The sequence below is a fragment of the Hetaerina americana genome, unplaced genomic scaffold (genome assembly GCF_022747635.1).
Source record: "Hetaerina americana unplaced genomic scaffold, ioHetAmer1.1.p SCAF_1, whole genome shotgun sequence".
Taxonomy (NCBI): domain Eukaryota; kingdom Metazoa; phylum Arthropoda; class Insecta; order Odonata; family Calopterygidae; genus Hetaerina; species Hetaerina americana.
This window is the reverse complement of record NW_027286069.1, coordinates 116,755,897-116,827,985: the sequence shown is the minus strand read 5'-3', so window position 1 is coordinate 116,827,985 and position 72,089 is coordinate 116,755,897.

The following is a 72,089-nucleotide window of genomic DNA, read 5'->3' as shown; positions in this document are numbered from 1 at the left end:
GAGGGGTTGGGGCGAAGGGCTGGAGGATAAATGGGCAGGGAGAAACAAAAGAGAGGGAAAATGGAGGGAGAGGCATTATTTGCGGGCAGGACAAGGAGGCAGAGGGCGGAGGGATTTTAAGGGAACAGGGATTGCCGCTGTCTTTACAAGGAGTTCTCGAATGGAAGGGTGTGGGAGGGAAGGGAGGGACTCTCTAGGATGCCCTGTTGGGGAGTGGAGAGGGTTCAAGGGGGGAGAAAGGACGGTGGCTTCTAAGGGTCAAGAGGTTATAAAAGGGCATGGGAGAGGGAAGAAGACGGATGGGGTCGGAGGTCCTTACTACACGTGTTCGAGTTGTTGGGGGTCTTGCTGGTCAGCCAGCGTCGGTGGGGCACGGGGTTTCCGTGGCGGGGGAGGGGAGAAATGGGGCCAAGGGATGATGGACGCTCCCATTATACAAATGCCTTCTCCCGCCACTCTGGCTGAATTGGGGCTTACTCTGTGACTGCAGATGGCTAGGGCGCCGATAGAGGGTCTCTCATCTCAATGGACCGAGTTCAAGTCCCGAGAATCACTATTTTCAGTGGGAAGGTTAGGAACGACCAAGATATTCGCACCAGTTGGCCGACGCTTAAATGAGTATTTTTGATCCAGTTTAATCAGAAGTTAGTGTGTTTAACCATCGTGCTCCAAAGCAGTGTTTTGAAGGCATGCATAATGATGGACTAAAAATAACGAATTTAGATTTTTAAACTTTTGCCTTACTTTAATATTGTCTCTTGAATTTATGTTCATAAACTCAAGCGAAAAAATAGGCCGTCACACGAAAACGTTAGACGCTATAATATTTATAAATAATTACGTAAATTAACAATAGTACTTCTTTATCATTATATAAATATTCGTCAAGCAATGATATTGACACTTAACTAGCTACATACAAGTCGAACGAAGTATTTTTGGCAATTGAACCAAAAACCGGCAGTTTGAGGAGCAAATTACGTGCAGTAAACCGACAGAATGAAGTAATTTCCCGATTATACGAGGGTCATCCGGAAAGTAGTACCCGTTCGTGCCGCATGAAGTGCTGACGACGCGAGTAGCCGCTGGACGAGGTCAGATAGCTTCAGTGGCTTGTCTGCCTTCTCTGAGCCAAGTTGCGTGACGCTAGCATTGCCTGTGTTGTTTCTGTGATTGTTTACAATGTTTAAAAAAATTGAGAACGCCGCCAGTTGTGAAGTGAGGGCAGTGATTAAATTCCTCAATGCAAGAAACGTTCGCCCATGTGATATTCATCGCCAATTAAAGGAGGTGTATGGAGACAATGTAATGGACGAGTCGTCTGTTCGGCGGTGGTGTCGCAACTTCAACATGGGGAGGGGGAACACACACGACGATGAGCGTTCGGGGAGACCGTCTGTCATTACAGACCAACTGGTGAGCTCAGTTGACGAATTCGTGAGGAACGATCGGCGCGTCACAATTGATGACATCTGTGAGCATTTTCCCAATGTTTCTCGAACAATTGTTCATGAAATTGTTAAACACCATCTGCATTATGCAAAAATTTGTGCAAGATGGGTCCCTCGCGTATCTCAATGAGCTGGCGGCGAAGGACTATGCAGCAGGAATACAGAAACTTGTCACACGTTATGACAAATGCCTTAATTTGCTTGGAGATTATGTTGAGAAGTAGTTTAAAGTATCCTCTTTCAAATAAAATTTTTTATGTTTGTTAATATTTACTTTTGTGTCTTTATTTCACGAACGGGTACTACTTTCCGGATGACCCTCGTATCATTCATTACTGCCCGGCATGCTTCTGTAAATTGGAACCAACCAAATGGGGAGTAGGTTTGAATGCACAGAGTAATCGGCTGAATTACTTCATTCTATGTGTGGATCCCTCCAAATTTTAACACATTTATTGCATTTTATTGGGGTAGGAGAGTGTGTTGAAATGAATGAAGAGTCAGTCATATTTTCATCTACTTAAATATAATCCTTGAAAAACACTTCATCAATTTGAGAGGATCCAAACTCAGTGCAAAAAATAATGGTGCTTAAAAACAAGTTACAAAACCAAATGTATCTTAAATTAGATGGTAATTATCGCTTAAGATATGAAATTGAGGCATATGTACTTCTAGCTTTATCCTCCAATTTGTTAGAATCAACACATGTATTCTCGAAACGAGGCAAAGATAACGTAAGCCCTTCCTGAAAAACAGCATACCTTGAAGTTGGAAAAGTATTCTTTCTGTGGTATCTTTAAAAATCTAGTCTCAAATTTCTCTACCAAGGACGAAGCCTATTTGTTGGGATTGCACTGTAGCTAAAAATAATGCTGCCTTTTAAAAGGATAAATAAAAATGCTACAAATATTTTTACGAAATAACTGTGATATGGCTCCCTTAAAACGTTAATGGGATACGGTTTTTATAATTTTAAGGCTTTCAATCAATCCATCCCTATAAAGTAACTCTTGTTTGACCAACCTTTGTTTTAAATCATAATTATTACATTTAATTTAACTCCTACTTTAACACAATTATTTGGCTTATAACCTCTTGCTGCCATTGCAACACTATTGGCCCATTATTCCAGTATTTTTGTCATTTTATGTTCATTGAAGGAGTTGCTTTAAAAGTGTTCCTGAGGTAACCCACACAATCCATAGCTCAATTAAGCATAATCTGTTTTATTCCTTATCCCTAAGTATTCGAACCAAAACATAAATACTGGCCACGTTTTTCAGTGTTAGGACCAAAGGTTGAAAAAGAAGACAGAAATAATACCAGTGAGGAAAGCAAAATAAAGAAAACATAAACTCGCAAGCATAAAAGGCACAAAGGCTAAGAAAGAGCTCAAAATTGATATTAAAGTTTTTAGGTCTTTGTAGGTCAAGGCAATAAAACGGGTTGAAAATGGGAACGGTGATATCAATTAACAATTTTATAATAATGTCACGCACTATTGAACTATACCTATGTTATTCACTTGATAATGTCTCAGTGACTTTATAAAAAAGATGCATCCTGAACAATATAAATAATACCTATGCCCAGAAAATACGCCTTCCTATTTGCGCCTATGCACATGAAAGAATTAAAACTAACAGCGACTTGGTAGGAAAACGCTAATAGTAACAATTATTTCGAGATTTTACCCGAAAATATTCTAGCCATTGCGCCAATGAAATCACCATATAAACGCCCTAAAAATGTAATAAAAGACCCAAACTGAATTAGGAAGAGGCGCTTAGTAAAGGGCAATTGTTGTGCCCCTAGGAACTAGCAGAAAAATGTTAACCTAATGTCTATAAAAGTTAAAAAAAAAGAATTTTTTTGAGAAATACTAGAGATCTTCGGATACGGTTTTCAAAAAAATGACGAATGATCACACAGAAAGGGTAAGATATCGAAAATAAACCACCAGAAACAATAGATATATTAGCGTCGAAAATATAAATCCACCGACGGAAATATTTGGAGCAAATATCCTTTTTAAAAAAGATTTATTCCTGGGATAACGCACTGATTTTAATGGACCTATCGCTCGCAATAATGAATGTTAATATGAGGGGCGGGAGGGACGGGAATAAAATCAGACTGCGGAACAGAAAGAAGGAGAGCCAGGCCAGCACACGATGGTGATCGGAAAGGGAAGAGAGCAGAGAGTTTGGAGGGGTCGGAGGAAGAGGAGGGAGGGAGGGAGGGAGGTGGGGGGAGGGGATGGTGTGGGGAGAAAGTAGGAAGGGAGTTGCCTCAAGGCTATCGGAAAACAATAAATCGCTCGATATCTGTTTCGGCTGACTTTTTGCGCGGCAGTGTTTGTGCCAGCGTACGTGAAAGTGGAACTAGTGCTATTCCGGACGAGAGATTGGTGGTGGTGTGTTTTCGGGTGGGTCGGAAAGGGAAGGAATGTTGTTGGGGGGGAGGAAGAAAGGAGGGTTGGAGGGGAAGGGGTTACCTCGGGAGCGCCTTTAGAAGGAACGCGGGAGACTCTTGTTGGGCCAGCAGCAGAGGTCAACATTCCATCCACAGACTAATGACTACCTCGCACTGCCCTCACACGTTCAATTTCACGAATGCAAAAGGGATTGCATTCCTAAGAACTCAATTTATATTACTATATATATACATGCATACATTATTTCTGCTTTAAAACAACTTAGTATTTTGATATGCCTAGTTTATAATATTGAAAACGTTCCGATATCTTCGATGCACTAATATCACTATAGATGTTGTCATGCCAATGATTTTATCTTCTGTTCTATTAACTATTAATATTTTCTTTTTGCTCCGTTTTGGAGCTATCTATTATCGAGGGTAGATGAGAATCAACCTCAACTCTTAACCCTTTCAAACCATTGTATTTCAATTCCTTCAATGCCTAATGCGTTAACGTGGGGACGAAAATATATTCTAAACAGTATTCCTCTGAGTAGGCATAAATCTTTACATTCATTTCATTCTCCTTTCCTCATTTTTTCTTCTTATTTACCTTTGTCTTCTTTCTTCTCTATCAAACTTATTGTCATTAATGGCGCACCCAATCTGGTTATTATAATTTCACTTCAAAATATATAGATTGATTTACCCAAAGAATGCTTGTTCCTTGATCCATTATTGCCTAACAATTTTTGGTTGATTGATATTTATAAAGTTTACTCTATTAATCTTAAAAAGACATTTTCACGTTCCTATTTACTCTAACTCGGTCATTCGTCACATCTTGATGATAATTTTTTATTGATTTCAACTGGTGTCCAGTCCTTGAATACCGTCGTAAATGAAAAAAATAATAATAATTCCAACTTCCGAGAATAAATTTTTCGTTTCTCTTATTTGGGATTTAAAGAATAAATTAAAAATCAACGAGTATTATCCTTCTTCATGTAACTTCACGGCATGGTTGAAGAAGTAAGGCGCATTTTAGCCTTCCTCCTCGTGGTAAAATACCTGGCGTTATCAACACAGATTTTTCAACAGAAGAAACAAATCCGACGATTTCCGCAATACATTCGTATATATTGCTTTATGTTGCTGGTACAACGGAATTCAGCTTGGAACACAGCCAATTTAATGATGGGCTAGTGACTAAAACTGGTTTTACCTTTAAGTAATTACATCCTGAAAACTGTTCAGGGTGCGTTTCAAAAGTAATGGAATCATTTAAAAAGTAATTTATTTAACAGATTTGCACAAACACTTCAAATCCTTCAAAGTACTCTTTCCTTGGACCCCTGCAAATTTTTTCCAGCGACTTTCTCGCAACCGGTACGCCCCCTTGAAGCTGTTTTTGGGGACGTCTCACAAGGACTTCGTCACGGCTGATTGGATCTCCTCTATGGACGAAAAACGGATTCCTTTCAGGGCTGCCTTAATCCGAGGGAAAGAACAAAAAGAAGTCTACTGGGGCGACGTCAGGACTATAAGGGAGGGTGGGGCAGCGTTGGCACCTGATGTTTGGCCAGGAACTCGCGGGCTCGTAGTGCGTTGAGGCAAATAACTTGGGCACGAGCTTGGCGCACACTTTCCTCATCGCAAAATCTTCAGTAACAATGCGAAACACAACAGTAGTTCAGAAGTCCAGTTCATTGGCAATTTTCTTGATACTCAATCGACGGTCAGAGTCCAACAATTGTCGAACACGAGCCACATTGTTGTCGGTTTTGCTGGTTGAAGGCCGCCCAGAGCGTTGTTCGTCGTGAACCTCTTCCCGGCCCTCCTATGAAGGCATTTAAATACCTCGATTATTGAGAGTAGGGCAGAGCAGAGCCCCCGTAAGCCTCACGAATCATTTTGTTAGTCTCCTCAAGAGATTTTTTCAGTTTAGCACAAAACTTAGTAATCTCGTAACCTTGTCTGATCGTCGATTCCATTTCTTTCTTGACACGGTCGGCGCGCAGAAGTTTACAATAATTGATGTCCTGCCGATTTCGCAGTTTTGAGAGCACTGAGACCAACTTCGCGGCAAAGTTTACAATTTATTAAACCTACTTCGAGTAGTTTGATCCCACTCTGATCAACAGGAGTGGCGCGGGAAATTCAATTACATTACTTTTAGAACGCACCCTCTAGATTTTATTTAACTATAGAAAACTTCCGCGACGTTGATGCCGATTCACATATGTTTGCATACAATATATTTTCCTTCAAAAGAACTAGAAACAAACAAAAGAAAAGGAGGAAGAACTACCCGTTCGCATGTTCACGTGACCGGCAAGACATCACGGCGGAGGTCAAAATGCAAAGCGCCGAAGGGGTCGATCTGAGAGCCAACGATGTTGAAAGGCGGCCGCAAGACGCGAGCTGCACCAGCTCTTCCCCGAACCGATGAGAATGTGTAGGGATAATAATGAAATAATGGGAGACCCCTGTCGCGCGAACCCTTTCTCCCGCGTCGAACAAAGAGGACATCAGTGATGGTGGGAAAGAGACCATCTCGAAAATTCTTTCACTCCTTCGATTTATGTTGCGCCAAACGAGATGTTTGCCCTTGTTTTAAGTGGGGACGCAACCTACACGTCCACCCTTACAGAGCGCAAAAAAACTGCACTCCCCTCTTGCACTTTTCTCTAGGAAAAACTTTGTACTACTTCCCCATTTGTATCCCCGGAGTTCTTCCTGCCGTACGCACGGGCGCCGACGCAGAGCGCCAGGAAATGGCGGGTGGGGGGGAGGGGAGAGAGAGTAGGCATCCGAAGCGGCTGGGAAAAACACCTTCCACATACACTAGATTTTTCCGTTGAAAGAAAGACTACAATGCAAGGTATAGCGCCAATTTTTTCCGAACGGCGAAAATAATTTCAGCGAAGCGGACAAACTCAAACTTGGAGAAAAAAAAAAGGATGAAAAACAATGACTATCGCTGGCTGGATCGTCGGGAGGGCTCCGAGCGCAAATGGTGCCGTCTCCAGTGACCGCAATCTCTGATGTCTTCTCTCCTGCCTCTTCAAATACGAAACGGATCAAGCGCACGCCAGATATTTTCCTTTTTCACATTTTGTTTCTAAGAACGCGGAGGAAAGGATTCCTTCAAAGTTAGTCAGTCTCAGGGGTGGCGGCAGGGGCGAGAGGGGAGGATGACAAACACACAAACACGCACACACTCTCTCCTCTTTGAAACAATTGCTACGGGACCGGGCCCCCCGACCCCTTCCACCTGAGGGGATAGCGGTGTCGGGGGGGGGGGGTAAGGCGGGGAGACCGCCCGCTCCTACCCTTCGTTCCCTCTCCCGCAGACTCGGACCTAAGACTTCAACTTTTTCCATTACGCTGGTCACTCACTCTATTACGCCCTAGACTCCGCCACGTCCATAACTCACGCGAGCACACCGACCTCAAATAACGAATTTCCGCGGCAGCAGAGAAGCAATAAGGGAAAAAATGTTCACCTCGGCAGAAATTGCGAGGTCAGCTATCGTATGATTACCCTGCCTTATGCCGCCCAAACCTCCTGCATAAGACCGACGAGATTGTGTTTGTCGTTTTGAAGAACATTTTCCTGTTTGAGGCCACGAGCACGCCAGAAGGACTCGTTCCTATATTTGTCTTTCTCCGATTTTAACAAATCTTTATTAGAAAAAATCATTTGAGGACATCCGAAATTACAAATGATAACTGGGAAGTTTATACGCAGAAATTATGTGGTCTTTAAAATTAAGTTTTGCTCTTTTTTAATTAATATTTAAATTTCAAAAGGAAGGCATTTTTTATAGTTTCCCTAGTCGCCAGCAAGCACTGCTGGGCTCATCAGTAGAGATGGCTGTGAACAGAAAATATACTATTAAAATAAGACGCTTCGCGAAAAGCGACCGTAATCAACAAAGACAAGAGCGATTTCGCCGGGAGACGCCGTTTGCTCACGCATTCTCCTTTCCGTCGTGAGTTATGGCTGTGTTGCAAAGTATTAATAATATACTAATGCATATAAAATCATCCGTTTGAGTAACATATCGTAACATGCTTACTGGTCGTAATGTTCGTTAAATGCAAATATTATCAATCTCTATCAATAAAGTTGTGTTATTTCCGATAAAACTTAAATTACCACGCTCAAATCATATATTTTCATATTTTTTATTCAAACCGTATTAGGTTTCAATGCATGAAGCCATTTAATTGCTTTTAAATATTAAAAGTAGTTTTTTATTGAACCAGTTGCTCACTTTGAAAGGGAGGAATCAAGGAAAATCGTTATAATTAACTATATTATTCTAAGTTCAAGTCGTGATTATTTTCCGCACTCCTATCAGATATGATATTACAGTCTAGAGCACGTTATAATGCCCTCCCGTTTTAAATATATCAGGGTGAATGCTTTTCTTTTATTAATTCCGTTTTTTTCCTCCGCAATTAACTTATCAAGTCTCATTCGTTTGATTTTGTCCCAAGTTATGTGATTTCTTTTACCATGGAGAGGAACAGAATTTCGAGAAGAAAATCCTCTTTAAAAAAACATTCCACTATGTGATTCACAAAAGCTACACCGAGGCCAGCTAAGCTCAAGGGCGTGGTTAAAGTATTTCGCAACATCCATCCACACTGAACTTCACTTGCTTTTATTTTTCTGGTGATATGTTACACGCGTCACCTTAAACCTTTTAAGCCTGAGCAGGTCTAAGAAGACCGGCGTATACACCGTCGACAGAAGGCCATTTTCCACCCGAACGTGTAGCCATGAGAATAGGCCGAAGGTGTCTTTTTCTTTGGGTGGCCATCTCTCTCTCTCTCTTCGCTCTTGCGTTCACCCGCTGCCATTCCCAATCCTCCATTTCGGGAACGGTCGCTGAGCGGCGTGGGAATGACTTTTGCGCGAAAATCGAACGGCCCATGGCTCGATAACGGAAAACAGTTTATATTGCCATCCGTCCCCTTCCCGCTCTTCTCCTCTGCGCTCACAAACACCCGCATCTCACTCTGTTTCCCTCATTTCCCACCACCACCATCGGAGACTTTTACCACCCTTCATCCTTTCCCTCCTCACATATTACTCCCCATCCGCTGAAAAATAAACAACCAATCCAGCTTATAATAAGACAACGCGCGCTCGATACGGAAACTATTAAATGGCGCATCGACCGTCTTGAAGAAACGTAGGTCGATAAACTGGATGACTAGGCGTGTTGTATGAATGGCACGGGAGAGGGGGTGGATGTGGCAGTCTCTGGGGTGAACGGGAGTGTATGAGCTGGAGAGGGAAAGCGAGCGGGGGCTGGGAGGGGACGCGATGTAGGCGAGCGGGGGGGTGGCCTTTCCTCACGGGAGGGTTCCAGAGCCGTTTGGGCGGTCCCCGGGGGTCATAAGAGTGTTGCGTGGAACGCGAACAGTGTCCCCAATCACGTATATATATATATATATATATATATATATATATAATGTATAGCACTTAGCACTAGTGGACACAGACAAAAACACACAGAAACACACAAAAAAGAGACTCACTATTTTTCGAATTTTCGACAGTTCTTTTCTTATTTTCCTTGATAAAGGTGGTCGCGACCACCGAAAATTCGAAATAAAGTGAGTCTCTTTTTTGTGTGTTTCTGCGTGTTTTTGTCTGAGTCCACTAGTGCTAAGTGTTAAATAACGTGTGAGTTATCTTTTTATGTGTTTAAATATTGTTTGTTGCTGTCCAATTTATTATTTGGCACTTCCGTGTTACGTCGACGAAATCATCTATATATATATATATATATATATATATATATATATATATATATATATATATATATATATATATATATATATATGTGTGTGTGTGTGTGTGTGTGTGTGTGTGTGTATATTTTATAACCGGATTTTTTTACTTGCTTTGCGGGTGCTCTATCTACACTCCTTCCTCTTGTGTCTCGAATTTTTCTCCTTTGGCGGGTGAAACTGCCCCCTGACGCCTTCTCAAGAGCTCAAGCGGTTAGAGGATCCGCCCGGCAAATGGAAAGGTTTGATGCTCAAGTCCTGGTCAAGGAAATTATATTTCGCTTGTGATTTGCTCGATTCCGCCTTCCCCATCTTTCCTGTGTTTGTCCTTTATATGTGTTCCTATCCCTTTTCCTTATATCTATTTCCATGTGAATGAAATATGTGTTTAAATGTATGTATATATATATATATATATATATATATATATATATATATATATATATATAAAACACTTTTTGAAAGTCTCACGGATGTGAATAATAATGTATAACACTTCTGTGTAATAATAATGTATAACACAGAAACACACAAAAAAGAGACTCACTATTTTTCGAATTTTCGGTGGTCGTGACCACCTTTATCAAGGAAGAGAGGGACAGAAACTATATATATATATCTATATATATATATTGGATATATATGTATATATATATATATATTTATTTATGTACATATATAATAACATTCATTCAGCTATCCGAGGGTTACAAAACGTTTTTATAAATATTTTGAAACTATAACAAACTTTATTTTCCTGGGCGCTGCTAAAATAATGAATACTTGGGTAACACTGGAATTTTGTGTGTATTGTACAAGCAACAACAAAGGTGAAACATATGTAGAGGCGGAAAGAGTGTTTGAACATCATTAAACCAGAACAAAGCGTCATTCTCACCTTTGATCTAGTTGCGCATAGCGGCGACGTCTACGAACTAATTACAGTTGCGGAAGATGATGCGAAATGCATGGAAACTAACTGTGGCTTATTACCGAAATCCGTGCTTCAAACGCGTGGACTACATGGAATGCACTTTGATGAATGGCTGGGCAAAAATCCTTCACTCTTAAAACAAGAAAGGAAGAGCCGATCAGAAAGTAAATTACGAGGGGGTAGGTTTGAATGAGGGAAAAACAAATATTTTTGAAACGCAGACCCGACGTTTTGTAAGGAGACGGAGGGAAAGGGAGCGTTCGGTTGGGCATAAGGGTGACGAGGGAAGGGCATCCGCGGGGCGAGGGCACGGGGATTGAGGTGTGAATTTAAACATTCTTCTTCAGACACAAGGGTGTAAGGGCGGAAATGAAATAAATGCGAGATTAACCTTCGGTCGCAATTATCCCCGAGCTCATCCTCCGGCTTCCTCCTTGTAGCAAATAAAAGAGCAGCATATCCTCTTGCCCAAATGGAATTAACTGCCGCTCATCATGCTATCCAATCTATACCCCTAACAACGGTAATTCCGTCACTCAAAGAAGAAAGTAAAGAATTCTGCATATAAACGTGAATTACGAAGACTTTGATTTCCGTAGTTGGAGCACAAAGGAGGTCATTCTCCCACATCAATGCGGATTTATCGAACAAACATCCGGGGAATGCACATCTTCTTAAAGAGGAATACTATAAGAACGCGAATATGCTTTATCTTTAACACAACAACGCAAAAAGAAACAAATTAGCACGCCCTATTTAATTGTTAACGCGTTCAGACGAAACAGATGAATTCACGTACACTCGTTTGTCTTAATGGGAAACACTATTACTTTCAATTGAACTACTGCTACTACCTTCATATGTTATCCAAATTTTAAATTGATAGGTTTCGTTAACTCTTTGTCGTTATAAGCTTTGTTAGACAGAAATTGAAACATTGACTCAAAACGACATAGAATTAAACATAAAATTTACAGGATTCCATTTTTTTAAGCGTTCAACAAACGAAGTTCTTTTCAAGAAATTTTTGATGAACTCTGAAACAAATTCCGGGAAATTTTCCATTGAAGCTTTTCAGACCACCCTCGTATGTGTACCTATATACGAGCCTACCTATATTCGTCAACTGAGCTCACCAGTTGGTCTGTAATGACAGACGGTCTCCCCGAACGCTCATCGTCGTGTGTGTTCCCCCTCCCCATGTTGAAGTTGCGACACCACCGCCGAACAGACGACTCGTCTATTACATTGTCTCCATACACCTCCTTTAATTGGCGATGAATATCACATGGGCGAACGTTTCTTGCATTGAGGAATTTAATCACTGCCCTCACTTCACAACTGGCGGCGTTCTCAATTTTTTTAAACATTGTAAACAATCACAGAAACAACACAGGCAATGCTAGCGTCACGCAACTTGGCTCAGAGAAGGCAGACAAGCCACTGAAGCTATCTGACCTCGTCCAGCGGCTACTCGCGTCGTCAGCACTTCATGCGGCACGAACGGGTACTACTTTCCGGATGACCCTCGTATATGCGGGTCGCCAGGGGGTAGAGCGTTGGACTGCTCACCGGAGGGTCCCGGGTTCGATTCCCGGGTCTCTCGGGATTCTCGGGATTCTATTATATATATATCTATATATATATATATATATATATATATATATATATATATATATATATATATATATATATATATATATATATATATATATATATATAAAGGAAGAAACGTAGTCAACATAGAGCAAGTAACGGACAGATTATTACTAGCAGACATAAAAGCAGAACCAACGAACTTGATCATTATTCAGGTATACATGCCACCGAGCAACCATAAGGAAGAAGAGGTCGATAGGATATACGATCAGTTAGAAAACATAAGCGCGTATGTTCCCGCAGGGAAACATTTGATAGTGATGGGGGATTGGAATGTGACGGAAGGAAAAAAAAGAGATGGTGATGAGGTGGGGGACCACGGATTAGGCACGAGGAATGACCACGGAGAGAAAGCAATTGAGTTTTTCAGGAGACAGGGGTTAGTCAACACCAACACTTGGTTTAGACACAACAAAAGACGCAGGTATACATGGAAAATGCCAGGTAACTCAGAAAGGTATCTGCTGGATTACGTTCTGGTTAGACACAGATTTAGGAACAGTAAGATGAATTCACATAGCTTCCCGGGAGCGGAAGCGGACTCTGACCACAAATTAGTTGTTATGAAATGTAGCGTCCGTTCCAAAAAGATGAGGCTGTGGCGGCGAGTTAGAAAATGGAACGTAGAAGCATTAAGTTTTTGAAAAGGAAGAAGTACCAAGAGACGGTAGAAAATATCATGGAGGAGGGTAAAGAGCTAAGTACTATCGAAGAAATATGGGAAATTATCAAGAAAGGGTTATCGAAAGCCGCAAAAGACACTATTGGAACCGTTAACGCTAAAAGGATTAGGAAACCATGGATCATCGATGCGATGATTACAAAGACGGATGAGCGGAGAAAATGGAAGAATGTACATACAAAGTTGGGCAAAATGAAGTACAAAGAATTAAACAATAAATTGAGGCGGGCAACAAATAAAGCAAAAGAAGCATGGTGGAAGACGCAGTGCGAGGATATGGAAAGTTTGCAGATGAAGGGTGAAATTGGTGCACTGTACAGCAAAGTAAAATCTTTATCGGGAAGCAAGAAAGGGAGATCAATGATAGTAGTTAAGGCGGGTAGATTATAGTTGACGCAGGAAAGGTCCAAGAGAGATAGAAGGAATATATAGAAGAACTCTATAGTAAAGATCTAAGAACAACAAAGATAGACATAGAAAAGGAACATGATGTACAGGAAGAAAGCTTAGGTCCAGGCATACTAGACAATGAGATAGAAAGGGCTTTAAGGGAGATGAAACTAAATAAGGCCGTGGGGGTAGATAACATTCCCGTGGAACTTTTAAAATGCTTAGGAAAATGTGGGAGGAAGAGGCTATATGAGCTAATCCGTAGTATTTATAAGGAAGGAATCTGGCCGGAAGACTTTGTGAGATCAGTTTTAGTTCCTATTCCGAAAAAGCCAAAGGCTACATCATGTGAGGACTACGGCACAATAAGTTTGATATCCCACGCAGCTAAGGTTGTCCTCAGGATCATGAATGAAAGGATAGAGAGTAGGGCAAATGATAACTTAGGGGATGATCAGTTTGGGTTTCGGAAGGGGAGAGGTGCGCGTGATGCCATTGCAGTAATGAGATTATTAATCGAGAGGAATATAGAATACAACCAGGAGGTATTTGCCTGTTTCGTAGAGTTCGAAAAAGCGTTTGATAGAGTGAATTGGGAAAAACTAATGAGTGTATTGAAGAAAATAGAAATAGATTGGAGGGAGAGGAGGCTAATCCGCAACCTGTACATGTCTCAGACTGCTCAGATTCGGGTGGGGACCGGGAGTCGGGATGGGCAGTGTTAGGAAGAGGTGTAAAGCAGGGTTGCCCGTTATCACCGTTGCTTGTTCAACCTGAATGCAGAGGTTATGATTAAAGAGGCATGGGGAGAACTGGAGGTAATAATGAAAGTGGGCGAGGAATTCGTAAAATCAGTTAGGTTTGCTGATGACCAAGCTTTAGTTTGTCAGTCAGCCAAGGGGTTGCAAGCATTGCTGAGTGATTTGGAAATTCAGGGCGACAGGTATGGGATGAGAATATATATTAATAAAGCAAAGGTTATTCGATTTTCCCGAAAGAAAAAGGCTAAGTTAACATTAAAATAGGAGGGCAAAAACTAGAGCAGGTAGAACAGTTTACGTACTCAGTAGTGTTTTGCACCAACACGGTCAAAGTAGTAGGGACGTAAGGAGAAGAGTTGCGCTGGGCAAAGAGGCTTTCACAAGGAAGAGGGAGTTGATAAGAGGGACGTCGAGTAAGGATATTAACAAAAGACTCGTAAAAACTTTGATATGGAGCGTAGCTATGTATGGCGCGGAAACGTGGTCATTGAAGCAGGAGGATAGACTTTGACTGGAAGCTTTTGAAATGTGGGGGTGGAGAAGAATGGAGAAGGTGAAATGGACAGAGAAGAAAACAAATGAGGAAGTACTTGGTATGGTGGGCGAGGAGAGGGGTTTGTTGAGAGAAATCCAATGCAGGCAGGAAAAGTGGATGAAGGTGGTATTGACCGTTAGCGGGATGTTGAGGACTGTGATAGAGGGGAGAATAATGGGCAAACGGGGAAAGGGAAGGAACAGGATAGGGGTGTTGGACGGGGTGAAGGCAGGAAGTAGGTACTCAGAGATGAAGAGGGACCTGATGTAGAGTAGGATGTTGTGTTTTGCTAGTAGTCAGAAAATATTAATTTAGTAGCTTTGTCCATCGAAAAACCTACCTTAGCCGGTAGATTACCTAATAAAATATTATATACACACACACACACACACATACATGTATATATATATATTTATACACACATGTATATATATATATATATATATATATATATATATATATATATATATATGTAGACACACATACGAAGGTGGTCTGAAAAGCTTCAATGGACAATTTCCCGGAAGTACTTTTCTCAGTGACAAACTGTGATGGGAGCAAAAACATTAATTTGGTCAATTCAACGGAATTGGTGTAATGTGAAACCCTTTAAACGACAAAAATCAGCATTCGTTCATTCAACCACAGGAATTCATATTTCATCAGTTTGTTTGAAGAATAATTGTTGTAATTGGTGAAGATAATGTGTAGACATAAGTATGAAATTAATGCTTCTGAAGAAATTGAATTAATAAGCTCTTTTTAAATGTATGAATGCTACTTTCTTTAGACAAACAATGAAGCTCCTGTGGCAACATGCAGGCTGCATATAATCTGCTTTAATGAGAAGATATCTCGTTGGCAGGATACGTAATCGGTAGATCTTTTACGACGATTTTTCAGGTTTGACGTATGACATTTAGATAAATATCTTACAAGAACGGTTTATGTCATGAATATATCTTTGACAACCTCCACTCCATGCGTTATCTCAATAGCAGGAGTCTCACCGCGCGCACCGCTGCAGAGGCAGTTCCAATCTCAAAGCGATATCATATCCATTTTCAAAAAATCTGAAAACCACGGCGTTAGCTCCGAACTTAGAGCATGGAATTCCATCGCCCATTGGCAACACGTCCCGAGCGGAATGGATAAACTTTTCCTAAAAGTGGAAAAGCTGATCGTCCCAAGCTGAATACTATCAACCGAGAACCCTTAGTCAAGGAATGGAATGTGGATCGAACAATGATAAAAAAACAAGGTAGATACACATCGATAGCGGGAAGATGAGTCCCCACTTTTTTCCAGTTCAGTTCAATGTTATAGAGCGAATCCGAAAACTACCTCGGAGGGAAGAGATCGCGTCGGGAGGTAAAAGTGTTGAAATATATGCAAGGGGTGTGTAAAAAGTATCGGTCATAATTTTTTCCTGAGGTGTGCGTTAAGTACTGAATCCAGACCGTCGGTTAAGTGTTCGCAAGATCGCAGATCTTATTTGCATTTATACTAAGACAGTACACCCACTCTTTTAACTGAACATTTGGCGATGCGAAAGATCTGCGATTAACTTGTTTCGAAGATCTTGGTCTTGAGAGATGACCAAGAGCAGAGTCGAGCGTCTGCTTCCGAAGACTTTCTGCAACGGAATCGCGACGATTCCCCACCACCTTACAGTCCCAACTTGGAACGAGGTGATTATTCCTCTAAGGACAAAACCATGGGACCCTATGTACCGTCAAAGAAGCTTACACGCGTATCTTTAAGGACTTCCTAACTGAATTTGCCCCCTTGGGAGCTTCGAGTCGTGGAAAATAGGGGGATCGGTTGGTGAGGTTGTTAGCGTACTGGTTTCCCACCTGAGGGCCCGGAGGTGGCGGATATTTTTCAGCGGGATCCTGATCCCTACTTGAGGTGCTTTGTGGAGACAATTTTGAGTTTGTACGCCGCCAATCGGATGGGACGTTAAACTGCGGACCCTTTGGCGCCTTTCGATAAGAGTATGCTAATGCCGACGCCTCGTTTTTCTCCACCCTTCATCCTTTCCCGTCCATCTATTTTGACGGCAATGACATGCCGGTCGCCTGCCCCTAAAATTATTGCAACTATTACTCGTAAAAAAGCCACTGGAAAAAGTGTGTCGACGCTCTCAAGGGATGTACTTAGGAAGAATTTTGAGGCATTGCAGTGATATCTGATAAATCTATTTTTCCGATACTTTTTATACAAGCCATCTATGAGATAACTGAATGATAAAATTTTTGCCGAGGGTTTTCGTGTTTTCAGCACGAATAAATATTGCAAAAGGGATGGCGTCGTGAAACTCAAACTGCCATTCTGGTGGGTATATCCCGTCAGTGAGTGCGTGTCGGAAGACATCCCCCTCCCTCCACTTGGGCGAATCGCTTCGTGCCCCGCGACAGAGAGACCTCTCCCGGCAACCTCCGCATCACTCCCATTGCCCTCTTACTTCCACCCCCTCCCCAAAATTCCAACATCCACCATTTTTTTAAGCATCGGCATCCACTCGATATCCCCACCCTCCTCTCCATCAGCGCATCCCCTCTCCCCGCGAATGCCGTGCGGTAATCGCGCCCTCGGAGCTACCTGCCCCTGCGGGCTCGTGTCTTTTCACGCGAGTGGTGCCCGGGATCAATGCAGATGTAGATAAAGTAGTAAGGCGGCGTCCGAGTGGACAATTTGCCCCGAGTGGCGTACGTAATGTAGTGGGCGCGGCTGCGGCGGCAAGGGTGACCGGGTGGTCATAAAAACAAACCCCCTCCCCAACGCCCAAGTGGCCGTGGGTCACGGGAGCAGCTAGGTGCGGCGTGACACGCGCATACTTCTTTCCACCGCCGGGATTATGTGTGAGAGAGGACTACTGCTCGGACCTCTCGGGTCGTAAATTACGGCCCGGGCGAAGATTAATAAGCGGGGGGGGGGAAGGGGGAGGCGGCGAGGGAGCGGGCGGTGTGCTCATTAGCCCGGAGCATAAATTCTGCCCGCGCTGCCCCGCGCGCTAACGGAATGGGTTTAAGCATTCCGCCGATGCATCATGGGAGCGTCATGATGCGGAGATACTCTCTGATAAAGGAGAGGGAGGGGGGAGGAGAGGAGGGGGTGGGGGTTGTGGAGAAGGGGGGAGGGGGCACTTCTCCGAGGGCTCGTTATTCGTGAAGAGCGTTATTGAGGCGAGGGCGAGTATTCAGACCGTTTTCAATTTTTCCGTCACGAACGACGAGTTGAGTCAATCGTTGGTGTACAGTACTTACTTATTTGAGACTTCTTCTGAGTGATTATTCAAAATTAAGTGTGCGGTATTTCTTGCTGGGTGGATAAAATTCAAAAAATGTATTGGATTGATATTTTGAAGTTTTTAGAAATGCTATTCAGCTGCCAGGTAATAATAATAGAATCAACCAACAATCGCACTATGCCCAACGATATTCTCTACTTTTCTCACAGGTCACTGTTTAAGATATATTTCTAAGCATTCGCATTGGAAAAAATTTTAGTAGCGATAAAATTTACTTTGCTATTATTACTTTTTTTACTTGTCTTTTAGTTTATTTACTTGTTACTTTATTGCTTTATTTACTTGTCTTTCGATCGTCGATCTATAGCAAGTTGGGATATGAATGTATATTGGTGAAAACGTTTTAATTTCTAATTCTTGGAATATTGATCCGCATAACTATATTTTCAATCAAAATATCTGATCGGCAATGTTTCGCAAACGTGAAAAGGATTTAATACGATGTAAAACAAAATTTAACTAATTGTCTTGATAGCATGTGGTTAGCCATTGCAAATCATGTGTTAAGAATTAAATGCATCCAAATAAATTTATAGATAAACGTTTTTATTCGGGCGAAATTGAGACCGTAAGGTCACTTCTTCCACTTAACCCTTGGTCAAACACACAAAAATAATAATAATAAGAGGAAATGAAAAGGGATACAAACAAAGAAAAGAATGGTAAAGATATTAAAATATAATAAAAGAATAAGCACCAGAAGTAATTTTGTGGGGAAAACCTAGAAAGTTCAGACGTGAACACCCTAGCAAAAACCCACACAGGAGAACACCCACAGTGAAGAAAGGTGTAAAAAATCTGCAAAATCACAGCAAGATAAATGAAGTACAATATATAAACATATGTCACATGTCCCATGTAAGAAAAACGTGAATTATAGCCTACAACAAAATGAAAAAGCCGAGGAATTTCTGAAACAACACGAACAGCATCGTAAACTTTGCTAAATAATAACATCTCATGAGTTACTAAGGACAAAAACTGTGAAAAAATGCACTATCTTTAATTAGGGACGTTTTTTAAGACTGAAATTAAACTCACGATGTCCTGCATTAAGAAATCAATTGTTTGACGCCTGTCTGTTCCTCTTCCCCTTACGCTTGGCACTTTTTTGTTTGATTGCTCACATATGAGACGAAAATCAATTTACTAAGACCTTAAAGTGAATCATGGTGGGCAGCAGAAAGTCAAAATACTAGAAAATTTGAATTACTATAAACGACCGTTTCTCATAATGCAAGAAATGCACTATTCTTTTCCATTTCATTTTCCTGATCAGTTGACAATGAATAGACCTCTCATTTAAAAAACATGATACATGTGTGACAAGCAGTATTAACTTTTAAACCTTAGTTATCAAACTTATGATCGATTTCACCACATCTCTTTATCACTTTAATTGCATTATAAGTATACCATAAAAATAATTACCGGAATATTTTGAGAATGCAAACACTCATGCGCGGTTCTCCGCCTGCACTTGCCTACCCAAGCGGGCTAGAATTGATTATTCTACAGCGAATTTCGGCCTCGACTCCCCTCGGAATTAGAACTTTCGACATAAATGGAGATGATGCATAATGTCACGCGGAGTGAAAACATGTTGCTTGGACTAGAGGTCCGAAATTCACGCACAAAAACTCTCGACGGTAGGAGCTCTTAAATCAGGGTAGAAAATGGCTCGAATGATTCAACTCTTTACGTTTCAATCTCCGCCTGTGACGAGATGGGAGAGAGAGGTGGTGGGAGAGGGAGGGAAACGGTCGAGTGCGGGTCGCTCGCAGTCCGGGATAGAGAGTGGTAGAAGTGTGGGGAGGAAAATACAGGGACGGGGGAGAAGTGGTTGCACTTCCCGCCGCGGAACGGGGGGGGGTAGGTGACGCGGGTTGTTGATGGGTCAGGGTTGGCACGCCCGCCACTTTCCTTATGAGCAGCGTCTTTCGCGTCACGGAATAAAGTCATCGTTATTCCCGTGGATTGCAATCGCGTTAAAGGGCGCTGACGCCCGCCGCGCTGCACGACTTGGCGGGTGTGTGTTGAAGGGGAGATCCGGGGGCGGAGTGCGTAACGGGCGGGAAAAGAGAGAATTAAAAGGAAAGGGGGGGGCAAAGAAGGAACGGTGGCGTTGCGCTTTTAATCGGTTTCCCTGGGCAAGTGCGGTAATTCCGAAACTTGACGCGTCCAAGTTTCGTTCATCCGACGCGGCGTGGAATTGAATTTTTCCCCGCAGTACGCCCTCCCCTCTGACCGTTATTTTAGATTACGGGGCGGCATAAAGGTGTTCACGTGCGAATGAGTATTTTTAGCAGATACATTGTAACTTTAAAGCGACCTTTAAAAAATTCATAAAATAATACACGTGTGACTTGTTCACGATGAAATGATACTAATACTTCAAATTTCCTTGATTATTTCATCACGTCACGCTAAGTACAATGTTATGTGACGAGAAATGCTAAATATAGTCTTATTCAGTTTAACTTCGAGCAAGAACTGTAGGAAAGTAATATTAAAATATAATAAATTAAAAAATATCAAAATATTTTTAATATTTACGGCAGGGTTTTACTACCAACAATTGTTGCCGATGTTTTTCTAGATTATATTAATAATAAAATTTTTTTTAAATATTAAAAACTTAGTTAATGTAGCATAAAATGTGTAGCCCTATTTTGAGAAAGCCAATTTCCTCGTATTACATGAGGATGGTACGGCGGCTATCGTATTGGCTTCCCACCCAGAGGGCAAAGGTTAGATTCCCGGCGGCGTTGAATATTTTTCAGCGGTATCTCGATCCTTACATGAGGTGCTTTGTGGAGGGCACTTTGAATTAGTACGCCGTCCGTCAGATGGGAGGTTGAACTGCGGACCCTTTGGCGCCTTTCACACTTCATCTTTTCCTGTCCATCCCTAATGGCGCAAACGACCTCAGCTGTGCTCGCCTCTCCCAAATACTACCACAACGTATTACATGATACTGAAAAGAACAATAAACTGGACCCAAGTTATTTCATTTATATTTACTGGTCATTTAATTTTACTGCAAAATCCCAAGTTAGAAGATTCACCAGACAAGGCAGGAATAAAATTGTCAAATGTATTGATGATTATAATAAACTCTTACTCGGATTTGAAAAATCATACTAAAATTGTATTTTTTCTAGTGGCATTGATCAAAATAATTACCCAGAGATATTTATTCAAATGTTTTGCAGTTTCAACTCGTTCGCGTTGAAACACGACCGAAGGAAAATAATAATGAACAAACTTGATAAAGAGCGCTAATAATAACAAAATCGGCCTCCTCAAAGTAGGTTGTCGAATTCCGGACTCACTTTTCACGGAAGTGGTATCCGCTACGCGACGTGTCATTCATGGGAACACCCTTGTAAAAATCACCCCCTCGGAATCTGCCGCTCCCACCGACGGAATCTGACATATCTCCCTTGCTCCACCGCAACCGCCTCTCCCTCATCCCCCTCTCCTCCATCCCGCTCCTCTTCCCGTTGTCGCCCCCAACGCGACGCGTGACAAAAATACTCCTTCGTTCCTCTCCCCACGAAACCCGCACCAACTCCATCAAACTTGCCCCGGACTACTTCTGATAACGCCTCCGCCGCACTTTCATTTCGATCATTTTTCACGTTTTAGCGAGGGAGAACTTCCAAGCGTTTATTTTATTTTCAATTCGCATCCATTTCTTTCAAGGACACAATGGAATTCAATTCCACGTCATGAACCAAAATTGAGCACGTGTTTCACGGAGCATGTCTTCTCTCTTTAAGCGGGCGATAAATGTTTTCGTCGAGTAAAACACCACTCGCTCCGCGTCGAGAAAATGGTTCGGATTAATTCTATTTCCCGCGCCGATTATCCCTTCATTCCACGAGGTTAGATATCAATTACCTTTCCGAGAGAGCGGGTAGTGTTGGAGGGGAAGGGGGTGTGTGCGGTATGGACGAGGGGACAGGGGAATGAGGAGGGGAGGGGGCTGGGAACGATAGGAGAACACAGCCCCTAACTCCACCTCCGGACCCCATCTTGCGAAAGTATAAAAATATCGGAGGAAAACTCTTTATTGTTACTTTCTTTTTTTTAACTGCCTCCGGGCTCGAAGGGAGTCGAAGGAGGAGGGCGGGGGGGCGGTCAGGAGGGGGTGGGGGTGGGGGGGGGAAAGAAAGAGAGAAAAGACGAGGTGGGGGGGACACAATTGCACGCCCCGTTCGAATGAAGATCAGGTCGCCATAACCTCCCGAATAACATCCGGGTAAATTGGAGCTTGAGTAATATGCTTCCCCGGGCTCAATTTTCCGCGAGGGCAAACTACACTTGACGACGTAATCGCTAGCTACTTCTCTCTCTTCCCACCTTGCTGAATTAGGGGTGATAAGGGTGCATTCGTAAATCAGGGCAGATCGACGGCTCCTGATAAGGGAAATTTCGGGGCGTGGGGTAGGCGGATGCCCCAGGAGAAAGGGAGGGAAAGTCGGGCGGTCCATCCAAGGACTCTCGATCTCAACCCCCCCAACCCCTCTTTCCCCCCGTGGCCGCAGACTCCCTTTGGACAAGAGCCAAGGTCGAACAGTCCCTGCCCCCACCCACTCTCCCACCCACCCACCCAACCCCGCGAGCCATTCCCCGGAGAACAGCGACTTGAGGCGGCGTTTCAATCCCTTTCTCTCCCCTCGCCCACCCGAGGGAAAAAGATTGCCACACGAGTAATGAGAACAAATCGGAAAATATACGCATTGCGTACTCGATAACCTCAATTCTTCTCTCTTGCATTCATCCTCCGGACGATTTCCGAGGGAGCTCTTTTCCTTTTCCGGCATCCACATCCACTAGTGGCGAACATTTCATCAATGAAATATGTTGAAAGAACGAGGGCCTAAAAAGGGCCTAATAATTATCTTCACATTTGGCAAACATATAATTATGTGTTTTCGAATTCGCAATGCGTTCAGTAATGCAACGGTACAGAGTCGGGTTCAGTACATTAAGTGATAAAAGTGCCTATTAATACTTTGTATGCCTACGCCTATTACACATTCCTGTGAAATAAATTATAAATTCATAAGCTTATAATTATTAATAGCGCAAACACAGGAAGTCGATTCGTCTGACTGGCTAGCCTCGTTAAATAATAAACAAAGTTCCATTAAAATATTGACGAAGACTGGTAAAAAATATGACAACAACTGATGAAACATATTTATGTGGAAAATTTATGGAAATAACTTATCCTGTCATCAATTTCAGTAGATACTTAACATTTTTGATATTTTCATGGGAGAAAAACTTGTATTATATCTCTTAAGCGTCGGATTAAATAAAAATACATCTACAAACTTTCTGCAGCTAATCTGAGGACACAAAGAGCCTACATTTCCACACGATCGTTAAAAATCAGCAATATTAACATAATGACCGCAAAAGCCTATGTGATACACTATACTCACTCAAAGATTAATATTTTCCACTTTCAACTGAAACTGCATACATGATACCATTCAAATTATAGAAGACGCTAGTAGCAGGGGCTGTTTAGGCACCGTCCATGAAAATAAAAAGGAAGAATGGCTGATTTTGTGAATGAAAGAGGGTATCAATATCTAGACACTTCGCTCAGTTTGTTTTTTTCTTGAATTGCTCGATAAATTAGCGAATATCCTTGTAAACAGAATACCACTCTTCTTGAAACTATTGCTCAACCCATTATGTAATGAGAACCTAGGATTACTTCATCGGTATTACCAATGAAGTAATGATATCGATATATTTATAATGATTACAATATATAGCATTTTTGCCATCAGGGAACCTCAATTAGGGTTGACTCAGTAATTTTACGAGGTTTATCGCGGTTTTTTTTAAAGATTCGGTAAATTCCTTCAATATTTTATCCAAATATCTACCAAAAGATTCCTCAACGAGGTCGCAGTCACAAGTAAAATATTCAGTGTGAGGTCTTACCTACGAGAAATTGCGTACTTCCTTCACAGTAGTCACCATTACAGGTCATAAACGAAACCTTCTTTAGTATGACGGCGCATATGTACGAAGTGGGTGTTTTTTCCCCAAAAGGGAGTTTGGTGTGATGTCCTCAACTCGTTTGCTCGGTCATCAATAGCCATTTTAAATAACTATGTCAACACAAATGTTAATCCGTCTTTTTTTCGAAGAATGCACCGCGTATCCTCAAATATTGCATTCTATATTCCATCGTTCTTACCGTGGAATTCGCTCGGAGAACATCCCTTACTCAAACCCGCCGTGGTGAAGCTATTTGCCATAAAATCAAGTCCGTACGACACCATTTACAGGAATTGTACTTCCCAAACCGTAAGTACATTTGATTCGCGCATGTAATTTCATTTTATTTTATTTATCGACCTAATCGAGCGAAATTGAGACTAATAGTCCCTTCTTCCACCTAACCCTTAGACACGACATGGAAAACGATTATATACACCTGAGCCCTAGGTTGAGGAAAATCCATTTCGGCGGAAATCGAACCCGCGAACCTCTGGGTTGGCAGGCGAGGACGTTACCCCACCGCCTCTGGCGCCGTCAATGGCATTTAATGGGGAAAGTGGATAAAATCAGACACTACATCTCATCCCGAAAAACCGAGACTCGGTTTTTTCCTTTCTCTTAGAAACATTTACTTCAAACAATCAGTACCGTATAAAATATGAAAGAGAAAAAATTAATATATGAGTCGGCATTTAAATGAAAATTGTCATTCACAAATTAGATATACGATGTGACCTTCGGTAGAGTGAGGCCACTACATATGTAATTCGGTAGAGTGATGCAATTACATGCTCTTATTTCTTAATTTCTCCATTTCGAATGTTCATTCTACAAATAAAGTTTATGCCTTCGCGGTAACAATAAACTTTTTCTAGGGAGTTCTAAGGGCGCGAAGATAGGGTGAGAAAATATCTTCGAGTAAAGTATGCTTTGTGATAAACCATATTATCTATTAAACTGGAGTTACCCCTTTTAATGTCTACGGAGTAATCAATTTTGAGTGTTGGTTAAGTTTCCAGGGCAACCCTTCAGCAAAGTCGTGAACCATAGGGGATTGACACCACGATAGGGGTCTGCGTACGAAATTTAGCCAGGTTTCAACTGGCACTAATGAATTCACACATTCACAAACACCGTGAATTAGGGTAGGGGGCGCAGAATACTCATCCTTAAAATCACTTTCGGTTGCATAGCAAAATCTAGTTCTCAATAATTGCAAGCACTTAATTTTAATTCACCTTAATTACACAACAGACAACGAAGCGCATTACTCCATCATGTTTAGTTTGACAAAAATACACCATTTTAAGTATCCACACTTGAAATACTGGAATAATCACGCCAGCCTTCTTCAATCTCCAGTGATTATGATACTGAATCCCATTTACCAGAGAGTTAATGGATTCGTTAGCTATGAATACAATTCAAATTCTCAAACTATCCCCTTGTTTGAGCTCTCCCTCGCTCTCAAGTCCGGGGGCAATTCTTGTAACCGCATTTCGAGCGCAGTTCGACCCCTCCGAGCGAAAGAGGCAGGGGAGAAGGGGAGTCCCTGGGATTCCATCGCAACAATGCACCCTTCATTTGTTTCCTGCCTACTTACACCAGTCTCCCTCTATCGCCCCCTCCCTGCACAAACACTTCATTCATCAGCTTCAGCACAACAGCGCCCCCCCCCACCCTCCTGCTCTCAACCCTTCCCTCCTCCCTTAACGTTCGCCATAAGACATAACCCCCGCCCCTCCCTCCCCCGAGCCATTGTGTGTGGGGGCTCGCCCCCCCCCCCCCAGTCGAGCCTGGGGTAACCTTTTCACTAACTATTGCCAGAGTTTGGCCATTGATTCTGCCCGCACTTCTCACACTTCCCCGCCTGTTTATACTTACTTAGCCCTAAGTTCCAAACTCCTACAACATTCGCACCTCTCTCCGCCGCTGGGCAACTGACCATTGCGGGACATATGACGGGAGTTGGGCGAGCGGAGCATTTTAATACGCTTCGCAGCCCGCCTCTGGAGCTCTGGTACTAAACACTTCGCGCTCGAGTCAAAGAATGCTCAATGGTCCACCTGCACGCCTTCCGCATGCTGCTGTGTCAAGGCCGATGGGACATAATCTCTGCAATCCCCAGGGATTTATGACCAAGGCTTTGTTGGACCCGAAACACTCGCCTCCTTTCCAGCTTGTTGACCAAATAAATAATTCGAGTAAATATTTGTGCATAATCTTTGGGAAAACAGTGATATATCAGATGCGTTTTTGTAAGCACACACTTAGAACATCAAGTGCCATCTTTCCTTAGTTCTTCTTAATTTAAAATTTTACAATCATATTCAGTTGCCCTAAAGTATCCCTGTCCATTCAAAATCTACTGCATGATACAAAAAGATACTGAATTTTCAAAGTAATATCGATGAACGTCAGAACTATTTAAGAGTAATAATAGTATACAGAAGAATTTTTAAGAGTTAATTAGTATATACCAGCACACCTTAAATTCCTAATCATTGCATTTTATCCTTAATAATAAATTGAATATTTTTATTATTACATATCGTTGTTACTGATGAAATCCTAAAAGAGGATTACATACTTAATTGATCCATCAGTTACGAGAGGCATGGGAGCCATCAATACGAAAAGATGATGATGTGAAATGATATTTGCACAGAGAACAGTCAATCGAGGTTAATGATAATAAGGAATGCATCACGATGTACTCATTATATTTCAAAGTACGCGTATTACTTAATCTAAATTATTTTGTACAACACAATCCTCTTCCTCATATCACGTCATGTCACCATGTTCCTTTCGAATGATCTCTCTTCGGAATTTCAAATTGATCACTCTCTTCTTAGCTTCACTTGCAAATCTGTTATTCGCACTATTTCCTCCTGCATACCCATTCTTTCGGATGACTCATTATACAGTCCGTTTCGTGCTACGCAGTTTTCCCGTTCGTTTTTGGTATTATACCTTGAAACTCAATTGAATGGTGGTATTTATTTCAATCAGGGCAATGTGACCTTGCAAGCAGAGGGCACCCTTAGTGCTAGCAGCTAGGCAGAGCTACCCTCAATCGGCCATTTCTTCATCCACCCTCTCCACCCCCCCGCCCTCCCTCCGGCCCCTCCTCTACCCCCAACCGTCCCCAACCCCGATTTCTCTTTACATTCGCTCTGCCAACCTTCATCTTCGCTCGACGTCCTCCCAACAAATGCCAAATATTCTCCGTTTTACTGGCTTCGAGCATAGTTAGATACAAGTGGTGATGATTGTCTGAACAAGCAGGCCGATGAACGGTGGCAGAATCTCCGGATTGCGAGTGGAAGCATGAAGAAGAAGCAATATTGGATGAAAAAAATTACTGGAACTTATTTTTAGATAAATGGCAAGAATTTATCACATTATAATTGCAATGCTCTTTACATGACGATCAAGAAGTGCTGATAACACAAAATACCGAACAATTATGGAGTAAATCATGGATAAAAATTACAGATTCAATTAAAACATTTCGGAAGAAAACTTTTCTTTCCCTTTACAGCTCAGGAATTTACACTTGTTGACTGAAAATAAATATTCAAAGAGAGTTTTGAAAAATTTATGACGAGCAATACTCTTTTGAGCATGGTGTTCCTGCAGCACTTTGAAAAGTCTAAATAAACTCTAAATCATTGAAGAAGATACCACTGAATCATCAACGCAGTTTGGTCACGGGGAAACCTGATGACAAGCTCAACATAGACTTAAAGGGGAATATCAATCACCATTGTCATCAAACGGATCCTTGAGTTGATTTTAATCTTGAGTGTGTAATGGAGAGGTCGTTTTTGAGATTTTATGGCGGTATGGTCACTGACAGCAACCAGAAAATATACCATTCTTCACTTCGCATTTTACCATGCATTATTTTTCTCATAATGTGAACTTTTCGCTATTGTGTTGCAAGGTCTACGAGATAATGGGTAAGAATGCTTCTGATTTGACACATTGCAGCCTAATAGTAAATTATTTGGGTTGACATAATGCTTAAAACAATAGGTAGTAAGCACCACAAGCAGCAAAATACTTCATATAATGCCTATGCTTGCGATCAATGATAATATTAAACTATGGAACCTTTTATATTAATCGTATTATTGATTGAGACCTGTTTATATTGATTATAAGATTTCAAATATTTGATCTGCCATACCGTACTTACTCTTTAGCTCTTACTTACTATCAACGCATACAGTTATTTTTTACTTTGCGCGAATATTTTGTGAATGATAAAAAGTTAATCTCAAATTAATTTTTAATTTAATATTTAGTGCCTATATAACTTAAGGTTTATTTATTTGAAACCTTCATTATTTATTAAAATTTGATACTCTATGTAGCTTCAATGTGGGTAATTAAGTTGTAATCATCCTGTACTAATTACAAAAGAGGTGTTTTTCCTACTGTAGATTTAATACTTACATTCAATGAAAAATAATATTCGTAAATTGTCAGCACACATGCAAAAGGTTTAATTTGATTTGCCAAAATGATTACGACTGATTGTGCCGACGGATCGTCAGGTACGTTCAATATGTAAATTCATGCTAATCATTCAAGTTAATATTCGTCATCCGGGCCGTGTGGCATCCTTATTTCGAATTAGTCCCCATTTGATTGATCCACACCCTCCAGGCGTTGGTACTTCCACATCTTAAAGCAGTCCTCGAACGCAGATTTCGGAATGGCCTTCAGCTCGCGCGTCGCATTACTCTACATATGTCGTCGAACCGCTTTCCTTTGAGCGCCTTTTTTCAATTTTGGGAACATCCCAAAAAGTCGCAGGGAGCTATTCCGGGGCTGTATGGAGTCTGGCGAAGCTGTACAATCTTGCGTTTCCTCAAAAATTGCTGCAAAAGGTTCGATGAATGCGCTGACGCGCTATCGTGATGAAGAAGCCAGTCACCGCTTGACCAGAGACGTGGTCGTTTTCTTCCTACGGCATCACGCAATATTTTCAGAACTTCAAAGCAATATTCTTTGCTGATCGCCTGACCTCTTGGAACAAATTCGTAGGGCTTATAATAACCCTCAGAATAAAAAAGAAACACAAGTCGGATACTTTTCGGACACACCTCGAATGAGATTCATTCCTTTTTGATGTAGGTCATTCTTATCCCAATGCAATTATAATATATCACTAGGGTATTTAACAGCGCCTAATGTAATCCAAGAAATAATGGTATTGAACTCACTGAACCCCATTCTTTCGACCAAAAACCGCTGTCATCCCTTCTCTTTTCCGCGCTTAACTTTTCACCTCTTTCACACCCCCACCCTCAACTTGACCAACACTTCTGAAAATCTCAGACAGCTGTCAAAAGCATCTTTTGTGCTGCTGCCCTTTGAATTTCCTCCCCCGAACAACTCCGACCCCACACAGACGAACTATAAAAGATAAACACACCCGCCTACTCCTCCTCCTGGAGCTGCTTGCTCCTCCGTGTTTCTCTTCGGATATCCCAACCGTTAACAACACGCGCATGATTTTCCGTAGAGCGTCTCATTAGTGATTTAAAAGATGTTCGTCTTGATTTGTTCAGTAAATTCAACCCCCTCCATCCCTCCGCTAAAGACAAAGCATTATTTTCTTTTGCCGCTTGAGTGTTTGGGTACAAGGGTCCTTTTCTGCCAAGCTCGTTTCTTTTGTTTCGCTGCTTAATTTACTTCTTCCCCCATCAAAACTTCCCGGACACAACATCTGATTTGTATTTTCTTTCTCAAGTAAGGCATTAATTCAAGAGGAAGCCATAATTTAAGCTTGGAAAAATCATAAGTCGTTTTTTCCCAAAGACATAAGTAGTAATTCGGAAAATACGGATTCATTAAGACAAATCACTCAATTATTTATTGAAAAAAAAATAAATCCTGCTTTTGCTCAAATCTTTCAAATGTCTTTTTATCAATAACGAGTCCACTACAAAATGAATAGTCTTTGATAATTTATTCTGAGAATGTCACTTCAAAGGTGGGCCATTAAATTCGAGAAGAGAATGTCCAAAGTAATGGATTATAACTCCCTGTGCCTATTTACGAAAAAGGTATTTCTTTGAGGACTTGAAATATCTGTTCGCAGAGGAAATGAAGAAATTCAAAAACTAATCCGAGAAATTAAATAAACATTTTTTGACTTTGGAGAGATAAAAGCTATGGCATCCTACATGTAAATACAAATAAATTTCTCTAATTGACTTTTGATCAGCAATAAGAGCACTTATATTGAAGACACCTTATAAATATTTTATTTCCATTCCTCATTTTTTGCAGATGATGGAGGAAACTATCCGAATATCTACTTAATTTTTCATGAAAGAAGACTCGTGTTTTTTGGAAAATAAGCAGTCGTTTTCGAACGCACTTACATGCATAATTAATTATAAGTTAAAATTTAAGTTTTCGAACGACAGGGATCACCACTTGTGCAGCTAATTAAGAAGTAATGGAACGAGAATTACGCAACAGAATGAATAGTTTTTCAAAAAAATATGTCCAAAAAATCATAGATTACTTGAATGAAAAAGATTTTCCATGGAAAATGGAAGCCAGTGTGTCCAATCAATTGCTTACAAATATTCCGTTTTTCTCCTTTTCTCGCCCCTAATTTTCATTCCCTTGGTCCTCATTATAGGAAACGTGGAATGAAAACTTGGATCTACCCACATGCCAGACTGAAGTCTCATTATTTAGGTATTTTTGCGCAACAAAATATAGCCCATGATTCCAAATGAAACAAGATGGCAAGCTTTTAAATTACTTTATATCGTGGAATTCATATAACCTCAAGTAAATTTCAAGTGAACATCATCCTTTTAAGTATGCTAAGCGCCCAGACTATAGCCCAAGAATTGATATGTAGAAAATAAAGTGCCAAATACAACAGGTCAAATTTCATACTTATGCTTTCTTCCAAAGACAATGCCCGTCAATTTGAATTTCCTGCAAAAATGCTGCAGTAGGATGCGAAGGCACACAATTACATCGTTAAGAGCTTTTGGGAACGATACGCGGCCCCAAGTGAGGCCGTAGCTTCTATCCTAGACACCCATTCCCTGCCTACCTTCTCTCTTCCCTCCCTCACAAATCCGAATAATGGCGTCATAAATACAAGTAATCTTTAGAAAAGCCAATCACGCTTTGTGAGCGGCTGTAAAATGCATCACCAAAGAAATTACAAAGTATCAAAGTAGTACTATGTACGGTGCGGTGAAATGTAAGTACATCTATTACGTATTTTTTTTGACAAATGTCTGGAAATGAGTTTAAAAAAGGATAAACATTAATATGCGAATGCACAGGAAGACTAAGCAATCATTACCATGAATAAGAATAAAAGGTTTTTCGTTGAAGTTAAGTGCTAACCTCAATGGGAATGATATCCTGAAGTCGATTCCGCAACATACTATGAAAGATGACATACCAGGCGAATGGCACGGCTAATACCACTTCATGTGGTCTAGCGAGTCGCCTTGGGGGTGTGGCAGATAATAATAGACGACCAACCATTAGGGGACCTGATATGTTTAAAATGGTATTAAAACACGACGAAGCTAACACTTCATTTTCGAGACGGTTCGTTTAACGGCCGTGCCAATCGTTTCCTACCAGGCCTATTTATTGCTCCACAGGAATGTACGACTGATGGGTCGATTGGGTGTGGGGGAGAGATCATTGAAGAGGAGGAAAGGCTAGGTCGGGGGATGGGGTGTTGGGGTGGGTAGACTATCGATGAGAGTGGAGAACGCCTGGATCGTAGATTCGGAGAAATATACTATATTCACTATAGACTAGATTATGACAATATGCATCATGGAATAAATTATAATATCAGAACATTATTATGATCTCTACAGGGTCCGTTCAATAGGTATCGGCACTAGTTCGCTGTAGCCCCAATGGAGTGGTGGATGGGAGTCCGACAGGTCGGCTCGGTAGAGGGGTCCCCCACCACTCAGGCTCACTTTAGTTCAGTCGCCTACGGGCATGCGTTGAGACAGGAGGTGGATTTTTGCCACGTGTGATTGTTTGTGGTATAGCAACGGCAGCATGGAGCGCACCGTCAAGCAACACCACGCTGTGAAGTTTTGCGTTAAATTCGGGAAATCCGCGTCGGAGACCCTTGAACTCCTATAAAGGGCTTATGGAGATTATGCCTTAAGACACACAAGAGTTTTTGAGTGGCACAAAATGTTTAAGGAAGAATCGGAGCTCGTCGACGACGGGCACCGCGTCGGACGCCCAACGACCGCTCGAACTAATGCTCTGGAGGCCAAAGTGAAAAAAGTTGTTGACACTGACAGAGTCATCGCCCTTATCAGTGACGAGACCGGCCTTTCAGGCGGAAACGTCCACATCATTGTAACAGAGGATCTTGCGATGAGGAAAATGCGCATGAACCTGGTGCCAAAAGTGCGCGAAGCTGGTGCAACGGTGCGATTGTTGTGCGGCAGCTGCTGACGAAATTCGGCGTGGCAACGTTGCCTCACCCCCTCTACAGCCCCGACCTGGCTACGCCTAACTTTTTCTTGTTTTTGCGTAAAAAAGGGAGCTCAAAGAATATCGGTTCGACTCCATCGAGTAGGTTCAAGCGTCGACGACAAAGGCTCTCAACAATATTCCGGAAACCGACTTCCAGGGGGCTTCTGACGAGTGGCAGACGCGCCGAACTAAGTGTATCGATGCAGGAGGAATGAATTTTGAAGATTATTAGGTAATTGTAGTGATAACTGCGATAAATTTTGATTTTTGGAACCAGCCCCGATACTTCTTGTACGGACCCTGTATATCGTTGGCAGATGGGGATGACAAGAAGCACTGAAAACAGATAAACTAAAATAAAGAATGGATTTAGGATAGGTTGACATTTTAATAATCCTCACCTTTAATATAAACATAAAGAAGCATTTAACGAACTAGAGATAGCTAAAGAGTGGTGTATGTATAAACAAAGGATTATCAATGCTGTCATTTTCGGATAAAGTAGTCACTCCTTTGATGGAATTAAAAAGAAATAATAGAAGTGCTCGCACGCGGTAAATTCGCGAAAACGAAATAACCTCGCAAAAATCAATACGAGGTGTGCTTCGCATCTCCTGCATCGTCCAAACCTAAGGTTGCTTTTTTTCTTCTCCATTACGAAGAAAAGCCCTCTCAGAAAGCATTTGTTCTCCGTCAGTAGCAGGCGTCGGTGACTTGAACATGTTACTTCCGAATGGTTGCCACTGACTCAATACTGGGGTCAAATGTATTCGTAATAGTAGATATTTTATGATTTTAAGCTGAAATATCACCTCCAAGGTTTGTTTACTAGGTGCTGATAAAGGTCAAAGGTCACCAACTAATAGACCCCAACGGCGTGTGAAATTCAGGCTTCAGGGTACGGGGGCTCGTTTCATTGCGCCGCCTTAAGTTCTGGCACCAGAAAAAGCGCACAGGTTTAGTGAAGCAGAGGGAGCCCAGAAGCGTCACATGGAATCGAACCAGGACCCAGTGAAATAGCTAATAATAGCGTTCTACAAGCTAATAATATAATTATTATTAGGTAATCTACCGGTTAAGGTAGGTTTTTTTTTGGATGGACAAAATTACTTATTCAACAATTTCTGACCCCCAGCAAAACAAAACGTCCTACTCTACATCAGGTCACTCTTCATCTCTGAGTACTTTCTTCCTCCCTTCATCCCGTCCAACATCCCTATTCTGTTCCTTCCCTTTCCTCGTTTGTCTAATATTCTCCCCTCTATTACAGTGTTCAACTTCCAACTACCGGTCAATACCCCCTTCATCCACTTTGCCTGCCTCAATAGGATTTCTCCCAGCAAACCCCTGTCCTCACCCACCATACCAAGTACTTCCTCGTTTGTTTTCTTCCCTGTCCATTTCACCTTCTCATTCTTCTCCACCCCAACATTTCAAAAGCCTCCAGTCAAAGTCTATCCTCCTGCTTCAATGACCACGTTTCCGCGCCGTACATAGCTACGCTCCATATAAAAGTTTTTACGAGTCTCTTCTTAATATCCTTACTCAACGTTGCTGTCATCAACTGCCTCCTCTTTGCGAAAACCTCTTATCCTAGCGCAATTATTCTCCTTACGTCCCTACTACAGTGACCGTGTTGGTCCTAAACACTTCCCAGATACGTAAACTGTTCTACCTGCTCTAGTTTTTGCCCTCCTATTTTAATGCTTGGCTTTGCCCTTTTCTTTCTAGAGAATCGCATAACCTTTGTTTTATTAATATTGATTCTCATCCCATATCTGTCGCACTGAATTTACAATTCACTCAGCAATACTTGCAACCCCTTGGCTGACTGACAAACTAAAGCTTGGCCATCAGCGAACCTAACTGATTTTACGAATTCCCCGCCCACTTTCATTCCTACCTCCAGTTCTTCCCATGCCTCTTTAATCATTTCCTCCACATACAGGTTGAACAACAACGGTGATAACGGGCAACCCAGCTTTACACCTCTTCCTAACACTGCCCATCCGGACGGCACCTGAGCAGCCTGAGACATTCACAGGTTACGTATAAGACTCCTTTCCCTTCAATGTATTCCTATTTTCTGCGATATACTCATTAGTTTTTCCTTATTCACTCTATCAAACGATTCTTCGAAATCTACGAAACAGGCAAATGCCTCCTGGTTGTATTCTATATTCCTCTCGATTAATAATCTCATTACTGCTATGGCATCTAGCGTACTTCTCCCCTTCCTAAACCCAAACTGATCATCCCCTAAGTAAGCATTTGCCCTACTCTCTATCCTTCTGTTTATGATCCTGAGAACTACTTTAGCTGCGTGGGATATCAAACATATTGTCCTGTAGTCCTCACATGACGTAGCCTTTACCTTTTTCGGAATAGGAACTAACACTGATCTCACAAAGTCATCCGGCCAAATTCCTTCCTCATACATACTACGAATCAGCCCATATGGCCTCTTTCTTCCACATTTTCCTAAGCATTGTAGTAGTTCCGCTGGAATTTTATCCACTCCCACGGCCTTATTTAGTTTCAGCTCCCTTAATGCTCTTTCTATCTCATCGTCGAGTATGCCTTGACCTAAGCTATCTTCCTCTACGTCATATTCCTTTTCTATGTCTAACTTTGTTGGTCTAAGTTCTTTACTATACAGCTCTTCTATATACTCCTTCCATCTCTCTTGGGTCTTTCCTGCGTCAACTATTATCTTACCCGCCTTATCTCTAACTCTTATTATAGAGCTTCCTTTTTTACTTCCCGATAAAGATTTAACTTTGCTGTGCAGCGCACCGATTTCACCTTTCTTCTGCAGACTTTCCATATCCTCGCACTGCGTCTTCCACCATACTTCTTTTGCTTTATTTGTTGCCCGCCTCAATTTATTGTTTAATTCTTTGTACTTCATTTTGCCTAATTCTGTATTTAAATTATTCCATTTTCGCCGCTCATCCATCTTTGTAATCATCGTATTTGTGATCCATGGTTTCCTAGTCCTTTTAGCGTTAACGGTTCCAATAGTGTATTTTGGGGCTTTCGATAATCCTTTTTTGAAACTTTCCCATTTTTTTTCGATACTACTTAGCTCTTTAACATCCTCCATGATTTCCTCTACCGCATGTTTGAACTCCTTCCTTTTCAATCCCTTTAATGCTTCTACTTTTCATTTTATATAAAACTAAATTATTGCACAGTAAATAACTTCGATGAAAAAATTACATTCAATCTTTATTGGAATCATGCTTATTACCTCATACGCCACACGGCCTTGAAGAGGCTTGCGTGCTGGTGTAGTCTGGATGTAGATTAATCAATCGCACTATTCGTATATTTTCTATTAAAACAAACTATGTAAATGATTTTGTAAACAGTTTTTACACAATATATTCAATATTAATACTGTTAAATAGAATGGCTTTAGGCGCCACTTTGTGGAATCGATTCATGGCGGAAAAGAAAATACTTTGTTCTTCCGCACATATTTTTTTTATGCATGACCTAGGTTTCGACTTACTTAGCCTGATGATGGCTCTGTCAGGTGAAAAAAGTGTTGCATAATAAAATATGTGTGGAAGAAGAAAGTATAGCTCAGCATACTAAGAGACCACTATGGAGAGCTTTTTGTCACAGCAGCATTGATTATGGTGTAATAATTTAATTAGGCTTTTAATGGGCACGTAATGTAACTTTATTAAAAATTTTCAAGCAAAAGAATCTATTCATATATTAAAAAATAATTATATTAATAATAAATAAGCGCTGACTATATTAAGTAATATTTCCTTAAACCGTAATGTGTTTTTACACCACTGTAAAACATTAATTTAAATGTTCTACAATAAAGCCCCACTTAAGGAAATATAGGATAATAATATTAATTTGCTGAATTTTTTAACGTGTTAGAATAATGAGCTACATGTCGATAAAAAAGAGTTCGAATTCATAAGATTTTGTATGGAAGATATATTTCGAGGGTACAGGCTTACGTTGAAGAACAAATTAGATATCCACCAACTATTGTAATTAAACTAGAGCATGGCTATATTGATTGAGGGTAGAATAAACCCTAATGCTCACCTCTTTCATCGCTCTGCCCCTCTTTCCTTCTCTTCCATCCATGCCCGCTTTGAGCATCCCATGGCCTCCCCTGCATCCACTTCGAATGCCTCCCAGTAGACAGACGCATCGCTTCCACCACCTTGCATGGGACCGTTTTTCCCGCACGTCGCACTTTCTTTATTCCCCTCCACATCCACGACTCCAAAGCCTCCTACCCATGCATATCCTATTATTAATATTTTTAGTTTTTTCCTCGTATATTTCCTCAAAGCGCCTGTTTTCATACGCTATATTGAGTATAAATTAGTTGGTGGACACGTTCATAGTTTCCGGCGTAACTTTATTGAATCGATTCATATTGGAAATGAAAAAATAGTAACTTTGTGATTCCAAAGGGAATTCGGAAAAACAATTCTTGAGTTGACGTGAATCACTTGGTCAGTAAAAGAACTTTTTCGAAAGATGGAGCACTCTAGGTGGTTGTTCATTTTTGAAATATTTAAATCAAGGAAGTTGAGGGAATTGTTATCTTCTATTTTGCAAGTGAATGCCAAATTGTGATCCAATGAATTCAGATTAAGTAGGAACATTTCAATTTTCCTTTTGGAACGTACCCACACACAACACAAATCGTTTACATATCGATACCAGCACAGTACTTCTTCGGTGAGTCCATCAACAGAGGAGAACAGATACTTTTCGAAATGATCCACGCAACTATCCGCCAGTAGCGGGAACAAAGGAGAACTTGTGATTTTCTGTGGAATCACAAAGTTACAATTTTATCATTTCCAATGGTTGAAACTTCTGTAGTATTTTACAATGCTTAATCTATTAAATGCCCCACAACCCGCTTCTATGGCGTGAAGTGGGCGGTGCCTAAATATAAATATATACTTCGAAATTTACATTAGAACACGATCACTTACACTCTCTCATGCCTTCATCATAAAAATAATTGGGGTGTTCGACCAAAGTTTTAAATTTCTTTTAGTTTTGGGATTATAAGAGGTTATATTTAATTTTGCTATGATTATATACCGTGGGAAGAAAGTTATTCATCTTTCAGTGGACATCTACCAGTTTAATCTCATTTTGGTAGTCCAATCTGCCGATGCCATATGGGACCATGGCTATTAATTTGACATAACAGCAAGCTTAAGTGACCTTTCCAAATGTCTTAGAGTCTTGCTCTCTTCGCAAATGAACGATTTCCCTACTTGATTAATCCAGCATAGCCATCACCCTTACACGTAAAAAATATTTAGCCAAAATAGCGCTTTTCCTCTGAACATTTTCCAATTCTTTAATTAGAGTTTTGTTCCATGGATCCGACTAATGGCCACGAATTCTAAACGTGATCTAGCTAAATTATATCAACATATCGATTTTAATTTATTTTTCACAATTTACCCACTGGAATTAGATTATTGAACACTGACTCGCATATTTATAAATATATGTGTACCTAATTAAAGTATAACGCCCAAGTACTTGACCTGTCTGAGATAATTATCTCGTAATTACTACATGACGTCGTTATGTAATGCTAAAATCTGTGATACTGAAGTCTCATAAATTTTAAATCCTGCTCTTAACTTACTGATTTCTTTTGATTTCTCTTTTCTCTTGAGATAAATTGTAATGAGCGTGCCTTCCCACTTTGTGTTTCTCATCAATCGCATTCATATCAGACAAGTCCTAATTTTTTGCTATTGAACATCTTAAGAAGTATCAAACTTTCTTATAAATAAAAACGTTCCGTGGCGTTGCTAAACAAAATTAACGTTGCGAAAAATATTCCGAGGAAAATACTATGCCTTCATGATATCTAAAATCACATAAAGAAATAACTGCTAAAAAACTAGTTTAAATTAATCAAATTAGCATACTTTACTTATGAAATATGCTAATATTCCAATTCAAAAGTGCAAAAATTTCTATTCCTAATATCAAAGTGTAATTTAATATTTTCATATAACCTAATTCAGATTAATTTTTACAAAATATCCCAACCATTCGATCTAGAGGAGATCATTTATAAAATATGTTGATTTAAGTGTTTTTTTTAAATGGTTAAGACAAATGAACTTCAAGGATGATACTAGAGCACCACTGGTCCGCCGGTCAATCTTAAAAAAACGATTGGATTCGAAGAAAGTAACTGCACTCACGCACAATTCATTTTTGCCATTTCATTATTCTTCAGAATGTACGTATGCATATCGTCTCCCTACGATTCATATCAACCCTCAATGATGTATTGCCGCAGCATAAAACTGAAATTCTGCACACGTTCCAATAATCACCGAAAACCTGCCGACAATCTTCTTCTTTTCCAAATGGGACGCGAAGGGCAGGCGTTCTTATTATTCAAATAGGCGTCACTTTAACCGTATTCCTCGACCAATTCGGCAGATTAAAAGTTTGAGTAATGGGTGAACAAGTTCGGGATCACAATACCTCACACAAATTGCATTTTAAAATGCGAAACGATTTATTTAAACATTGTTTTCTGAGACCAGATAAACTAACTGAAACGGTAAACAAGGGTAACCAAGCATGAATTCAAGCAGGAAACAGCCATCACATCAGATTGAATAAATAATTGAGATATTGGAAAAAACGTACCACGGGACCAATTTTTTTATTGCTATTTTACGCAAGACGAGAGTAATTTTCTGTTTTAGTTATCTCACGCGATAAAGCAATCAATCTATTTTGCGCCGCGATTTTTAGGCCTTAAAAAAATAAATAACTTTTTTCGTTTTCGACGAAAATACTTATTCAGGCAGTCTAAGAGAGAAACATAGAAGTTTCAATCGATAATCGATACTTATTTGAAATAATCATCCGACCCAAAGGACTCTTCTAAGGAGTCAGCACGAATGTCACGAATGAACTTCTTCGGAGCAAAAAGGGCACGAAAACTGTCACGGAGATGGCCATGGCCATGGCTATGGCCACTCATTATTATTTTCGTATAACACGTGCCAATCCCATGTGTACCTTTCATGTGACGAAACTTCATCTCATCTGCGAGTTAACTCTTTAATTGACTTTTTAACTCTTTTAGCAACCAAATTTTAACCATGGTATATGTCTTTATCGAATTTATTGCGCACAATATTTTTCATACACATGTTATTTTTCTTCAATCATCTTCATTTACAATTTTCTAATCTAGGTTCCTTTTTATTCTTTTACACTGGTACTAAAATACTGACTAATCAGTAAAGTAAGCGTATAGTTAAATAGTTGCAGCCTCTCAACTGTGGCTTGTTATAAGAGAGTAGTTTTTTGCAGTATTACGAGAGCTATTGAGAAAGTAACCTCCGTTTTCGTGTTGCATGAATTGGAATTAGTGAAGAAAGCCGATTGGTCGCTAGACTGACGCACACAATGGGGCAGTACGCCTCGAGCTGCAGTGGTTGGAAAGTGGCACCGCTTGTCATTTGTTTATAATAGCGAGTCAAAATGAACAATACAATTGAAATTCCAGTATAATGTGAGGTTCGCCCGGTGATAAGGTTTTAACTAATAAAAAACTTAAAAGCCGCTGACATTATCGAAAAATGTGTGCTCTGTGCGGATCAAATATGATGAAAGACAAGAGCTTTGTTCGTCAGTGTTGTCGTTCGTTTAAGGGTGAACAAATATATCCATTGTTATGGCAGAAGTGGCCGCCCGTCTGTGGTGATAAATGAACTGCACCTGAAAATTGACGGAAAGTTCGCGGAAATCGGCGTTCGACGATATCTGAAATCTTTAGAAAGTTTTCCACGGATTTATACGACTGCGTTGCATGGAAACACGACTGAAAAGTTAGGCTACTAGATATTTTGTGCTCGTTTCGACGAGGTACTTCAAGATGCCATCATCATAGGTTGGCTGCGATCCAAGTGGCAGAATTTTACGGGAATTTGAAAGGTAAGGAATTTGAAAACTTATTCAGAGATGTGAAGTATGTTTAAATCTGTTTGGCGAATATGTTTAAAATAGTAGAGATATGTAGTTTTGAGATGAAAATAATAAATTTTCTGTATTTATTCCCGTGCATTTTTTACAGCACAACGGAAGTTACTTTCTGGAGACCCCTTGTAGTTACAGAGTGTAACAGCATGTTTGCATGAATTCTCTAAGAAATTTTCCTACAAGACGATAGCGGAAGTATAGCATTACCGACTGACAATAGAGAGATTTGTGATCGCGCCTTTCCAGATGAAGTCGAGCAACCATTCTTGGCTAATCTTAACTCTTTGGTGGCTTAAGATCCGATTATTCCGTGCAAACTGGTTGAGAAGTGTTTCTGGCTTTGGATCGCATTAGTGAGGGAAAACACCACTCGCCGTGCTTATGTTGAGTGAAGCAGGCATTGAGAGAGGAACGTCGCATTTTATAGCGTGTCACCAAACGAATTGCCTAATTGCAGGAAGTACTTCGGAAAAAGAAAAAAAATTATTTCTACCGTAGGTCTATGGAGTCCTGGCGAATTACAGAATTGGCTTTATTCTTATCACCAAATGTGTTTCGGTGTTTCGTTATTGCCATGGAAACAATTCCTAATTTGTTATTCAGGAAATTTATGGTAACTACTCCCTCAAAAGTTTAATAAACGTTTTGAATCCGAGAAATTTCACGAAAACGTGTAGTTTTGGGTATTTTTAAACAAGGCCGCGTCCCCAAAACCGCTTCACGCCTCTTCCGAAAGATTTTCTCATTTCCCATTTCATTCTCTTTTAGGACTAGATTGGGATAAGGTAATTCAACGTGAAAATCAAGACATAATTATAGTACAGCACAGCAAACATTGGCCATTTAACTATTACGTCAAATGATTTAGTTATTCAAACGATTTTTGTATCGAACGATTTTGGTACTATCAATATTATTTCATCGTGAAATTAAAAAGTCAATGAAAAACACATTTTCCAATCCCTATTGATGTAACACAAAAATATTACATAAAATGTAATGAAACTTTAAAAAAATTACAAGGCATGCACTAGCAGTGTTAATCACAGCGGTTACTACTACTTCCTCCATCCAAATTTCTCTTTCTTGCTGCGAATACCCCTAAATTTAACGATTGAATATTAAACTTGATTTATTTCTTTAAAAATCTGCTTTAGTTTTGCCCAAAGTTTTTTTCTGAAACGTGGTAGTTGGGATCAGTTCTTGGATGAGGGACTTCCTGGTGCATTCCCGAGCGAAATATCCTGTAATCAACAATAGACTTCCCGATGATAAAAATAGCGGTACGAATAATTATTCAAAAACTATACTGAGATTAAATGAAATTGCAGGTTGTCGTATAACGTGCAATATTATTGATTATTACTAAACTAGTGGTTAGCGGTGTCGAATTATAAGTGGGATTATGAACCTTTGAGAAAAATAAAATCATTTTTCGCCAACAACCAACAGCTTGTACGTATTGCAAATGAATTACTCATCAGACTGACTGACGGCCGCCCTGTGGGGCCTCTGCATATTCGCACCTCAACAAATGCACTCCCTCTTGTCCAATCGCCGACGGGCCACTTTGAATTGCTAATTCATCGGCCACGGATCCTTCGCCGCCTCAGATAAAAATTTTATGCTCCAAATCAGCGTACTTAAAATCGGATTCTGATCACAGGGTGCGTGAAATCTCCCCGTCTCAATTATGAAACAATTACGGATGTGACAAGGGTTTCCACCCCCCGTTCCACCACGCCAATTTCACCTCCATATCACTCCTTCCTTCACCCGCACCCCCACACCAACGCTAGAGGGCGTGATTCCGTGACGACCGTACCCCCGGCCGCTAACCGGGAGCACGCACGTCACGCGCCGATGGGAGCGGTATTAATTCCGTTCGAGCATCCTATCCGCACTCCAAGGGGGGTGCTTCTCCCCCCCATTACTCCGGACCCTTTCAGCACATGCATTCCGTGCCCTCCGCTCACCTTTGCGGCACCCCTCCGCCCCCACCATGCCCGTGTGACCCCCGCGACCCTCACGATTGAGGCCGGCGCTCCTCCTTACTCCGCCGCAACGACAAAGGTCGAGCCCAGGAGCGAAGGACAAGCAAGTGAAACTCAAGGTACCTAAAGGGCGACATCAAGAGGTGACTGAGGTGGGGGAGATATCTATTTTAGTGGCCTAGTCCCCGACACTGTAGTCATATACGAGGTGAGTCCGAAACCTATCCGACGTGCGTTCATATCTCTGCATTGGTGCTAATCTTCGTGGTCATCCGTGCCTTGGCATCGAAGTAGTCCCCATTTGATCGAATCACACGCTTAGAGCGGTGCTTCCACATCTTAAAGAAGTCCTCAAACGCAGATTTTGGGATGGCTCGCGCGTCGCATTACTATGAATCGTCTCGATGTCATCGAACCGCTTTCCTTTGAGCGCCATTTTCAATTTTGGGAACCTACAATAGTCGTACGGATCTATTTTGGGATTACAGGGGCTGTCGAAGCTGTTAAATCTCCTACGTTTCGCCAAAAGTTGCTGCACAAGGTTCGATGAATGCCCAGGTGCGTTATCGTGATGAAGAAGCCAGTCACCGCTTGACCAGAGACGCAGTCATTTTCTTCTCACGGCATCACGCAATCCTTTCAGAACTTAAACGTAATATTCTTTGTTGATCGTCTGACCTCTTGGAGCAAATTAATAGTGCAAGATACCCTGACAATCAAAAAAAATAATTTAAAACGCAGATCGGATACTTTTCGGACATACCTTATATTCAAGAGATGTCACGTGAGTCACATGACCCAGGAAACGTAACAGGATCCATAAAATATACATTACGAGTGAATCGTTTGCAATTTCTTTTTCCGATGGCTAACCATAGTTTCTAGGGGGAGATCGAATCGAAGAGGACCCACCCTTTGGGGACGTCACAAATCGACAAAATGTCGATGAATGGAGGGTGTGAGAAGTTATTTACTTCGATCGACGAGAAAACGAATCTGAACCGAGTGGGGCAGTAAATTATGAAAGTATTTATTTTCAATTATTTATAATACCGCGCATACAAGCTACAAACAGTTAATATGCATTATGATTATGATTCCAATTATTTCAAAATACATATTTTAAAATGCACTAAAAGCGTGTATTTAAGGATTGTAATTCAATTTATCGACACACTTCGTAGTAGTAGTAGTAGTAGTTTTTAGGGGAGGCGACCGAAAACTGAGGTCATTTGCGCCATAGGGGATGGACAGGAAAGGATGAAGGGTGGAGAGAAACCCGGCGTCGGCATTAGCCTACTCTTTACGAAAGGCGCCAAGGGGTCCATAGAAATAGAACATTTTGTTTCACAGATTGAGTCAGATATATTCAACATTTTTGATTTTTAACTTTTAAGCCATTCCCTGAATAAATTAAAGGTATAATCACTCGAAATCGTCAAGCAACTATGAGCGTTGGAAAATATACAGTTCGTCCGGAAAATAAGTGTACTGACTCCTGGGCTGGGCGCGCCGCTCCAGGCGCGCCCAGCACCGCTCTGACGGGCTGCGATTGGAGGGGGGTATGTTGGCAAGCGACGCTGAAAAAGGCAGTCGGCTCTGAGCTGTGGTGTAGTGAGGAGCTCTGTTTACGCGAACCTCCACGCTTCGACCCACGTCACGGAACGCGATGCCGAAGTTTTTGGAGCAGCGTTATTCCATCAAACTTGCGGTAAAGCTTGGGAAATCGTCTACCGAAACTGTCGGTATGATTAACCAGGCTTACGGGGAGTCAGCCATATCCAGAAACATGATCTTTCGGTGGCACAAGATGTTCGTGGAGGGCAGAGAAGAGGTCGACGACGAGTCTTCGAGAGGTTTCCGATGATGCCTTCGCGGGAGCGTTCCAAGAATGGGAACGCCGCTGGAACAAGTGTATCGACTCACAAGGGCCCTATTTTGAGGAATATTAGCTTAAGATATGTAAAAGTGTAATAAATTTTTTTTCCTGAGCTCAGTACACTTATTTTCCTCAAGGTGGCCACACAAAAAATACCAATTAAAAACGCGGATCATAGCCAGAGTAAATTACGTACGAAGGAAACGAAAATGAAATGAGAAAAATGAAAAATGACATGAGAGAAATGAAAACAAGAAAAATGGCAAAAATCCAAGCTAGCCTTATTTTTTTAAATAAATTATCCTTCGGTATATTTGCAAAAGGTATGCGAAAGAAAGATCATGGCATGAATTTTATTGCCTACACTTTTAATCTTAAACATGGAAGAGTTTGCTTAGATGAGTGAGGAGGGAATTCACCTAATTCTAAGCCTTAAAGCAGCGCACGATATGCAGACATTTACAGGTTCAGGGGAGTTCAGGAGATCCATCCGATGAGTCGCCTGTGGCATTCTAGACAGTACTGCAACTCGAAATGTGATGGATCTTTTTTGAAGTTTGAAGAAACAGTAGCCATCCTGAATCGAATCCGGGCCTTTCGATCATTTATTACCTCATTTTACACTTTCAATATTACTATCTAATGCTATTACATGCGATACACTATACTATACAGTTACTATACACAATATTTAAATGAAATCATTCACTTTCGAAAAAATCTTAGAATCATTAAGGGGATTATGTCATCATATATATATATCACCATCTACTTCTTTAGATAGCATAAATAAAAAGCTGATTCTAAGTCTTTTAATTTACAAAAAATACCTCGCAAAGAATTTAAAAAAAAATATATCAAAAGATATTTGAATCAATAATCGAAAAATACAACTGAATAAAGGGAAAAAAAGGCTTGTGTTTTTTAATTCTTATGCAATTTCATGAATAAATTGAAGATTTTTATCGTAAAAAACATATCTACAACTGAGAAATTAAGTTTATTTCGCATTGTTCAACTTTTATTCGACATTTTTATACAGTTAATTGTTCGCTGGGATCAATTACTTTTAATGGGATGACCATAAAATCCTTAATTTATGTTACTTCCGAGGGACGATGCTTGCAAATGTCCTGCAGCCACGGCGAAGTTCAAGCGGGGTCCAAGGTCCACAAATCAGTCGATGCAATTCAAGTATTCGTTCACAGACGAGGCTCATGGTGGCATTGCGGCATTCAGGGATGCCATGTGGGGTCGACGCCTATCGCTAGTTTCCCAAGTGACAACTCATTTCTCTGCTTCCTCTCTTTTGCTACTGACAATGTAAATGAAAATTACCACTTTATTTTTATCGCTAATACAAAATACTTCCCAGGAAAGAAATCTAAAGTTTCAAAAGAAACCACCACTGCGGCGCCATTTTTGAGTTAGCGCAGTTTTAGTATCCAGCAAACGAAGAAAATAATGCGAAGTAAGTTGAGAAAATAGCAACAAAAGGGGCCATTACGCATTTAAACAGTCGCGTCCACATCAGTACGATGTCCGTCCAATAAATACGTGAACTGAGGCCATAAAAACTTTATTTTGCAAAATTTAGTCCACATCAATTTTATCCCCTTCAAAGTACTCTGCATTCGTCCTCTATTTGTTCATATTGCCCTCCATTTTCGACAAACAGTTCTAACAACGACAACATAAACTAACATAACCGGCAACATACGCCAGGCTCGACGATCCGCCAAGCACAGACGGCTCATTGGGTCTCAGGCAACTAGCTGCACTAGTGGGTGGGACTAGAGTCCGCGTCATGGCCGTCCGATTGCACCAGTTCGCGTATTTATTGCACAGACGTTCTCAAATGCGACCAAAAACTGCTGGGTTTCCTTCATGTGCGATACTTTAAATAACTCTCTCTCTCTCTCTGAGGCAAAAAGCGATGAGGTGGAGAGGTTGGGGGCACGTGGTGGGGGCAGGGCAGGGAAATAGTCGGTCCTCGTTCATCCCACCCCGCCCCACATCCCCCTCCCCCACACCCTCACCCCATCCGCCCACGGGTCTGCGTGCCTCGATCCCCCCGGCCTCCGCACCCTCCCCCCGCCCGACCTCTCAGCGCGGTAATCGAGGGGTAGGCCCGTGGTGCCCTTACGAGACACCCACTCATTAGGCCAGAAATTTTAACGCGTCGCTTGCCTTATCTTGGCAAAAATATCGCTGGCTGCCATATTCTGGCTTCAGAGCTATATGCGTGCACGGAGCGACTAGGTTTTACACCCTCAGAAGATAAAAGCACACCATCGAGATAAATGTTTCGCATTAAGGGCAACCAAAGGAAATGAAGGTTGATGAGGCGAGAAACAGCTTTAATTTGATGCATTTAAAGATAAAAAAATAAACTCTCTATCGGGACCTCATAGTAAATGATTAGGCAGAGTCGTGAAATTTCGTCTATTCACCCTGAAACGAGCTGTTAACCTGAAATAAACAACGTGGAATGGCGCTGGGTGACATTCCAAGGGATGTAGCAACTAAAATTACCGATTGACTGCATTACAAATTCAATTTTTTTATTGTGAAATGAATCCAAATTGGAATGCTTAACTGAATGAACTCATACAAACTATTGGTATGCGAGACCGCGAAAAATGACATGCATAAATTGGATGAACCTACAACTGGGTTTTATCCTGGGACGAATTAAAATATTAAAATACCGATCATTCTTTGGGAAATATTAAAGTAAAGTAGTTATTTCAACATATTATAATTTAATTTTATAATCTTCCTTTTAGCTACTCTATTTTTAGTTAAAAATATGTCTAACCATTCAACCGTGTTGCGAAAAGCCTACGGGACGTCAAAACCCTTGCTAATGCATAGAAATGTGGTCCAAAATATTGTTCAATCAGTTCAAACCTTCAGGAAAAAAATTACTATTTTACACAAATTCGTTTTATTATTATGTATTCAGCCGAATAATTTATCCAAATATTATTCTAGTACTGAAAAGATCACCCATTCCTCTAAGACTAGCATTTTCTTATATATCCTAATCCAACTTATCTATCCGGAGGACAAAATACATTTTATCCTCCGGCTTTTTCCTTTTTTCGGTCTATTCATAGGACAATTTGGGAAAAAAGTATTTTTCGTCCGGTCCGATGCAAATATTTTGGCAACAAATCTATTTATTTAACGGAGAGAAGCTATGAAGCACGCTCGTCTGGTCCCGAAGATTAAAAAGTACTTTCAAATAAATGCAGTGCAGCCCATATCAGCTAATTACAGTGCATATTGATGGATAAATCCGTTAAACGTTACTGTCGTGGCATCTCCCGCAATTATTTGAATTAAATAATAAATGTTACATTCAGAAAGAAACAAGACATTAGAGTTTTTCTTCTGACACCAAAAGGTTATTATTATTAAAACATACTTGTGCAGATAGGCAAGGTAGGGTGGCACACAATTCCCAAGTATTATAACTTACCTTGGAAAAATAACACGACGTCTCAAATGCAATCAATATCCCAAAAGATAATAAATAAAATCAGTCAGAGAAAAGTACACCTAAAGGAAACATCCAAAAACCAATCTCTTATACCAGAGATCCCCATCTCATTAACATTAGTTTCCCAATCAACAAGAAAAAAATCAAAACTAAGCTGTTGCATGCAATTTTACACAACACATCAATCAAATTGTTAAATAAATTTTTTACACCTTTTCTTAAAAGTATTTACCCTGTTAGGAAAGGGTTCGAATAGTTTTGCATGTTAAGTGTTCCAATCAACAATTGCTTTATTAAGAAATTATTTTTTTTTAATTTGCTCCTTGTGCCCGGCATTTTATCTTGAATTTGTGATCACTCCTCTCCATTAAGTTTGTATTTCCCGCCTCTTTCCTTAGTTCTGCCTAAGCTTTCCCTTCCTTCAATTGAGGCCTCACAACACACTGCAGATTTGATCACCTGCATGCGGATATGAATATCATATATGTATGTATACACCATCGGACAGCAGAAATTGAACGATTAAACAGTCAGTTGAGTGAATATCGGCCCGAGGCACGGGAGAGTGAATGCGACCCGGGTTCTCCTCCAATCCTCGCCCTCCCCCGAATCCGATCTCCGCCGCTCATGCCTCTCCCCCCTTCGCCACTTCCACCTTTCGCGCCATGCCTTTCGCTCCTGTTGGTCGCCGCTTCGAACGTACTCTCGCCTTTCATACTCGACCACATTTGTCTCTCAGACTCTGTCTGTGCCTCTTGCGAACATCTGGAAATGCGCAAACAGTCATTGAAGGAGAACCATCACTCTCCCCTCCCTCCCTCTCCACTCTCCCCAAGACTTCTTCCCTCCTTCCAGTCCTTCCCCCCCCTCTTTCCCCAAACAAACTCCGCCACTCATTCTTGGGCATCCGACTCCATTCCGGCGCGAAATGGACATCGCTGCCCTCACTAATATATATCCCGGCCGGCGCCCGGAATCAAGTGGGTTGTGTGCCGCAGGAAACTCGTTTACCTATCCCTTTATGTTTTGTCATTCTTAGAGATCCGATTGGCACGGTGCTGACGGTGACTTTGGGGTCCTGCTACTGAATGCCTCCATTTAGAAAACTATTCGATTTCCTCTCAAGTAATGCATTTCCTTGCAGAGTGATACCAGTACAAGGGAATGTATTGATGGACAAGTTTACTTTTAACAATCTGCCCCTGGGCCACACGGTGTATACACAACCCTCAGGGATAGTGTACTTTCCACATTAATTTCTTCTACATTTCTCTTTTTCCGCAATATTTTTCCACATTTCTCCCAAATCATGTCGACGTTGTGTCGAGACATGCTCATGAGATATGGCTTCTAATCGTATTTACCTTAATTAATATGTTTACGTCAAAGATTCCCTTTAACCTCGATTGCAAATCCCCAAGGAGATCAACTCTACTTGAATGTAATTTTGAGAGAAGAGCGTGGACCTTTGAAGTCTCTCTCATCGAGAATTATTGAATAGAAGACACAAATGAACACACACGACCTTCTTTCTCTCCTCCCAAGTGGATCCAAGTGCTTGCTTTCGTGAACGAACAGTAAGAAATACGACCTCTGCCGTGAAGTGTCTTTCTCAACAATCTAGACGCCTCTGATTACTTTAGCCAGTGTTTGATTTACTCTTCCTGGAAAGTTTCGATTCTCTTTCCCCGTCAACGCAAGGCGGTGGAATATATACAGCAACGCTCGACCAGCCAACCAAACGAGCCAACACTCACTGTGGGAAATATGGAAGTCACGCAAGCGGAAGTGCACCTGAAAAGCGAATGACGCGAAGTACTTCGTGGAATAGTGAAGTGTTAAACGCTGCCTCTGGGTAACTACGGGGAAGCATATGTGATTACTCTCCCACCAGAGACTTAAATATTTTTTTACAAGCAGGAGACGTACTTACCTCGCATAACTATTCGAATCCTCACCATTTGATTGAACAAATTATGCTTTCAAATCTCTAAGGGGAGAAATTGATCAATTCCAATAAGTTTGGATTAAACTTCCAAAACAAATTGCAACAGCAAACATTAATTCCTAATAGGAATTTTGTAAGTGAATTTATTATGCCAAATTGGTAAATGTCGAAACATTCACCTTATCAAAGAAAAAATAGTAAAAATGATGGACGATTAGTTATCTTTTAATGCAATAGGCTTCATACAAAACTTTTCCACTTTATTATGTACTAAGCTAGGTACGTTTAGCGTACGATAAGTGTAGCGGCCTCACATCGTAATAAAGATGCCTGATTTTTTAAGGAAAAGCAGTGGAAAGATGCTTGAAATGTAAGTTAGCGGGAAGAACGGTAATGCAACTCCATTAAGACCACACGAGATGATTTAAAAGGGAATTTCACGGATAACGAAATCCATGTCTCTCTCAACAAATAGAATGGGATACTATGATAATTATATGGAGTTATGTAATCGTATCACTTACATGATACACCGGATTCTTTCGGTGTATTTAGTACTGCTTTTTCTCGAATGAAAAACTTTTAATTTAAATTCCTTCGAAAATTGTTTTGGTTGAACTCTAAAATGATTCAAGTCCTTGATTTCAATGAATTCAGGTGTTCTACTGATAAAATGGTCAATTTGACAGACGTGAACGATTCCGGGGGAAATATTGTCAGGCATTTTATTTTGGTACTACGAATAGTAAAATTTTAGGTAAAGTCATCAATCTAAAGAGTTTGTTTACAACAGAATAAATGAGTGCAAATTCATCCAATCATCACTTGTGATGAAACGCAATAAGTGAGTACTAAGATGATTTGGCCAAGGAGGGTGAAATCATCTGTCAAGGATACCAAGTAAAAAGGCTCTACATGTTTGCTGGTATGCAAAAAGACACATTTCGAGGAATACCATAAGCCAAGAAGTAAGCTTGACCCTGAGGTCTGTCGACGGACCCCAGGACCGCTCTTGGTTTTACACCGAAGAAAAACGGGGAATCCACAATGAAAGAATCTGATAGATATAATGGGGGACCGAAAGTGCGGAACGGAAGAACAAATAAAAGACTGTAAGCTAAATTTGTCCTTAATTTCTGAAAAATATAACAAATTAATAAAATAAACTGCTATTTCATGGCTATTAAGTCTTTTTCAGGTAAGATGACTACAAAAGCGATATATTTATGAGGATTAACAAAATAGATCAGACATTCTAGAGCAGACACCTCTTGCTAAGACTGAGAAAATAACTGGTTCAGGCTCACAGGAAAATAAATGAGGTAATGGGAGAAGTAGCATTTAATGAAAGGGGTATTTAGTAAGTTTATATAAATATGTATATCCTAAATCTTATCCAAAGCCAAGAAATAAAGTTCTGATATCCGAAGGATATTGACGAGCTATGGTAGTTTTGGAGATCCATGCTGTAATCGAGTTCACCACCACCCCCCTAAAAATCTCCTAGGAAGAAGTGTAATAATTGTTTTCCCATCCATCGAAATATGTCCCGTGAAAGCCGAGGCGATACGCAGATTAGGTCTGTTGATGGGCCAAATTATGGTCACGGCTCGCCCGGCAGGAGCTCAAATGTTTCCGCTGGGTTCCGCAGCTAAGCCCCTCGCTCCCCCTCCAGGGGTCAAAGGATGAGAAGTCTCCCGGATGTTTGTGGGCCGTTTATGGAAAGGGGCGCATCTACTGGGATCGAATCGCTTTTCACGCATCATTATCGCCACCCCATAATCTCTCTTTCGAGGGGGCCGCCGTGAACTGAGCCCAAATAATGCGCAACGGCGAGTGGATGGGGGCCCACCGTCGCCCGGGGTTGGGCTGGGTGGGCGCGGTGCGAATACCTGCGGGAGGAGAGGGAGGGGGGCGCTTCGGAGGGAAGGGGGGGTGGTGGCAGCGGGGGCGCGTGTCCCTCCTGCCCGAAGGCCATCCCAGCTGACCGAGACAGAACTCGGAAGGGAGAGGGCCGTGCTCGAGAATAAATCATACCCAAAAAGACGACCCCCCTCCAACGGCGCCCCTATCGCCCAATGCTCCAATTTACTCCCACGCTCCCGCTAACCCCCTCTCTCCCTCAAATATAACCCCCCTCCTCCCCTCAGTCACCTCCACGAATCGACATGAAGGACTATTCTAGTCGCCTTGACACCAGATAAAAGTCTTGCGAGATACACAAGGTCCGTCCCAAATATAACTACTCTTTTTCTCGATTTTTCTTCAGAGAGTGAACAGTAATTTTCCCGCAGAAGTCATCGAAGGACTGCGGAAAAGAGTGCAACGCGTCATGAAGGAGATCTTGGCCAACTAGAGGCTGCGTCATGACAACACCACGCCATCCCACACCGCCTTCCTAGTGACCGAGTGCTCGGCCAGGCACAAGGTGGCAACGCCGCCACAGCCACCCTACAACCCCCATGTGGCACCGCTGACCTTCTCTTGTCCCCAAAAATAAAAAGGAGCTCGAGAGGCAACCATTTTGGAACGCTGGATAACGCCAAAGAGGCCGTGACGGGGTGTCTACACGAGGTTCATGTCAACACCTTCATTGAAACGTACCGCGAGGGGCGGAGGCGCTGTCATTGGTGTGCTGATGCATAAGAATGACATGTCGAAGAATTTTATTAATTTGTACCCATTTATGCAATAACTTTTTTTCCCGAATTAGTCCTGCTTATTTTTGAGATGGATTGGAACATTTTTTTATCTTAAGCTTTCGCCATTTTAAGCTCAATGTTTATAAACAGAAAGAACTGAATAAAGTGGGTTTGAATGGAAGCTTTTAGACATACACGGAAAGTGACATTGATGGGAAATTTAATGAGTATTCATAGAAAGTAATAGCAAAACATTAGGTAAGAGATTGTAAATGCCACATTACTTAGCCTAATATTCATTATTATTGGGTCGGATAACTTATTACATCCCACTTGTATTTCAGCGTATTGTCGAATCCTTGTTTACCAAAGCTTAGTGTAAGGCAGCAGCGAATAAAATTCCTTTCCAGTACTAAATTCTCAACGAGTGGCCATAATTTATCACCCCGATCACCTTCATACGAATTTAATAACGATATTTCAAAATATCTTGCAGCTAACTTTTGGGCAATCAAATGTTTCAAGTCACTTTAAAGTAGAATATACGTGGAATACTGAGAACACGAAGAAGCGTCCACTGAATGAATAGTTATTTATGCATAATATTCCATCATTAGTTTATTGAACGGTTCTAACCGGTGGAGATTTTCGGTAATCACCCATTCCTAGAAACAACAGTCTTGGAGCCGTGGGAGTGGTCCTATGCCGGGAGCGCACACTACATAAATCATGCGGTCGTTCGCTTCAGAATGGCTCTCGATTGCCCTCCCTCCACTTCCTGCGCTCCCTACCCACCCCTTTCCACCCCCTACCCTCCCTCTTCAGTCCCCCCTATCCCACCCCATTCGCCTCGGAAACCCTGCCGTCGCTTTACCTACCCAGGACCCATCCCGTTCCCGATAACCCCAGCCATTTTATCCCCAATCGGAGTGGGCGTGAAGCGCTATCGAGGACGAACACCAGAAAATAAGAAATATAATAAATATTGAAAATAAAGTAAAAAAAGCCTCACCCTCATAAATATGCGCTTCGCCGGTGCCCTCTCTTCGTATCGGAGGGTGTTCTAATTTCTCGGTCGCCCCGCCTCCCTCCCCTCCAACCCCCCCCCCCCCCCAGGTCGAAATAGGAGAGAGGAGACTCGGTCCGCCTGCTGCAAAATACATCCGAAATCATCTGCAACAGAAACCGCACGCATGATTTTGAGCCATCTTTTTCATTCCATTCATTCATACGAACTTGTACTTTGTTCATTGTCTGCAACTTCTTAAAATTTGGAGAGAAAACATTTTCCAATAAACAAGTACAATACTACATGCAAACAATAATACTGGTATAATCCCAGGGTAAAGGTGATTGGAAGATTAAATTATTTTTATATACTTAAACCCTTTTGACTCTTTTTAATGGCAGTTCATCAGAGCATTCAAAGAAAGAATTTCTATGAAACAGATGCAAAATATTTTTTTAACATTTAAAAGACTGCAAGAAAAATACGAAGCCTTTGACCAGCAATCAAAATTATTCAACGGAAAAGGACGAAAACGAATAATAATAAATATGACTAAGTGCATAAAAGGGAATTTTCGTTGAAATAGTTAAAAAATGGGTTTTGAAGGAAGAGACTACAAAAACATGTATCAAAAATAAATTGTTCCCAGATTTTTACTTCCTATATTCACGTATTTAATACAAAATACGGAAATGTACTCATTGCTGAAACATTGAAAATTTAAAATTTTCTAGCAAAGAAACTGATACTAAGTTATTGGTAGAAAAATGTACATATAAATTCATATGCAGCTTAGTGTTCGACCAAGGAAAGTTGTAGGAATGGTCGCGAGCTAAGATGCTAGGTCTTATAGCACCGCGACTTCGTCCCACAACGGCACCGATCTATGGCATAAGAGTTTGGGGGATGCGGTAGTTGAGTGGGTTGAACGCTGGACTACCGACCGGAGAGTCCGGGTTCAATTCCTGGGCACGTATCTGGGCACTATCACTTCCAATCAAGTCGTGCTATTTTTCGGTCTCCAGATCTTCATGGTAAACCATATCTGGCACAGGGAAAAGGTACTGCCCCCCCTTATTACTCTGATGCGTAAAGTTCACACGCGTTAGTGGTCTTACGTGGGCTCCACCCTCAGCCATCAAGCCAAACTTAGGGTTGATAGCTGAGATTTGGTGGAAGATTTCAGAGTGGATTCAAGGGTAGTAGATAGACATTAAAAATTATTCATAAAATATGCGAGTGGATTCAAAGAAAGAATAGGAACATTTCATGCAGCTTTCCAAAATGTCACACATTTTTTTTTTAATTTGTGAAAACGTAATTAATTCAATATGTCCAAACGCAGTATGGCAATCTATTCCCAATATTTTAAGTAAGAAGAGCACCTGCCGAATAGAGAACTGTTTCCAGAACTGTTTCCAGAACTGTTACAACAAATCGTTTGGATGATACATTCCATGAAGACCAAACGTCCCGTGATCGGATGTCCATCCGTTGTTTGAAAAGCATTAGTCTCGATTTCATTATTTGATTCGTACAATTTAGTGAAAGAAGAAGGCTTTTAATCAAATGGCCTCGAGTCATCTCTCTTGTGACGCATTCCACCGTCGTACAACGGACGAGTTGGTTAAACGTGCCATGGACCTCTCTCTCAAGTCAACAAACTCCTCTGCCTCAAAGGGAATCTTCCGCTTACATTTAAAGTGAGTAGAAAACGAGAAGGATTACTCGGCGATTAGAGAAGAAGGGAAAACGAGGAGGAACAAATATTATTACGGTCATAAGCAGAGCACCGAGACCCTGACTCCAAACGCCCAGGGGCCGCCGCTCTTCATAGGTGATGGTTTTTCTCGGTAGGATAATAACCCCTCTCGATGTTCCACGGAATAAAAAAAGGACGAGCAAGTAAAAATCATGGCTTCGTTCGAAAACCTTGCGGCTGTCCAGGGTATCAAACGTTTTTTATTCACTTGTGGACGGGGTCGAGTTTCCAAATGATGAGTCCGTCCCCGCGGCAAACGGGCTCGGGGAGAGAGAGGCCAAATGCCGCCGCCGCATCCGCTCTTCGGGGGGCGATCGAGGGGACCTCGCGGACCATTGGTCTTCGGCGTCTTAATACCCCCTCTAACCCCGCGCCCCTCCGGCGGGCCCCAGCTGAACGCGCGGCGGAAGAAGGATGCGTGGGGGGGGGCATCAATCCCTCAACATAAATGCATAATAAAGGGGGGGAGGGGAGGCGGTCGAGAGGATATCTCCCTCCCCCCGCGCCGGAAGATGCCTAAGAGTGGCGGCAATGGGTGTGTCGGCGCAACCCCCCCTCCTCTTCGGGAGCACTTTCTCCCGTAATTCTTCCCGGAGCTAATGGCGGGCGTGGGACAGCCGTTCCTCCTTCCTCCGTTTCGTTTTATTTTTTTTTCCACGGCGTCCTTTTATTTTACTTTTATTTAATACTTAGAATCCTCATCGCCCAGATCCGGGGCGGGAGGGGGGGGGGGAGCGGAAGAGGGAAGCGAGGAAGGGGGGAGGGGGCGGGAGAAAGCTCTTTGGGAGTGGCTTCACTGCCCCGTGTGCGACCCATGAATAAATTAATGGACGCTGGAAATCTCCCCACATTTCTCCCCTCCCTGCCTAAACCCCTCGATCCCTTATGTGCACGCACTCTCGAAATTCCACCGACCCCACTCCCACCCTCGCCCCTCCTCCTCCACACCCTTCCCATCTGCAATGCCCCTCCCTACTCACGAATACCGCGCCATTGCTATGTTTTACGTATGCCTCGACTCAATCCCCTCTGCTCATTATTTCTCTTAGACTGTAGGCTGCGTATACTTAACTCAAAACTTATCCAACTCTGTTAACATGTTGGCGGGGGACATCCAAGATGAATGGGACACAAGGCAGAGATTTGAAACAATTACGAACGAGTACGCTAATGAGATCGTGGTGTTCAATTGTCTTCTGAGGAAGGAATGACGGACAAAGATTAATTGCGTTTGAGATGTATGATCGGGGAAAAAGGAGGATATTTGTAGATTTAAATGTTGCCGAGTTTGTTAGGTGAGGAGAAAAATGAGGATGGCTGGGCTCAACTCACGAGGTGGAAGTGAAGTGACTTTGGGAGTTCGAAGAAGACTCTGACAAGGATTGAGATTTTGTTAAAGGGCAAGCGACGAGAGAAACGACAGTATTTAATCATGTTTTTTTGTGGGGAGATTTATATCATTTATGCGACACTTGACCAGTGATTACTAATATTTTGCACGACATAGTCAAAGCACGGAGTTTGAACTTTCGACTCAATTCATGTTTCTTTCATTCAACCTCGTTGTTCGACTCAAGAGGGTGGATATCGTTCAAATGCCAATCGAGCTGATAACTCTTATTAAAAACCATACTGGATCATCAGCCTAAGATCTAAAATCTTAAATGTTACAAAATACGAAATGTATTTGTTTAAACTCGCCATTCGGTGGAAGGATTAAATTAATATGTTTAGATGGGTCTGTTTTTCACTTTGATATTTTATGGACGAATGTAAATAAGTAAAATTCATTTTGTAAATATTCTAATGTAGTGGAAAGTCATCATTGATGATATTCATGTAGCGAAGAAACTGGTGATTTATTCCAGGAATGATTACCTAGTTACCGTCCAAATATTGCTTGAAAATGATCAGATTACTGCAGGAGAGCTCCTCGCTAGAGTGATTTAAAGCGCATAGTGGTTTCGAACCTCTTGAAATGATAAAATGAACAAGAATACGAATATTGTAGGGAAAAACATTATCATTAGTTAATATTGGAATTTTCAACTACCTTTACTTGCATAATTGTATACGTTAGCTCCATGGGAACACACCCACCTCTCTGTAATTTTAAAAAAGTCTGAATTTTAATATGGCTGGCCTGCAAAGCCGTATTTATTTCCTAGGTTTACAAAGATATTGATTAGTAACTTCCTGGACATAAATTTTGAGCAAAAATTTCAAATATAAATACATAATTAAACAAGTAATTGCTTACAGGTTGTTATCTCCTAAATAATTGACTAATTCGATGAACGACCAAATACGAGGGCTAATCAGAAATTAACTCACGTTTCGATCTAGCGCGGCGGTGGGTACATAAAGAGCTACTATCTTGGTGTTTAAATTTCCTCACACTCAGTACGCATCCTAATGTTGCAGTATGCAGACTGTGGTTCTTTTAATTTCCTCGCTGTGAACTGTTAAAATGTGCGTCCTAACAGAAATTCCCGCGAGTTGTAAAGTGCATTCTGTGATTAGGGTTTTTCTGATAAAAAAAAAACACAACCCAATTGAAATTCATCGGCAATTCTGCGAACTGTGTACGGAGACGGGATAATGAGAAGTGAAGGTGGAGTGAGGCAGTGGTGCATTCTCAGTTCAAAAATGGCCACAGCACCAATTTTCACGATGAGGACTGACCGCTGTGGTCGACCTAGCCTTGCGACAGACAAACCGACCGTGAAAATCAAGGAAAAATATCGGGAAAATCGCCGATTTACGATTTCGGATCTCTCGCCAGGCGTGATTTGAAACAGAGCGCTTTGACGGTGACGCTGAATCACATGCTGGTGAGTGACCGAGTGGTTACAAAATTTTAAGGTGACAGATTCCTTCAGAGCTATCCTAGCGACAAACGCCTCAATTTGTATGACGACTATGTAGAAAACTAGTTTAAGAATGTGCCTTTCAAATTGATATAATAAAACTTTACCTTATTACTAGGTTCACAGTTATTTCAAAACGTAAGTTACTTTATGGAAAATTCTCGTGTCATTGAACTATTTTAACACTTAAATCTTTAAAAATGAATAAAATAAAATTCCGCTTGAAGCATAATTTTGTAAATTTCCTCGATCATAGGATCGTTATCTTTCTCTTATCCTATTTCCTTTCCCCAACCGTGCCTCCACTAAAATTGCACCCAGCCGGCTTTGCGCGCAATCCCCTCGACCCCATCCCGCCCCACCCCCCCCCCTCAGTCCCCTCAAACACCTCGCCCAACACCAATCCCTCCGCGTCCCTCGGGAAAGCCCCAATCCTCCAGGAACTCCATCCCCCTCTCCACGGCCCCACATTGCTCGTCCGACCACGGCCCCACGAGTCTCCGCCGTGGGAAGGCCTCAGGGGATCTTCCCTTCACTGCAAAATTCCGTCACTTTTCCCAACTTTCTTCTCGAAAGCCCTCACCTTCCGCCCGCCCCACCCCTACTCCGCTACACTCGCTTGTCGATGCGTCTTTTTTCCCATTTCCCTCGGACGTTCTGCTCATTTGTCACCCGAGATCCCCCCCGCACGTCGCCCGCTTCGCGCATCACTCTTCCTTTCCGCCCGCAAAACCATCACTTTTGAAACTCTGCGTATCAGCAACTCCAACCCCCCCCCCATATCCCCCCTCCTCCACCCCACTCTACCCCTCGTCTTCCCAATGACTTCCATGCTAAGTGGGAATTGGCCTATTAGCGTGAGGGAGTACGAGCATTAGTTCCCTGTCTCGCTCAATGCGCGGCGGGTACAGGCCAACTTCCGTGGAGGTGATCCCACCTTCACTCGAACGATTCGGAAAATAAATTCCGCCGTCATCAATTTTCCAATTTCCGAGGAATGCTCGTTTACCAGCCGCAGTTCCCTCAAGCGATCCCGACTGATGCGAAATTCGGTGGGGCGATATAAATCAGGCTGGTGCTTCTCGTGCCATCGCGCATCGACTTAGTTTGGCTGCTGCACCAACACCTTTCCAAAATTGACTTCAAATCTACATGCCTTCTTTTTAAAATAATTAGAGTAGTTTCATGACATTTCTATCGTATTATTTTATATTTTTTTAAGGTAATCTACCGGTTAAGGTAGGTTTTTGGATGGACACAACTACCAAACAAATATTTTATTACTCCTAACAAAACACAAAATCCATCATCCTACTCTATATCAGGTCCCTCTGCATCTCTGAGTACTCTCTTCCTCCCTTCATCCTGTCCATCATCCCTATCCTGTTCCTTCCCTTTCCTCTTTTGCCCAACATTCTACCCTCTATCACAGTCTTCAACATCCCATAGCTATTTTAAATTTTAGGTGTAAATTAAAAATATAACTACTTCTCAAATGTTTTTGTTAAGTGAGCATATTTTTTCAAGATTTCTTTCACGGGGTACCATCCCATGTTTGACAAAAATTTCAAATGAACCTTCGCTTTGAGGGATCATCTATTTCTGGTAATAATCAGTAATTCATTGGCAAATTTTATAAAATTACTTACTTAAAATCAAAAAGACACCTAAGATTACCCAGACTGTTTAAATATTGTATAAATAAAATGGATGAATGGCATTGGTATTTCAAGCCCAAGATAGAAAGGATAAATATTTTCAAACCAGGAATCTAGAAATATGAAGAATTTTCCTTTCGCATTTCAATATCATGGAAATGATTAAAAATAACTCTTCAAATGAATTAACACTCCTGCTGGATTAATGCACAGAGGTGATCAGGTGTGACAGCGGCCCATGGAGAATAATTTTAGCATTTGCACCTCCAGTTCACTCGCTTAGCTCTTAAAAGTCTCGACGTTCCTTCAGTTTTCCTATGCGGCTTCAATGATACGCCAAGTGTTTCAGCAATGAGTTTTATCTTCAGATTTTGACTTACATACATGACATCATACTAATTTAAGAATATTTTCTTGAATAACTTTCAATTACGTTGACGATTTGTTCTAAATTGTTCAGGATTGCCAAGATCAAAACAGAAGTATTAATAAAGGAAGTAGTTGAAAAAAGATCAACCGCTTGCCAGAACTATTCGACGTTTATCTAGAAGGGGTAACAGAAGAATAACAAGGGTCAAGGGCGTCAAGGTAAATGGAGAAGGGATGAGCATAGTCCGGTTCGCATGTGGCATCACTTAAGTAGAAGAAACGCGAGGGGACTCACAAGCATTTTTTAATGCCATTAATCACGTATTTCGAGAATACAATATGACCATTAACGTGCAGAAAACTAAAATCCTCCTGTGCGGAAGACAGAAGCTGCAGAGGGGTAAAACAGTTTGAGGAGAGAAACTAGAGCAGGTAGAATAAATTCTTCATCGAAGCGAAGAAGAGCTCATGCTAAGAAGATGTTCATGAAGAAGAGTCAAGTACTACGCGTGCTCAAAAAACCCTAAGGTTGCAAACAAGGTATGAGTCCGTGAAGACGTTCGTATGCAGCATGACACTACGGATCAGAAACATGGAACATTTGAAAAGTGGACCAGTGAAGAATGGAAGTCTTCGAAACATGGTGCTGAAGAGGAGAATGATGAAGGGCAAATGGACGGACAGGGTGAGGAATGAGTACATATATAAGGAAGAAAGGAAAGGGAGGAGGAAAGGAACATGTCGATGAATAAAAATTCAACAAAGAAGAACTATGACGAATGGACACGTCTTGATGCAAAATGGATTAGTCAGAAATAAAATAAAAGCTAAACTGAAAGGAAGGAAGTGCAAGAAAGACGAAGAAACAAATACATAGGACATATTAGATGGATGTAAAACAGGGAAACTACCAGGGGGTGAAGGAATCAACACTAAACAGAGAAGAATTGAGAGTTGCAATTACCTAACTTAGCAATCAATAGCTCCTTCTATTGACAACAAATGCAAATTAATTAGCTCATTAATAAATTTCACAGAATTCGATCGATTGACATTCATTTTGCAAGTAGAACATCGGCGAAGAAACGAGTTAAAGTAAAAAAAAACATTACTTTATCCCAGAAATCGTTATTTTTGAGAAAACGACTTACATTAATAAGTTTCGACTGACCCGAAATACGGGAATTCCTCACTTTAGAGATGTTTATCCATTTCAAAAACTTTATAATGTCGACGTACAATCCAAATAAATCTCAGGATATATATTAATATTGTTTTAATCGTGCTTATCCTTCGAAATGACAATAAACTATGCAACATTTATTTTACGCTCGAAGATTTTCTCTACTCGTGTTTAATTTTTAGAAATGAGTACTTTAAAGTCCCTAGGCAACTGCCATTTTACCGTGCCAAACGACGCGCTGGGAGAAGGAAGGAGATGCGCCGATGTCAGACCTTGGGGAAGGGTCCAGCGCAATCCATTCATTTAACGCAACGAAATACTTGTTAGTGCAATTGGAATAATAACGAATTAAGCACTTACTCCCTGTCATTGGGTAACTGCTAATTTGTGTCTGTAAAAACAACGGCATAGAGTAGATATTAGGAACAACCCTCAGAAAAAAGTCTACATCATTCGTCGTCATATATTTTAGCTTCCCCTCAAATCATTCACAACGTTTAATTTTATGAGTTACATATTAATTAGACCACTTAAGTTTATCTTTCACTATTTAATAATAAATATTAAGATTGGATCATTAGTGAAGATTTTTTAAGTAAATTTTGATTACTTTAAATACATGATTTCTTTATTTTCAAATAATAAAAAGTGATTTTAGTGGGAAGTTCATGGCATTAGATACAACGATAAATATTGAAATTACAAGAATCCGATGTTAGCGTTGCAAAAAACCATTTTCGGTGTAACAAATATTTGAAGTGAGATTGATTCTGATTGATCCACGTTGCTTGTGATCACGACATTAGAAGCATAATGAAGCAGGGGAAAGTTACATGTAACTCCGAAGGACGTGAAAATTGCATCTATCGCTGCACATATTTCAAGGCTAAATGCTCAATAAACCATTAAAACAAATCCAAAACTCGAAGGGAAGTTAAAGACGAAGAATACTAAAAATGGTGCTACGTCACGTTGGGAATTATTCATTATTATTTGTGTCAAGTCGATTGAGTTATATTTTAATTGTCATTCTGAGCATAAATTGAACTTAAAACTTACAACCTCATAGATATTTGCAACTAGCCAGAATTATTTGACGTTCAATTGAGGCATTTAGTACAATAATGCATCAATGATTATAATTAAATATCCATCGTCTCATTGTCCCTCTTTTTATAGGAAAGACAATCGTAATAAAAATACCTAAACCTTACGTAATTTGAACTTACAAGTAAATTACCGATTTCTTGATATTTTTTATGTTAATTGTTCTCTTCAATTGATGCAGAGGACCTATTTTATGGTCTCTTTTAGGTTGAACCTTCTCATTGTAGCAAAAAATGTTAGAATAAAAGAGGGCTTCCAGTCATTCCTTTGTTGATTGACCAACGCCCTAAAAAATTTTCGTCGCCCCAGCTACCAAATGCAACGCCTTTCTCTGGCTTTCCCCTCCGCGCAAATCATTCTCGCGATCCTCCTCCCATCCCACACCTAGCACAATTCTAATCAACACGCACCTGAGCTACTTAGAATAAATTTATTCAATCAATAAAACAATAATCGTACCCATTCATAAGCTGAAGTTCATTCCCCTCTCCCCACCCCGTCCTTGCACCCATAACGTCTCACGGTCCCTAACTCCGTCCTCTGAGCATTGGGCTCTTCTGCTTTCTACTTAACCCCCCGGCCCCGCATTTAATTGATGTTACTTTAACCCTCACTAAAATTCCAACCCTAAATCTGTCAACAACGAGGAGGGAGATGAAAAAACGTTACCTTCGGGACAGGATGGATTGGTGCATGGCGGGACGAATGGACCCTCGCCAATTTCACATACGCAGCATCTCAAGCGAAATATCCCGTCCCACTCGAACGGAAGGGAAAAAGGTAACCCACCCTCCTCTCCAAGAGCCCACTCTCTTTCGCACGCCCTTCCGAAACCGCCCCCCGGGGAGGGCAGGGTTTAAAAGGCTACGCGAGGCCCGTGGAAAATGAGAATGCCCGCTCCCCAACGCAAGCACCCTCTCCTTCCTCCCTCTTTATTTCCCACGTCGCTGATCCACTCTCCTCCTCCGCCCCCTCCCCCCTGGTGCCCCCCTCCACTCTTCCCAACCCCCCCCCCTTTTGGCTCCGCATCGCCCACCGAGGCAGGAGCCAATCTCTCCTCACGCACGTGCGGCACGCAACAAACAAAAGGGAGTTGTCGGCCGTTCTTTTCGAATTCTGGCCGCCCGGCGGGGGCGGAAGATGCGGCAGGGATGAGGCGGGAGGGATGAAGCGGGGGAAAGCGACCTCTCCGCACCTCCCCCTCCCTCCGCCCCGCGAATGACAACTGGCGGAGGGACAGAGAGCGCGAGGCTTAATGGATTGGCAGGAAGGCGGGGGAGTGGAGGGGGGCGGGCGGGCGGCGTTTAGAGGCGGTTTCGGCGGGAGTGTTCGTTGGGGAGGGGGTAAGTTCCCAGGGAAGAGAGGGCAACGGCGAACGGGAACAAGAGAGGGCGAGGGAGGGAGAGGATTGAGCGAATTAGGACGGATAAACTGGGGAGGAGGAGATAGATTTTCGGTCGATAACGTCTCCAGAGGAAGGAATTGGAAAGAGATTGGGGTGCGAGGGAAGCCGAAGGGGGAGGGAAGGAGAGCGAAACTTAAGGGTCGGATAATATGTTTAAATGCGATGAGGATTCCATTGCAGTTAGCATTGGCGACTATCAGGGGAAACTTAAAAATGGATGAAAGATAATTTTCAGGAAAGTACCGAAAAGTAAAGATGGACTCGTGGGTGATGTTCCCGCCAATTAGAAATATCTAAGTAATGAAATTAATCAAAGCATCCAACTCATTCCCCGAACGCATTTGCGTGCTTCACTCCCACTGCACCTTCGCCGGGATACTTATGAGAGGGGTGTGCCGAAGAGATATTGCATGATATTATTACTAATTAGATCATAAATCAAATAAAACTGGAAAAATGAAAAAAAAACTCGTGTTCACCGACAATGTTCATAAATTATTAAATAAGCACATAAAAGCACTCGAGGGGGCCAAGTTTGAAATCATGCGAGCATTTTTAGTTATAGAAGGGAAATAATCAAGTAAATATAATTTGAATGATTATTTGGAATTGTTTGATGGTTAAATATGTGTTCGTTTGCCTCCGAGAGAGAGACGGCGGCACTCGGAGGGAAGGGAAGCGCGCATCACATGAGTCGACGGCGGAGCTCGTATCTTGACCGCCGCTTCATCTTCGAAGGGGAAGCACGCAGGAGCGAGACAAGTGAGAGTTGGGTTAGGATGGAGGATAAGGGCGCCCGCGCCGCGTTTACCTGGATGCATATCGAGAGCGAGGGAGCGGCTGGCGCCTGCCCGAGGTGGGCTGGGAGTGGGTGGGGTGGGGGCGGACGTAAGGAAGGAGTGAGAGTGGGAGGGAGGGGTTTTGAAAGGGTGGGGTGGGGGGTGGGTGGGGATGCGTGAATGAGTCATTTGCTCCCACGCAGTTCCATGAAAAACTTACGTACCGCGGACGGATTTCTCCCTCCATCTCACCGTGAACTATGACAAGGAACAAGTCCAAAATCACACCGCGCCTATGACGATAAAATTGAGGAATTAGTTACAGCTAAGACTAACTGCACCCAATACCTAAACTGCACCAGAGGGATAGCTCAGAGTCACCATAGATTTCTTGATTGTCTGACCAAAACAAAACAATGAATATTGGTTACACTCAATCCAACGGTACGAGTGAGTCCCATTTGGACTGTGAAAGTGAGAAATGATTAAATATCCATCGGAGTGTAATTAAATTATGATGCGGTGATGTTGATAAAACGGGTTTGGCGTTCAAAAGACGCATAAAACTAAAAAGAAATGAATTTTCAAATTATTGGAACTACACAAGCAATTGCTGCTATTCCAAAATTTTTGAAATTATTCACCAAGTTTCCAAGTAGATTCTTCGCAATGCTATTCAATCAACTTCTACCCATATCCCACACGAGATGCAATGGTACAGCGTGTAAAGGTTCGGAATTTTTTTGTAAGAGGATTATAAATTACCAAAAACATTTATTCGACCACCAATAATTGGCCATAGGGCTTCGTAATATAATTGGCACTATCAATAGCAAAAACTTTCCGCGTATGTATAGGCAATGCTAATTACGTCCGTGATTAAAAATTCTTAAGGTGACGCTCACATCTCAATCGTAGGTGCATTTTAAATTCCGAGTGTACTAGTTTATTTATGGCAATGATATAAATTATGTCCACCAATGAGTACGTATTGCAGCACATATAATTCCTTTATAGATGCAGTTTAAAATATACCTTTGTTAGTGTGGAAGGGCTGCTTCAAATTTGGGAAATCACAAGCGCATGGAAGTAATATTCAATACGCATTGAACTGTATTTCCGCAATGGAGAGCACAGAGCAGTTGGGAAATTATGCTATTTGTAATCAGTTCAGCGAAAATGAAAAATTAAATTCAAGATATTTGACAAAGAGATCAACGTCTTAAGATAGTTAATTCATCAGTCAAGATGACACTACGGCGTAGCGCAACTATTTGACAGTAAAAATTCTATTCTGTGTAATCGTATAGTATCTCAATTCCTCCTTGTGCATAAATAATTCACCTTTACATGATTAGCGTAGAATAGTGGAAGTAACATTCAAACGTGCAATACATATTTCTTAAAATTGTTATGGCTTTCAACATTTCGGTAAATACCAGTTCCGTATCGAAACGACTTCAGCAGCATCGTGGGTCTGACAAGTCCTATTTCTGTAATATATTATTGGCTTGAATTCATATTATCTTTCACAAAATAATAATAATATTTCAAATAATAGAAACATGAAATAACAACCTTTGACCATAATTTTCAAAATAAACTTAGGAAAAGGCATGGATTAAACATGGACCCATAACTTTACCCTTAGTTCAATATCATGGATTGACTACAAATTTTTTTCCCATTTTATTCAACTAAATGGGCGATCTAATTTATAATAAATATAAAAATCAACAAAAAACGGTTAGTATCAAAACTATATTTAGGTCATAATATATATTTCCTGGAGCGACTCGGTAACCTAAGGAGTTCATTGACATGCAGATTTGAGAATTCCGTTGATACGAGAATGCATGCATTATTTTCAACAAAAAAAGCATAATGAAAAATAAAAATTAATGAGTCTAGAAACCTCATCTTTTCTAGTATCTAGCTATAAGTACTACGATATTCTGAAACTTAGTGTAATCTAAGAAAATCGAAACAGAATTATAATGTTCAATATTTCAAAAATAATATTCTACCATTTTTCTCTTTTGGTACCTGAGGATATCCAATCAGATTAACGAATAGAGCGCAATACAGGGAAAAATCGGGCTGAATAAATTGTCAAGAAAGCTTGCAGAAAGCTTGTGAAGCAAGTATGAAGCACGGGAAGGTGTGAAAACAAGGAAAAAAGCGAGATTGGAGAGGCAAGATCTGATGCATCGCCCCCTAGACTAGTGCCGGCCTTCGTCCGAGAGGCTCTTGCCGATGGGTCACGTAAAACGTCACGGAGAAGGGTGGCGGAGGAGTCGTGGGGAGAAGCGGAAACAAGATTAGGACGAAAGGCGATGGAATAGAAGATAATCTGATTGGTGGAGGAGTAATGTTAACATGCTGTACGTGCGCGCGTCATCCTGTGTGTGTGCGTGCGCATTTGCGCTTCGAACGAACCATTTTTTGCGATAAATTTGCAAAGAGTCCCGCGCCCCGTGCGCGCGCGTATTTCTATGGCGAATGGTTGACACCGATTTACCCGGAGTCTCGCGAAATGCTTATTTTTGGAAATCAAAAGGATCCCCCAACTGCGCCTGCGAGGGCCGTCTCCTTCCAAGCCAATGAGATTAAGGCATCTCAACTGGGCTGAGATTCGCCTCTCAACAAAGTGAGCAACCTTTAGATTCAATCGACTATGATTAAATTTCCTAATTCTCCCTATTCGGGATAATGTATGTATCGCAGGACATTCAAACATTCTTAATTCCTTCTGCTTAGGTACGAATTATTCACATACTAAACGGAATCAGATATGATAATTATAATTTAAATTTTATCATGTTTTTCTCCTTAATTTTGAAATTTTATCTCAAAAATACATGATTCTATCTGGTGCTCGAATATATTTCCAGTACATTCACTTCATTGTTATCGCAACTACATTACCACTGCCCGGATTCTAACCCATTATTCAATAAGTCCCGGGACTTATTGAACGGGTTATTATTCTGAGATGCGCAAGGTATAATTTGCATCGACTACCTTGAAAAGGGCAATTCTATAAATCGCGACTATTGCATTGAGTTATTGTTGCTTTTGAAGGATGAAATCGTAAAAGAAAACGACCGCACATGAAGGAAGAAAAAAATCATCTTTCATCAGGACAATAATGCACCACAGTGCCACAAGTCAATGAAAACAATGCCGAAAATTGAAGGAGTTATGGCTTCAATCTGCTTTCCTTCAATATGCACTGTCTAGATCTAGTCCTAAAGGACTACTACTGGCTGTTTGCTGATCCCAAGAAGATGCTCCCACGGAAAAAGATTTTGACTCGAGTGAGGGAGTCACAATCGCTCCAAATGAATCTTATTTTGAGAGGACAAGTATACAGATCGTTTAACAAGCACGGTATCGAAAAGTTAGAAAAGCGTCGGAATGATAGTATTGCTCTTAAAAAAAATTATGTTGGTAAATCAAAATGAATTTTGCGGAACAAATGTTTTCTTAGTTAGTCCCGAGACTTATTGAACGCTGGGTTATTTCAAGACTACTTTATTTGTAAAAAACTGTATCCTTATCTTGACGCAAAATTGTTTGATAAAATCAAGACTAAAGATTCATTTTCATAGTCAATCGAACAAAATATTTTCCTAGTTGTAAGGTACTAAAGTAAATTACAGTTGATGGTAGCCTTAGGGTACATTCTTGATTTCCTCCGAGTATAACGAATACTACGCACGCCAGCCTCGCCGAACTATGCGTAGTCTGTTCTGTTCCAACTCCGTTCTTTCTATTCACTATCCTTGTAAGCCTCCTACAAAAAGATTCTAGGCACACGCCCCATTCTACAACAAGGGATTATGTAACTCCACAAAATGTGATATCTCTTTTCAATCCGACCAAGCAACATGCCTAATCTTTTTGTCTCCCTTCCTCATGTCTCATCCAATTTTTTATTAACTTCCATAAATTTTCCCAACAACCTTCCCTCCACCAAAACCACTCCCAACACTTTGCCTCGTCTTCCCTCTCATTGTCACACTTACCATTGTTCTTCAAAAAATCTTTCAATCAGCTCAAATACCTCAGACCAATTGAAAAGCTCTGAAGCCATAGGAAACCACTCTCCATGGCAACCTTCGTCAATTTCTTAGTTCCCTGCCATGACAGAGCATCTATCGAAATTTCCCTACTTAATTCGCGGAGTTTCTTAGGAATAGTTTTTTCCTGGGTATCTAAGAAGTGCATTTAGATAGCAAAACCCCGTAACTCTTAAAAGATCACCGCGAACCCCCGCAAGACGCCGGCAAGGTGTGCGACCGGGGAGCAGGGCCAGGAGTGACCCGCCTCCCCCGAGGTTAATCCGAGCAAACATTCTGAGCCAGGGGCGGCGGGCATCTAAAACATGCGCCTTACCTATCGGTCAAGGACAAAACGAGGCTCACCATAAAAAAAACTCACCTATCCACCCGTAGGCATGGATTGTTCCATTTTATTCGTGACACGGTCGACGCGTAGAGGTTTACAATAACTGAATGCCTGCCGAGTTCACGGCTTGGAGAGCACTGAGATTGGTTTCGCGGCAAAGCTTAGGGTCAACCCACCCACTCTATTTGGTTTGATTCCACTCCGACCGAGAGGAGTGGCGCGGGAAATTCAATTGTATTACTATCAGAATACACACTGTATTATTCACCAGCTAACCCTGACATAATGTGCGGACAAATAGGTGCAGGGTATCCCAATTCGGTGGCGGAGGTAGGGAAGGGCGGGGGGGGGGTGGCGACCTCGTGTGCCGACCCCATTAATCCACTTAAATGCCTGCCTTCCCGCGATAACGCATTTCATTCAAACCTGCGCCAAAGTTCAATGTTGAGCCACGCGAGAAGCCCAAGGGCTCGCTTCAATCATTCTAGAGCCATCGTACCACACCGCTCTTCCACACGCAAACGGCCCCTCGAAGGGTAAAGTCTGTGGAAGACATTTTACACACATGTTCGTTGAATGGTAAAATGGTAATTTCATTAAAATCACCACCAAACTAAGAGCAAAAGGTGGGCACCCATTTGTAAAACCAAAGATTTACAACAGAGAGAGAGAGAGAAAATAGTAAGCAGGTCTTCGATTTGAATAAGATAAAAATTAGAAATTACTCCGAGGAATCAATAGTTTGGGCTCTACAATCTGTTGTTATAAGGGAATTGGATGTTTCCACGGAAAAATGTAATCTACATAAACAATGTGGGAATTTTAAGACGCAGTGAACGTTACTTATCCTCCCATTAGAGCCATATGTGTAAAACATCTGCTTAAGGATTGGAAGCTGTATCCCTTTGCGTGGTTAAGGCTTTGCAGCAAAGCCGCCCAATTTATTACCAAACCGTAAATTCCACCCTGATGCATTAGTTTTGCTATGACGACTGTAGTCGAGGAGGCTGGACTTGATGCGATGCTAATCTCAGCGTTCGCTTCATGAAATTTGTATGCTACTTAAATTGGAATAGACATTTGGTCGAATCATGACCTGGGCTGATGTTTCCAAGGCTAGAGAGAAAGTGCACGCATGAGACCAAAAATAGAATACGCTGCGCACAGAGCATTAGATATAATTGCAAAAAAGATTTACAAAGAGAAACATGTTGCAGAGGGAATAAATTTGAAAATAAAAAAACCTCCATAAAATTACAGAAGAAAATACTTGCAGCAAATGTGTCCCTAAACATATTTAAATACATGGTATAGTCCAGTTTCTATCAAATTTTGAGCAAAGCTCATTTTTATTACAAGAATTGTTTACAGCTTATTGTGCTTGAGTATAGTATAGGAAAAGCTTACCGAAATATTATGTGCACAAGTTTTGCATGAAAAGTATCCATAACAATTTTTCCCTGACGTATGTGCGTGAAGTGCTGAATTCAGACCGTCGGTTAAGTGTGTGCATGATTACATATCGTATTGACATTGATACGACGACAGTACATACACTATTATCACTGAAACGTTGGCGATGCGGAAGATCTAACTAAACTCGTCCCCCCGAAGATCTTTGGACGGAAGACCAAGAGCAGAGTCGAGTGTTTGTTAATGAAGAGCTTCTACAACGACATCACGATGATTACCCAACCCCCTTTGAGTCCCGGCTTTGCACCAGCAAACCTATATTTCCTATTCCCAAAAGTTATATCCTCGCACAAAGGACACCCTAAGTGCCGTCAAAGAAGCTTGCATGCGTACCTTTAAGGATCTTCTGGAACCCGCCTACCAAGCGAGCTTTAGATTCGTGGAAAAGCCGCTGCAAAAGGGTGTCGACTCATAATAAAGGATGTACTACCTTGAACAAAAAGTTCCCGGAATAACCACCGTGTGGCGCTCCCATCGTTCCGATTTGAGTTCTGTTTTTTTTGTTAAATTGGTACATCTGTTGTTGATATTCCCTTTAAATCTTAGTGTCATAACTTGACATTTGCAAAAGTTACGTAGCCAAGAGTACATCTATCTCTGTGTGTGTTGGCGATTTTTTACAATTGCAGAAATGGATTTAAATTTGCAACAACGAACTTGTATTAAATTTTGCGTAAAAAACGGATTTAGTGGCGCACGGACGTTGGAAATGTTGGAAAAGTGTTTCGGCAACGATTCTCTAAAAAAAACGGTCGTTTACCAGTGGCACGAGCGGTTCAGAAGTGGTCGTGAGTCAATCGAAGATGATGAACGCAGTGGCAGACCATCGACATCGAAAGTCGGTGAAAAAATTGATAAAGTAAAAGAAATGTTGGTCAATAACCGCAAATTAACCATCAGAGAAATAGCGGAGGACTTGAACATTGCCTATGGATCCGCCCAAGACATTGTGGTTAATGATTTGGGTTTCCGTCGTGTAGCAGCAAAGTTGGTGCCAAAAGACCTCAATTTCATGCAAAAAAGAGACCGTGTTGACGTCGCAAAAGACATGATTTGCGAGGCTGAATCCGATCCCACATTCATCAAAAGGATCATTACTGGAGACGAGACGTGAGTTTATGAGTACGACACGCAATCCAGACATCAGGCAAGTGAATGGCGTTCACCAAATGAGCCGAGACCAAAAAAACCACGTCGTTTTCAGTCAAAAAAGAAGGCAATGCTGACGGTTTTCATGGATTACAACGGTGTAGTGCATCATGAATTTTTGCCAGAATGCCAGACAGTAAACAAAGAGTATTATTTGGGCGTTATGAGACGTTTGCGTGAAGCAATTCGCCGAAAGAGACCAGAAATGTGTGCAGAAAACTCGTGGATTTTGCACCATGATAACGCACCGTCGCACAGTGCTATCATTATTCGTAATTTTTTGACGAAAAATGCAACAAATACCATCCAACAGCCACCGAATTCACCTGATTTGGCTCCCTGTGACTTCTTTCTGTTCAATCGAGTTAAAAAACCATTACGGGGA